The sequence below is a fragment of the Onychostoma macrolepis genome, chromosome 17, assembly GCF_012432095.1.
Source record: "Onychostoma macrolepis isolate SWU-2019 chromosome 17, ASM1243209v1, whole genome shotgun sequence".
Lineage (NCBI taxonomy): Eukaryota > Metazoa > Chordata > Actinopteri > Cypriniformes > Cyprinidae > Onychostoma > Onychostoma macrolepis.
In genome coordinates, this window is record NC_081171.1 from 29,117,473 (window position 1) to 29,177,248 (window position 59,776).

General features: G+C 37.9%; 4 protein-coding genes across 9 annotated transcripts; 1 reads left to right on the forward strand and 3 right to left on the reverse strand.

Annotated features, from left to right (window-relative positions):
* Window positions 1-200: 200 nt before the first annotated feature.
* Window positions 201-3,448, reverse strand: LOC131522825 (cytochrome c oxidase subunit 7A2, mitochondrial). Its single transcript, XM_058748604.1, has 4 exons — window positions 3,290-3,448; window positions 2,675-2,764; window positions 1,930-2,014; window positions 201-408 (listed from the first exon to the last, which is right to left on the reverse strand). The coding sequence occupies exons 1-4, from the start codon at window positions 3,305-3,307 to the stop codon at window positions 350-352; spliced, it is 252 nt and encodes an 83-aa protein (XP_058604587.1). The 5' UTR covers window positions 3,308-3,448; the 3' UTR covers window positions 201-349.
* Window positions 3,449-4,145: 697 nt separating this feature from the next.
* Window positions 4,146-10,530, reverse strand: tmem30aa (transmembrane protein 30Aa). The gene is made up of 7 exons (XM_058748603.1): window positions 10,082-10,530; window positions 9,860-9,979; window positions 8,195-8,302; window positions 7,570-7,657; window positions 6,827-6,973; window positions 6,219-6,431; window positions 4,146-5,091 (listed from the first exon to the last, which is right to left on the reverse strand). The coding sequence occupies exons 1-7, from the start codon at window positions 10,325-10,327 to the stop codon at window positions 4,898-4,900; spliced, it is 1,116 nt and encodes a 371-aa protein (XP_058604586.1). The 5' UTR covers window positions 10,328-10,530; the 3' UTR covers window positions 4,146-4,897.
* Window positions 10,531-10,909: 379 nt separating this feature from the next.
* On the reverse strand, window positions 10,910-39,022 carry LOC131522821 (filamin-A-interacting protein 1). Of its 4 annotated transcripts, none has more exons than XM_058748597.1 (6): window positions 38,877-39,022; window positions 18,741-19,014; window positions 17,458-17,634; window positions 17,147-17,325; window positions 12,446-15,149; window positions 10,910-12,351 (listed from the first exon to the last, which is right to left on the reverse strand). In XM_058748597.1, exons 2-6 carry the CDS (start codon window positions 19,005-19,007, stop codon window positions 12,220-12,222), a joined length of 3,459 nt encoding a protein of 1,152 aa, XP_058604580.1. In that variant the 5' UTR covers window positions 19,008-19,014; window positions 38,877-39,022; the 3' UTR covers window positions 10,910-12,219. The 4 variants fall into 4 exon arrangements, with proteins under 4 accessions (XP_058604580.1, XP_058604581.1, XP_058604582.1 ...); XM_058748598.1 differs by lacking the exon at window positions 38,877-39,022 and adding an exon at window positions 20,325-20,394; XM_058748599.1 differs by lacking the exon at window positions 38,877-39,022 and adding an exon at window positions 19,938-20,067.
* On the forward strand, window positions 20,075-51,903 carry LOC131522822 (uncharacterized). 3 transcript variants are annotated; one of them, XM_058748600.1, is made up of 4 exons: window positions 20,075-20,359; window positions 41,500-41,645; window positions 45,458-45,561; window positions 50,638-51,903. In XM_058748600.1, exons 1-4 carry the CDS (start codon window positions 20,075-20,077, stop codon window positions 51,711-51,713), a joined length of 1,611 nt encoding a protein of 536 aa, XP_058604583.1. In that variant the 3' UTR covers window positions 51,714-51,903. The 3 variants fall into 3 exon arrangements, with proteins under 3 accessions (XP_058604583.1, XP_058604585.1, XP_058604584.1); XM_058748602.1 differs by lacking the exon at window positions 20,075-20,359 and adding an exon at window positions 37,523-37,846 and having other exon boundaries at window positions 50,638-51,902; XM_058748601.1 differs by lacking the exon at window positions 20,075-20,359 and adding an exon at window positions 38,263-38,600.
* Window positions 51,904-59,776: the final 7,873 nt, after the last annotated feature.

A 59,776-nucleotide genomic window follows, 5' to 3' on the forward strand; every position in this document is an offset into this window, starting at 1 on the left:
CCACATATCAACATCCAATCAACAACCAGTGCATAAAACCAAAGTGCCGCCCGATATCTTTTCTTTTCTGATAATCTGTTTGACTCGGATGCACGTCGCAGGATGGAAGAAAAGATCTGTGGCTACTTCCGCTGCATAGTAACTTTCAATCTAATGAAACGGAGTGAAAATACGGTTGAGAGGAAATCTTCAAACACAGATTGCCAGTGGAACGTTTTATTACATAATGATTGCACTTTACAGTACAATCAATAAATATTAATCCAATGTAATGAAAATAACTGACAGGACATATAATTCTGAGGATTAGAGATCTTCACAACTCAGACACATGAATAGAGGGGCATGTTCAATCCGCCTTCTTGGGCAGCGCTGCATCGATCAGTGAATACAGCACATAACCGCTCCCTGTGGAGAGAAGAGGGGTGGGACAATAAAAGTGTTGTTTACAGAGCCAAAGAATTACATATTCACTACATTTTTACACTTAAGGACACAAAGTACTAAGCAATATGACAGTGCCTTTGAACACCCTTAAAATTACTGGGATCCACGGGAAGAATTCCCTGATAAGAGAAACTATAACTAACTGTAATGCTATTACTAGAAATATTTACATAGTTTGATCACACTTAATGCAAATACAGTTGCAAACTATATGAACAAACAGTACAGCTGAATACAGGAATAAATACTTATTTTTCAAAAATGTTGTGTTTTGTGCTCCATTCGTCATTACTTTAAAAAAGTAACCCACAATAAATTACTAATTACTTCTTTAAAATTGTAATTTGATTACATTACTAATTACTGCATTTAAAAAGTAATCAGATTACTAATTACTTTCAGGTTTACTTTAAGTTATCAAACCTAAAAAAAAAAAAAAGCACTACAAAGAGAAACTCGTAGTTCTTTAATTTAATATTGACTGAAAAAATATAGCCTACACTCCCAATATCAACAAAAGTTTTCTTTTTTTTTTTTTTTTGTAAAATAAAGAAAACAAATTGGGTGGGCTTTCTGCATTCTCAGTCTCCGCGAATATCTTCCTGAAACCAGTCACTAAAATGAACGAAAATGACATGAGAAATACAGTAGGCTATATCTAAAGGAAGCTTGAAGTGTCTATTATTAAATGAAGTCAGTCAAGTTGAAAACAAATATTCTCTGATAAAATAATCCGTATGAAACCAACGCAAAACATGATTTTTTTAGTTCATAATTTTTAACACTACATTTGTAACTTAAGTAACGTAATTTTATTGACATAAGTAACTGTAATCAAATTACATAAATTTAATATGCAACGCATTACTTTACTGCGTTACCAGGAAAAGTAATTTGATTCCAGTAACACGTTATACCCAACTCTGGTCATTCGTTAGCACACAACATGCATGAACTACTTTTAATGGGTTTCTTTTTTGTTGTATAGCAGGACCCATAAAACATTCTTCAACAATAATAATAGTAACTTTAAGGAATATACATTTTTCTTCCATGTTTTAATTTTAACAGTAGCATTTACTGTGTCAAAAATAAAAGGAATTGATCAATGTTTATTTAATTATAGAATAAAAATAAAAGATAAAATAAATTGATAATATTTTATGCCTTTTCTTTAAAAAAATAAATAGATAAAAATTAATAATAGTAATAATAAATTCAGTTCATTAGGCATGGTTTTTGATTATTAAATTTAATTAAACCATTAAAACTGAATCCAGGAAAAGGAAAACATAGAATTTGGGGAAAAAATACAATTGTTTTCATTGGGCCCTTAATGTAATATTATTTACTGAAGTTAATAATAATTATGCTATTATGAACCACACTGATTGTAATCTCTTTTTAAAAAAAAAAAAAGCAGATTAAGCATAAATAATATAACTGAATGCCAAAATGGCCAGCCACATATCTATAGCTTACCAAAAACCGTAAGAGCCATCGTTGCCCTGTACAACAGAGCATCCATAGTGCCTCCCTTCAAATGAACTGGCATGCCATTGTCTTCCTGAAAGAAACAGAAACCGCATTTTAGCATTTGATTCACAAGCACGCACTTTTCGGGGGGCCACAAGCGTAAAGCATAAAAACAGATTGAATAGGAAAAGACAAATTCTGCATTAGCAGATTTAGAAAGTAAGGTTAATGATACAGCTCTCATTTAATAAAAGTTCTCACAGTATGCAAACTCTATGTTTTAAGAAAACGCTTGTTTTGGTCAACTTTACTCCTATGGATGGGACCACCAAATCTAACTGAGCACTTAAAACGGATCAGACACAGAGCACAACGTAACAGCCGCCCTCGATATATCGCCACACTGCCTAAGCTGAATGTGCCAGCGTCAAAGCCAGTAATATTGCAGTTATAGAATAAGTGAAGCTTTATGCTACTGGTTTAAGTTGACTCTTTGTACTATCTTAGCATTACAACACATGCAATGATTAGTAATTACAGCCTACTATACAAGTGAACCCTATTAGCGAATCATTTCGTACTTATCTGTTCATCCACACTGGACCATCAGTCCAGAACCTGGGAACAAATTGCAGTCTTAACTTTAACATTACCATTAGCCAGTGCCAAAGACGACAAAAAAAAAAAAGGTGTAGCGACTAAATGAGTGACTAAATGTCTGGTTGAATTTGACCAGAACTAGAGGACTAACCTGAAACACCTTCTGCTTGTGAGGGACTTTATTCTCCAGCTGTCTGGGTGCAGTACTGGACAGGGTCCTTCTGGAGATCTGCTGCAGGGTCTACAAAACAAAACAACACTTATGAGCCTGAGACATTGCATGAAACACTCTGAAGTTCATAAATAAACGTGTAGTATCAAACCTGTTCACAGTGGACCTCTAGATATAAAATATATCTAATAGCTAATATATAATGCCATACATAAGGCCTCAAATGCCAAAAACAACGTTCACGTATATAATAATTCCATTATTAACAACAAACACATTGTAAAGCTTTCCAGGAAACTCCCAATTTATCGACCTTGAGAGTGATTGGTCAAACTAATCAGATTAATTCACATATCAATGTACTAATAGAGTGTTTGTATATTTCTTACAGAGCTCAGTTATATCAGTTGAACTAAAATACACAAAAATAGTCGATATTGCTGTGTAACGAGCAGGAGGTCACGAGCGCTGCTGCTAGGCTAACGGTGTTTTTAATTCTGCTCAAAACTAATCCAAACTCTGTTACGAAAAGACTATCGATCGCTTTCTGTACATAAATGGAATGAGGACACGCATAAAGATCTTAAATCTCACCCTTAAGTGCCTAAACATGGTGATAATTTCTCCTTCAGACCGCAATATTCAGGAAGCCGCAGCAGCACAAGGACACTTGAAAATGTCACTTCCTTCTTCTGCTCGAGTCTGACGCAGGATTAGCAGCGAGAGGCGCGTTACTGCCGCCTACTGGACACAACAGTTGGGAGGTCCGATTCTTTTAGAGAGTCGGTTCGTTCGGACAAGTCCGGTTTCAAAAGAATCGCATAGCCGCGCGTTCATTTCCAGGTTTACGCTTCGTGCGTCTTTTTTAGACAAATTTCTGTTATTTATTTCTTTGTATGTGTATGTGTGTGGATGTTGATGCAAACAGCATACATTTGGTCAAAATTTTAAATTTCCTTTCATAAATTTATTTTATACTAGGTAGGCCTACAATAAATAGTTACATTAGCCTATGTAAAACTGGCAAAGGGTTTTATCCTGAAAAATTAATTTTTGGTAGTTATGATCAGGACTGATGTTGGTAATAAAAGATCAATGTCAGTGAAAGAGTAAATAAATATTAATATAGGCTTACAACATATTACTTTTTTTTTTTTATCATGGATATTTTTGACCTATGTGTAATCTTTGTTGTGTTTAGTTAAGCTAAGCATGTTTTATTTTACTACTTTATATAATTCATTTCCAACACCCAACATCTCATCCTCTGCCTTGTCATTCCATCCAGTCTTTGGGTGATACATTAGGAGCAGATAGATACTCTAAAAATGAAAAATAGTAGTAGTTACAGACGTTTAAACTACATTTAAGTGGCAAATCAAGACTTTTCCAAGAGAAAAGGGGAACTTTTCCAGCAAACTCCCACAAAAGCACCACAGCACATCTCAGCACTCATGCATTTGATGTTTATTATCACACAACTCTTGAGCAAATGAAACGACTTTGGCCCAACAACAGACATGAGCTTGATAAAGGATCCTTAGTAGTTGCAACACACACGCATATCCTTTTTAAATACACATTGCACAGAACAAGTTTTTCACAAAAAAAAAAAAAATGAACACACTTGCTTTAAGCATATCTAGACACGCACAGTTCAGCATTTCAAATAATAAAGTAACTCAATCCTTACTGACCAGTCAAACTATCAGAAATAACGCATTCTTATAAATAAAATAAAAAATTCATTAGCAATAATTCCCAAATGGATGAATTTCAACAAGCCCGTCAAAAACATTTCACCTCAAAATCAAATAAGAATTTCTAATTTTGCACAATATGTGCATCTATAAAGTCAATACAAAGTGCTTCATTGTCTGTATGCACTAATTATTATTATTATTTGGGGGTAAAATATATCTGGACATGTTTTTGTGGTTGGATTCATTTAAATACAGTCCTACTGTATGACTACACATCATCCAGTTACTCTAAAATACTTCATGTAGAAAGAGCATAAAATATAAAGCTTTGGTATGGATGAAATAAATGCTTAAAACAGATAATTGAAAACAACCAGTGCATACATAATAAGTTTGCAAGTAGTTCCTCTGGTCACCTGTGTGTGTACAGGAGCATGAGATACGCCAGACCGTAATCTCATGTCAGTGTACAGACTGCGGTGTGCTGATAATTACGCACTTAATTAGGAATGTCAGCATTGTTGTTGCGGTTGCCGTATTTATGGTGGATGATCAGTAGCACCACTCCCAGGAAGAAACACACGGATCCCACTGTGATGTAGGCAATGCCCAGGAAAGGGTTCTTCCCTCCCATCCAGGAAATCGTGCTGAGGATCATGCGCTTGCGGCCATCAAAGCTGCGCACTGGGTAATCTGGGTTCACATCATTAAAGAATAATGCATACATTTTATCTCAAACGTACTTGAACAGTTGTTACATGTTTACACTTAAAGGGATAGTTCACCCCAAAATGAAAATTCTGTCATCATTTATTCACCCTTATGTTGTTCTAAACCTGTATGAGTTTCTTTCTTCTGTCAAACGCAAAAGAAGATATAAGAGTGTTGGTAACCAAACAGTTTTTGGTTTCATAGTATTTTTTCCCCCTCCATACTATGGAAGTCAGTCAGCTACTGTTTGGTTAACCACATTCTTCAAAATAGCTTTTTTTGTATTTAACAGAAGAAAGAAATTCATACCGGTTTGGAACAACGTGTAGGTTCAGTAAACGATGAACTGTCCCTTTAAGGCAAGAGACTCCAGGTAAATAGGGTAAAAAAAAAAAAAATTTGTAACTAATATATATATCATCATACATATCAGCCCAGTTAACTGTTTATATTAACAGTTTCAAATTTTGAAATTGTCTAAATATGAAAATTAGGCATTATCTAATTAAATATTCACTTATTTGCACGCATTTCCACAAAGCCAGGTGTTAACAGAAGGGATTTTGGATTTCTCTTTATATCACTCAGATATAATCAGAAATTACCATCAACCACCAAAAAAAAAGGGATAAAATGCTGTATAAAATTAGGTGAGTCATGTATTGTAACCGACAGACACAAATGGATAATGTGCAATAAAACAAACACTAAAATGTGTATTTTTGGATGTTTTCTTTCCACATAGGCCAAAAAAGCCAAAGCTTTTGTCTGTAGAGTCTTGGTTTCAGTTCTAAAGGTGAAAGCTGGTTAAGATGCATAGATCCTGTTTCCACCTGCTACAATGAAAAAAAATCATGCACCTTTAACTTTGAAACAAGTTTCAATTAGAAATTGCTAGTAAATTTGACAATAATTAAAAAGAAACAGCAAGTAACACTTTGAATTAAACATTAGATTTTTTTTTGGTACAGTGTACTCACAGCTGATGATTTATTAATTTGACAAAAATCACTTTTTACAGAGTGCAACAACACAGTAAACCTGAGCATTTTATTTGGGTATTTATTTGGTCTTTTTGGTGATGCATCATGCAGATTTGTGAAGGATACTGTAGGTCACTTCCAGGCTGTAGTTTCCTGGCGGTAGTGTTGGGGTCATGTTGTCCTTCTTCTTCTGAATGATGCGGTAGAGTTTTCTGAAGGTGGGCAGAGCCGCAGTTCTCATCCACACGATGAAATCCTCATTGATGAAACCGTTGTTGTCAGGATCAGACGGGTCCAGCTCGTAAACGGGTCTGCGCCAGTTTACAGGTTTACTTGTATCTGTGATGACAAATAACGCTGCTTAGCAAGAGTGACAGAGTATCATATTTTATACACCTGGCTTTTATGGCTCATAATATTGTATGTTACGGTTAGATTATAGAGGAATAAACACCTCAGTTTGGCTCAAACTGAGCAAAAATATGCAATTTGGTGCAGATGCTGATATTTATAATGACCAAACAGTAAGATGAAATTCTGATGCTTGTAATGTAAATCAATGAGATCTTTATAAAAGTATAGCAGATACTAAGAATATAAATATTAGTCGTCGCTCTATATCACTCACAAAAATGTGTCTTAGTAAGATTATATTTAAATGCTAAGTGTAATATTGCAATGGAATACAGGTTTATTAGCAAAGCAAAGGATATATAGGGTTTAGCTTTATGCACCGTGGAACACAATGGAAAGGTTGTTGTTGTTTCCTCCTGGGTTTCTGAACTTCACATGTTTGTCAGTCCACCAAGCAATGCCCGTCTTCACCAGATGAATAGCTATTCTGCTTCCATTTGGATGGTTATAAAACAGCTCTAAAGTATCTACAATTATGAAACAAATTACAGAGAACAGTCAGAAAGACCTTAGGTCTGTTTCACACAGCTTGTGTAAGCAGTGATATTTATATTGTGGTTCATTAACTGGCTACAGCTTTCACATGCACATGTTTTACACAGCAAGGCTTAACGCACAGATCCAAACTACTGATACAACTCATATATAATGCGTTTGTATTGAACTCATTGGGTTTTACTATGAGCACCACAAATGACCGAAAAGGTCCGAATGAACGTTTGTTTGTCTTTGGAACACTTTCATTTTTTTGAAGTTTTGTCCATCCTTTGGAAGTTATAGCTGCACAATTTGTTTTTAGACAAAAACTCCAGTTGAAAAATCCAGCTTTGGTGTACTTCTAGCACTGCACAATTTGGCTGGTTATATATCAATATGGCTATATAATAAGTTGCAAGATCATCCATTCACTGAACGGCTATGCATTGAGATTCTCTCCTAAACGTGTACCGCAAGTGAAGATATCTGTACACTAGATGGCTGAGTGCATAGTGCATCATTTGGGACACAGCCTGTGAAAAGTTGTACTCGTGAAGCGGGCAACAAGCGTTAGTATTTGTCTTACCATTGAAGAGACTGTTAGCAATAGCACCACAGGGAGCAATGGGCTTCTTATCACTCGTTCGATAGGGTTCACACTCTTTACTCGGGTTCTGCGGAACAAAGACTTGAACACTTGAAAACAATATGACATTCTGTGCTTTCATTCCACGACAGAGTTTCTCACAAATTGTTAGCTATACGCTTGTCATGACTGAAAGATTACAACTTTTTACTGAAAATTAAACAGTAAATAAAGACACAGATACTGGACCTTTCATAAAAAGCATATTTGTGACCCTGGAGCACAAAACCAGTCTTAAGTTGCTGGGGTATATTTGTAGCAACAGCCAAAAATATATTGTATGGGTCAAAATTATCAATTTTTCTTTTATGCCAAAAATCATTAGGATATTAAGTAAAGATCATGTTCCATGAAAGATTATTTATTCAGCTTTCAGATGATGTATAAATCTCAATTTTGAAAAATTTACACTTAAGACTGGTTTTGTTGTTCAGGGTCACATTTATAAAGTTCAGTAAAACCATCTATTTAGACAAAACAAAATTAAAACTAAATGCCAGGAAATTGTACATGTTTTAATCAGTCATCATAAAGATACTCAAAGGCATCGCCTCAAACCACTCACCAGTAAAGAGCTTTTATCTCCATTCAGCTGACTGTCATCTCTTGATTTAACGTAACGTCTATGGTTTTGATAGAAGTTGGAGAGTCCATAGTACATAAAAACATTACTCTACAAAAGAAAAGATGTAAACGCATAAAAAAACCATCTGGTAACAAGGCACAAAATCTTTTGTCTTGGGGCTATTTCTGTTATTTACAGATGCACATTCACCGGCAGTGTATACAGAATTGATCTGAAACCTGTTAATGTATGAGCGGGAAACAATTCTATTTTAACCTATTCAAAAGCATGATCAATAAAATCTCCTCTAAAATGCTAATGCATAATAAATGAGACCTAATGCAACATTACACAATTTATTTGACCAATAAACAGTCCACAGACCAAGTAAATATTGCAACTTAATGGACCTACAGATAAATATATCCAACTATAAAGAGCCGCCTCTGTTTGAACGGTATAGACATGAAAAGCCTCCAAAGTTGGCCTGTGATTACCTCAGGCCATACCACAAGAGAAAGGGGAAAAATAAGAATTAAACATAACATTGACACACATATTAATTTCTAATTAATTAAAAAAATTATAATAAAATAAAATATATATATATATATATATATATATATATATATATATATATATATATACGTGAATTTGACTTTAAAATTAATAAAATAAACAATATAAAATATATATTTAAAATTGTAATTAATACTTTTGTCTCATGGCCATCAATCAAGTTTGATTTTTGGCCTTTCATATTCGAAAGTTTAGGCACCTCTGTTATAGACAATCAACATACATGCCATTTAATTTCATTTTAGATATCAAATGAAATGCTGTGCAATTTTCACAATCCATTGTGCAGCAATTCAAAAGTATCATGTTTTTGATGACTGGAATTTTTTGGAAAGATGTATTTTTAATGTTATTTAGGCTGAACAATCAATAGCAAAGCAAGTTACAGTACAAACCAACGGACAGACTATCTTCATTCATTTCAAATGAAATATTTTTCTGCATTAAAATGTATTTGAGCTCAAAAGTTTGGGGTTAGTATGATTTTTTTTTTTTTTTTAAGAAATCAGTACTTGTATTCAGCAAAGATGCATTAAATTGATCAAAAGTGACAGTAAAAACGTTTATAATATTCAAAAAAATAAAAAAATAAAATTATTTTCAACTTTCTATTCATCAAAGAATCCTGAAAAAGTATCAAAGTTTTCACACAAAAAAAGCAGCAAGAACTGTTTTCAACATTCATAATAATACTAAATGTTTCTTGAGCAGCAAATCAGCATATTAGAATGATTTCTGAAGATCATGTGACACTGAAGACTGGAGTAATGATGCTGAAAATACAGCTTTGATCACAGCAATAAAATACAGCATATTATGCACATAGAAAATATTTATTTTCTATTATAATTATATTCACAATATAATTACTGTTTCTACTGTATTTTTGATCAAATAAATGCAGCCTTTGTGAGTATAAGAGACTGTCCAAAACAAACCAACAATCAAACAAAACTTACCAACTCTGAACTTGAACAGAAAGGGAAGTTTAACTGAATAGTGACAAAAATCAATGCATACACAAACAGGAACCTCATCTGAACGGTAAAGAACAGTGGAGGAAGTGTAGAGAAGAGGGTAATTCACCTCAAAAGGCTGGTCCAGGATGAAGGGCACAGAGCAGGTGCACACACTAGTGCTGTTCCAGCTGTAGTTCTGCGAGCAGCTGAAACACGGACTGGACATGTCAACACCAGTGTAGTCGATCTACAACAGAACCGACACGGGTTACAGTACAAAAACATCAGCTATACGTGACCTCAGAGCCCTAACAACGTAATCTGATGTTGCTATGGCGACGGTACGCACCTCAAACTCTTTGATGTTGTTAGAGGTAACGAGGAGTCCGATGCCGATGGGGATGAAGATGACCCCGATCATGAAGAAGGCGGGCAGGACGGTGCCCGCGGTCAGAATGGGCTGCCAGGCGGGCAAACGCTGCTGTTTAAAGGCCGTGTTATCGGGCTTCTTGCTCTTGACGGCGCCGGGGCCGCCGGAGCCCACCGATCCCGGATGATGATCCTCATCCTTCGCGTTATAGCTGGACGCCATCATCGCTCTTTAATCCTCTAAAGCCGCGCGGATAGCGAGCACACTACACGACAACAACTTCAGATATGCCGCCTTGATCGACAGTTGTGTGTATTATATCGCTGCTATCGCTTGTGCTTATCGCGCCATGAAAGCGCCATTAACGGCAGTAATGATTATTTCCGCAGCTCTGCTGGCCGTGGACGAGACGGTAAACACGGAAGTACAGCAGCCAGTGGACCGGACGCGACGTCATGACGTCAGCAATTATACCCCTCCCCCGACGCGACATTTCTTCTGCAGTGTTAAAAAAAAAAGAAGAAAAAAACATCTCGTAGGCCTACTCGTTACTGAAATACAGTAATAACAACCGTCTTGTCCAGATACAATGTTTAAAAATCAGCATTAACAGTGCTGGGTAGTAAATGATTATATGGTATTCACACTTTGACTTTTCTAAACTACAAAGTTTCTGCTTGTATTTTCTGTTTTAAATGTCTGCAAGTGCACATTAAAAGCTGGTTATCTGTTTTCAAGTTATTAAATATATATAATGTTTATAAATGTAAATAAAATATATATTTTTTTCTTATTGTAATTTGTGTGTGTGTGTGTGTGCGCGCGCGTTTTTGTGACAAATGAGGACATAGATGTGTATAATGACAAGGGTATGACAGGTATTACTAGGAGAAGGTGACTGTTCAGGACATTACTCCATGTCCCCACTTTTCAAAACGCTTATAAATCACACAGAATGGAGTGTATTGAAAATCTGAAATGAAAGTCTCCTGTAAGGGGTAGGGTTAGATGTAGGATTGGTGTAGGACAATAGCACATACAGTTTGTACAGTATAAAACCATTACGCCTATGGGATGTCACCACTTTTCACAAAAAACAAACATGCGCGTGTGTGTGTGTGTGTGTGTGTGTGTAAGAAGCGAAAAGAAAGACATTTTGGTAATACAAATCAACAGGTAATAAAAATCTATTACAGATCATACTCATTGGTGAGGCTCTTATCAATGCATTTCAGTTCACAACAATAGTCAATAATTAGTTACACAGAAAATGCTTGGTCTGATATGTACATTCTAGAAAATGCTAAAATTATACACCATTAAACATCATAAACAACACTAATAAAATACATAATTTAGCAGACATTCTTTGTAGATAAAAATTTTCATTTGCTATAAACCATTTTATTTAATTTGATATGCAGTTTTTTACTGGATAAATATTCTTCAAATGCATCTGTTGCAACCAAATAAGTCTATAAAACCTGAAGGGATCTGTTACATCTCTGCTCGTGGGCACTCAGTTTTGAACACTGAATGGCTGATTGTGTTTTAATTCTGTGGTTAATTCAACATATTGTCACATTTTTACCTCACATTGCTTGTCCTGAAAAAGACAGTTGCTAACAAGTGTCTAAATGGGACTTAAGAGGGTTTTTGGGTTGTCGTATATTAAACGTCACCACACCGAACAGGTAAACTCTATACTCTAATCTACTCACTAGTCGCTTTTACAGCCTCTTTGTGTTTATGTTTGTGCTCTTGCAAACTATTCTAACTCAAACTTTCAGGGAAAAAAGTTTTTATTTTTAAAGAAAGAGTTGTTAAATCAGAGTGATGCTGACTTACGGGATGCCCAACAAAAATGCATTATTACTGCAGCATTTGTGCGACAGTAAAGGCAATGTTGCCAAATCCCAACTCTCTTTCCCTAGTTCTTCCCCCCCAAAAAAAATCAGTTTTCCCTTACATCTCTGCAACACAACAATTGCAGAAAGTGACAATCATATACAGTGTACAAGACATAAATGTAAACCTGTATATTATTTGTTCAGTGCTCTCAGCCCTTCCCTCCACCATGCAGGGCTCCATTAATGACAGCTGGTTTTTTTGTTTGTTTAATTTGTTTCCATTTTAACTCCTGTGCTGATTCCCAAAGCTCCAAGCATGGCTTTTCCAGTTTTCATCCCCCGGGACATTGGAATACGACTGAACCCTGATCGTGCTGATGGGACATCAGTGATGGGCTGCTGTTGAGTAACAGAGCAGGGATGTAAATCTTGGCCTTTCTTAATGTATAGATTAATCATATTCCTGCATGCATGATTTAAATGAGACACTTACCACTGAGAGTGTGGGTCTGGCAGGTGCTTTAGTCACCTGCGTGATGGCGATGCTGCTCATTACTTTGCTAGATGTTGATTTGCTGGCAGTCACACTGTGCGGTGAGCGCAGCACAGTTCCAGTAGAAACTTCATTACACTCAGATGATACGGGAATAGATTTGGTCATGATGACTGAGCCATGATCAGTGGTCTTCTTGAACTGTGATCCTAAGTGAATGTGAATCTTACTGTCTTCTGTGGTAACGACATTAGCATTTGACTTCTTGATAGGTGTGGGCACCATTCGTTTTTCAGGAGTCTCCTTAAATACAGCTCTACCTGTTATCATGTCCACAGACTCTTGGGAGCTGCTGATGGATGCAGTGGATACAGGAGATAAAGATTTGTCCATCGAGGGAGACCTCATGATCTCTGCACACTTTACTCTCGAGATTGAGGCAAAGGTCATTGGTAATCTAACTCTTTCTGGATTCTTTGGCTCTTTGGTTCGTTCATTTATAGGAAGGATGGTTGTCTGGGAGTTCTGAGTTTCTCGTGATAGTTTGGCAGAAGCTTGTTTGGTCAAGTCCTCAGAAAGGCCAATGCAATTCTGTAAGGTTGCCTCGCTGTTCTGAATATCTGGGATGACCTGAGCGTTCAATGGATGGTCATACTTTTGGGACTTGCTGACTTCAGAAGTTGCAGCCTCCCCACTGGTTTCCAAAGATACTTCAGAAGCACTGCTGTCTTTCTTCCTCATCCAAGGAATCCAGGACTTCTTCACAGTATAGTCACTGACTGTTGGAGGGTAAAGTTCACGTACTGTCGGTCTCTGCGCTGGCTTCTTTAAGCTCCTCTGTTGAAGACTACTCATGATCCGATTCTCCTCTTGGACGGACTTCTTAATGAATGCAGCAGGCGTGTCACTGTCAGCTGTCCTATTTTCGACTGAATCGGTTTGTACTCCAGTTGACGTCACTGGAACATCCACCATTCTGCTTCCTTTGGTGCTGGGCCGTAAAGTGCGGCTGTAGCGCTTGGTGACCTCAAGTTCTTTGGTAAGGTTTAGAACTTCAGTGCTTATGCTCTTTTTCTTGTCTTCCTCCTCTAGAAACCTCTGTTGCAGAACAGAATAATCCACCTGTAGCTGGGATAGCTCGTCTTCTTTGTTCATGAGCTCGTGAATCTTCTCCTTAAGGGCTTGCACATCTGCTTGAAGGTCTCTGGTTTTGGCCTCCTCCATAATGAACCGATGTCTCAGTTCAGCCTCTTGACAGCCTACCTCACCTTGCTCTATTACCTTAATCAACTCAGTTTGACTTATTTCTTGTACCTGCTGTGAGAGAGAACGTGCCCTTTCTTTCTCAGTTGCTAACAAATCATACTCTGGTTTGCTCAGGTCTCGCTCAATGGCTTCGAGCTGTTGAAGACGGTTCTTAAGCCTTTCAGTCTCCAAAGTCAGTTCCTTAACTTTATTCTCATCTTTTCCATGTGCATTTGAGACACTCTGCAGGTCCATCACCTTTTGAAAAGACTCCCTTTCTTCTTTGTTCATGGTACTGTGCTTCATTATACCATGCTTGGAGCTCAGATCTTTACATTGTTCTGCTTTGGTAAGCTTTCGCTTTATTTCATCTTTCTCTTTTACAAGAGCAGCTATCTTCAACTCCATCTCTGACTTTAGTTTCAGACGCTTCTTGCTTTCCTCTATTAACCTCTCAGTAACCTCCATGACTTTCTCCTGCTCTGCCTTATAGACTTTGTTCAGTTCATCTCTCTTCTTTTCCTCAGACCTAATTCTGTCTGCCATGTTCTTGTGCTCATTAACCATTATTACAGTAACTGATTTGAGTTTCAAAAGATCCTCTTTTAAATCTAATTCATCCTTTTCCAGTTTCAGCTCAGACGATTCAAGCTCCTTCATACGGATTTTAACGCTCACGAGTTCGTCTGTTAGGTCTTTAGTCAAGCTTTTCTCCTTTTCCAAAGCTGCCTGCAACTGGGCACATTCTGTCCTGCCCATGTTGAAGGTCATCTCTAGTGTCTCTAACTGTGTCATTCTCTGTTGCAGTTTTTCCACCTCTAGCCTCAGGTCTTTATTCTGAGCCTCCTCAGCCAGAAGCATCTTCTTCAACTCATTGCATTTGTTCTCAGTTTTGGTGATCTCTTCATCTTTACCCTCCATTTCCAGAATTCTTTCGCGCAAAGTCTCAAGTTCTGCCATCAAATTTGAGTTGCCACATTCGCCCTTTCTGATCTTGTCCTTTAACGCCTGGAGCTCATCTGCTGATTTCTGAAGAGCTTCGTTGGTCTCTTCAAGCTCCTTGAGTTTGTGTAACATTTCCATCTGTCTCTGGGACAGCTGCAGATGTTGAGATTCTTGGCTGGACAGTTTTGCAGACATCTCCTCTTGCTCTTTCGCAAACTTAGAAGTTCTTAGCTCCAGCTCAACCTCAAGATCCAGGATTTTCTGGTTGTCTTCCTTTGCTTTTCTCTCTGCCTCATGTAGTTTCTGCTCCTTTTCCTCGAGTTTTTGGAGAAGATCTTGTATTTTGTGGCTCTGTTTGTCGATTTTCTCCAAGTGAAGTTCTCGCTCATCAACCATCATGAGTGCAAAGGACTTCAGCTTAACCAGCTCTCCAGATGTTCTTTGCATACGTTTAGAAAATTCTTTTTCCTTCCTTATTTGGTATGCTTTTTCTTGTTTCAGCAACCGCTTTAACCTAGTGAAAAATAAATAGTAAGTATAACTGACTTAAAGGGATGGTTCACCCAAAAATGAAAATTCTGTCATTAATTACTCACCCTCATGTCGTTCCAAACCTGTAAGACCTTCGTTCATCTTCGAAACACAAATTAAGATATTTTTGATGAATTCCGAGAGCTCTCTGACAAAAAGTGTTCTTGTAGCTTTGTAAAATTACGGTTAAACCGCTGATGTCACATGGATTATTTTAACGATGTCCTTGCTACGTTTCTGAACCTTGATCGTGTTAGGATCCTTGCTGTCTATGAAGAGTCAGAGAGCTCTCGGAATTAATCAAAAACATCTTAATTTGTGTCCTGAAGATGAACGAAGGTCTTACAGGTTTGGAACGACATGAGGGTGAGTAATTAATGACATACTTTTCATTTTTGGGTGAACCATCCCTTTAATGTATTGACTTAGTTGTGCTTATCTTATTATGAAAGCGCATATTTTTTATCATTTAGAAGAAAGAATTAAACAAACAATTACAAAATAACAACAAATAATTATTCGTCAAAATCATTAAATTGAACTTTCATCAATACACATAATCATCTAGGTTAAAAATTAAATGCCTATTAATATTGTATATAATTTAATATAAAAAGTCAGAATTTTACTGTACATGTAATAGAAAAAATAAGCCAATAAGTCATGAAATTGTAAATAAGTCATGAAATTACCAAACTGGGCCAAATGTTTGTACTAACGATGTTGTGAGTTGGTAATTTGATAGTAATGAAATAACGAGCATGCAACGTCCTAGTTATGTTGTCATTTAGTAAGTCATGAAATTACCAAAAAGTACCAATAAATAACATAACTGGTATGTTGTGTGTTAGCTGGGTTACTTTTCGTGCCATCGGTCACACACACACTAAAGCCCTGAGGATCTTCTGTTCTTGCTCAGACTTGTGAATTCACTGAACTGTTATCAGGAGAATCGCTCTGACTGAATCATTTGAATCAGTGAGTTGTTGACTCGAGAACAGCTGCAATCTGATCAGATCAATTCACGAATGAATCGTTCGGTGAAATTTGTGAACTAATTGAACAGGTTCATTGAAAAGAATCAGCTTGTTCACGAATCAGACACTGCTATCGCTTCTTGGAGTGGGTGATGATTTCTCCAGTTCAAAATATGTTTTTAATAAATGTAGTGGAGTAAAAAAAAAAAAAGTACAGATCCTTGTGAATTAGTTTTACAGAAAATGCACTAAATGAAATGCCATATTTGTAATACTACATTACCAGGTACCTGTCTTCATATATTTCTGGGAATGTCAAATTGTTTCTAATCTATGGACTCTATGGACTGAAAATTGACTACATCCAGGTTTATGTCTGCTTAATGTTGATAAGGCCAAATGAATAAGGCCAAACCTGGGACCATTGATGCCTGGCAACATTTTTCTTCCACTTTATCGATTTATATAAAGGAATGATTATATAATGTAAACCTTGTATTTATTTGTTTATTTATTTAGATTTATTTCATCCTTTTTTATTATTAATTCATTTATTTGTTTGTTTGTTTATTTTCTCTCTTTCTTGTCTGACTGTCAAATTATTGGAAATATGTCTGTTATTCCTTCTTCCTTGACAGTTTGTTCCAATTATGTTTTTTGTTTATATTTGAAAGAGACAAAAAAGAGAATGTACTAAATGAAGTTCCCAACACAGGTTCGGGAGGAGCCTAATTCAATTCAGTCCCAATTCAATTCAATCATCACAACGACCGTATACAAGCAGCAGACAACGACAATTCTTCTGGCATCCCTCCACCTCTGTTTCCTTCTCCTTTCCTCCACACTGTTCAATCATGGGCGGTTCTTACTCAGAGCTCGAGCCGAGCCTCGGGTTCGAGCCTCCTTCACAGACAGCAAGCCAAGCCAAGTTCGTTTACCATTATCTAGCAGGACTGAATGGGCAGGCGAACTCTTGAAATGTACCATTTCTCTCCTCTCTCACCTCTCTCGTTCCTGCTCCAGGAGGTTGGTGAAGTCATCGCTCTTGTTCATGTAGTCCACGTGTTTGCGTTTCTCAGTATCCAGCTCATAAACAGTGCGCCGGTGGCTTTTCTCAGCCAGCAAGAGCTGTTCCAGCATACGGCGATATGAGTCCTTGTGCTTATCCCGCAATCTGTCCAGCTGAGACACACAGACAGTAAAAAATACAATTCTAAGACTAACTAACAGAGGAAAGGGCTTGCACTTTTTTAAGATAAGTGTTGACTTTAAAGAAATAGTTCATCCAAAAATGAATATTCTCCGTGCGTGTACCTCTGCCATTGGCTTATCATACACATTTTCGTGTTGTGCATGGTTGTTGCTGAGCGTTCGGTCTCTCTGCAGGGCTTGCAGGGGTCGGGTCGGCCCCGATAAGCCATAACGGGACTCCAGCTCCTCTGGTCGACTCAGCAGCGCAGACCTCAGTAGATGGATCACATCTTCTCGTGCCTGGGTGACAAGTAAAAATCATAAATGGTTTGGGATATATTCACAGTGGGAATTATTGGGGGATTTGACCTAAACTATCGTTTGATGTAAAGCAGTCGTAGAAAGTAGCACACACGTAATATGAAGATTTCCTTGAATAAATGTGAAGATACATTTCAGTATAGTTTTGACTGATGTTGAATAGTAATTTGGCCAAACCTGAAAGACGTAAAAATACGCCAGAAAATTTACTTAAACTTCTTCGTAATATGAAGATTTACTTGTAAACAACATAAATTTCTCAATAGCTGAGACTTATATTAAATAGTAATTTTTTTCCACCCCTGAAAGTGTATTGGCATAACTTAAAAGACATTGAGAAGTCGACGGATGGAAGTGTGAACATAATGTAGCCTAAGCGTCTAAAACACAAGTGTACATTTCAGCTGAATGATCAGATTCACCCTTTAACTTAATTTTGTTAAAGTATGTGAAGAACTGTTTGCTGAAATATCAACAGCAACATTTAAAAAAGAGCGCCTAGTACACATTACTATAGCAACAGTTGATTCCCGGCGCGGTTTTCAGTTTTCTTTGGTATGTTCTAATATGAAAACATGGGCTACAGGTTATTTCACTCTGAATCCTCCACGTACCAGACATTAAAAATGTTCATGTTTATTACAACCCCTTTGTTGGACACTAGACCACCTCAAACTGAATGAAACCATTTATATATTAGCATGGTAAAAACACCTCTTGTAATTAATGTATTCTGTATTGTATTTTAATCATACAAGTCAGGATAAAAATCTCCTAAAATGCGCTCTCTCCCTCTTCTCTGTTTGGAGTGGCAACAACGGTAAAAATTGTGCAATTATGAAAATTAATTATATTAGACATATGGCTTGAGTGAATTGTGGGATGAGGATCAATGGCTGACTGGCAGAGGAAGTAACCAAATCGTAGTATTAAAAATTATGTGACAATGCTACATTAAAACATTTTGGTGATAAATATCTGCAGCTGAGGTACCTCAAGTACCAAAGTTGCAAAGATGAACACAAGCAGGTTGTGGGGACAGATGATAATCTTTCATTTTCACAGTTCATGAATAAATATTTTACCTGGATCTCTCCTTCCATGATCCCAAGCAGTTCCAGTAGTTTGTCTTTGGACAGATCTCTGAGCCCAAACATTTGCTCGTCATTCTGTGCAGATGTATCTTCCTTATTAGGCCCGGTTTTCTCCGATTCATCCACGTGTTTAACCTTGATAGTCTTTTCTGTCTCCAGCATTTTTCCCTCCTCTTCTTCTTTGGCATCATGTGAAGTTTGCGTGACAACCAGAACTTCATTAACCGTGCCGTCCACTGTATTATCTTTGGACCTCATTTTCCTCCTGAGGAAAGAAACCGATTTTAAAGGGGACATCGGATGCAAAATTCACTTTTACAATTATCTAGTTATAGATTAAGAGTTGTTTTAGATGTACAGATAACTTTCTGCTGTGTTTAATAATTTATGTTGTTAAAATAACATTCGGTTACATTTCAGTACACCACATTAAGTAGGCCACTTAGTACTGTAAGACTTTGGCCCGGTTTCACAGACAGGGTTTAGACTAAGCCAGGATTAGGCCATAGTTCAATTAGGACATTTGAAGTCATTTTTATTAACACGCCTTATAAAAAACATTTCTGGTGTGCATCTCGAGACAAAACAAAGGCACTGACATGTTTTAAGATCAGTCAGAGCAAGTTTATTTCAGTTGAAACAGCTCAGAATTACATTTTAGTCTGGGACTAGTCTTAAACCTTGTCTGTGAAACCGAGGGTTTGAATGTTAAAGTGCAAATTAACAGGGCCCCCCAAATAAAATTCTGCTTAGGCCCTGCTGAGAGTGTACGATTTATATTAACATTACAAAATAGAACATGATAAATATGAACTTTTAATGTTCAATTTAAATAAATGCAATTGCACAAACTATGTAGGCTACAATTTCAATTTGTTTATTCATTGTGAAATAACTCAAACATATATACATATATATATATATATATATATACACACACTTTTCTGTCCTCTGATAAGCATTGTTCTGGGCTGCCGTTCCCAAAAGCATGAACGCTTCCTACTTTTGGGAAACGCAGCTCTGTTTAAATGCACTGTCAGAAGTGAATGAACGCTCTCTGTGATTGATTGGTTCTGTCTTGCAGCATTGGCGTGTATTCAGATGAACAGGAAATTCATAAAAAGTTTGTGCATATTTTATACATTATTTTTTGTTAAATAAACAAAATCACTGGTATATAAAACACACCTTAGTATCGATTTTTTTTTTTATTTGAATACTTTTGATACTCGCATCAGTATCGATACTTCGGGATCGATTAATACGCCTATCCCTACTGTAAACAGTCCGCCATTGTTTGGACGCCGGAGCATGTGCACACAAGAATGGCTCCAAAGCGATTGAGGTGTTTTGTTATTGGATGTAAGAATGAACATAGCAGTCGTCATTTACTCCCAACATCTGAGCCGCTGAAGGCGCAGTGGCTTACTTTTGCTTTTAAAGGGAATGCGCCCCCTGATCTACCTAAATGCGTCTATGTCTGCTCGAATCATTTTACACCTGACTGCTTTGCAAACGAGGGTCAGTACAAAGCAGGTTTTGCTAAAAAGTTGGTCCTGAAGGATGGATCAGTACCAACTGTTCGTGGCCCAGCTTCACCTCCAGAAAAAGTGAGTAGAAGGGTTTTTTTAATGAAACTTTGCCTTTCCTCTTCCTCGAAGAGAGGGCGGGGTGAGCAGAGCTCATTATCATTTAAAGAAACATGCACTGAAATTAGAAATGCACCGATTGCAATTTTCTTGGCCGATTCCTATTTGTGAAGTGTGACCTGCCGATACCGATTTTTGCTGATTCCGATTTTTTTTCTAAAAACTACAATTGACAGCAAATACAAACAAAAATCTATACTTTTTTAAATGCAAAAAACATTACTTACATAATAAAAAATGACAGTTAAAGTTACAGATGTTCTCTTACTTAAACAACTCTCAAAATAAAGTGCTCTGTGACTAGAAAAGAGGTAGAAAAAAACAACTGAAAAGGAGTGGCTTTATATAACAAAACAGATGTAATTTCCCACTGTTTCTTAAATTGTCATTTTTTCACTGACCTTATTAAATGTCGTCTTTCACATCAAATTCTTACATTGTTTCAATTAATTCAGTTAGCATAAAAAGAAACTGTAGAGCTGCTACCATTCAAATGAAATCAGTATCAGCAAACTCCATCTTTCCACTGCTGCAAACACAGAAGCTGCATCTGAAGTGGCATTAGATGCATTTACACAGACAGTTTGATGAAGCTGCGGTGCAAAATTTCAAATGCATGAAGAATTTTATAAGATTAATGTTTTAAATATTTTTTAAACATTCAAAAAAGAAATGTTGGGGAAAATGCAATGATAGTTTTAAATATGAAACCAAACAATTAGGTGGCGGCAGATAACTGTTTGAATGAGTGAGTCGTTTAGGCCCTGACTTCATGTGCACTTTCAGTCTTGAGGACTTACAATGGCCGCTGCATGTGCATGTCCGTTAAGTCCGTAGGGTGTCCCATTCGTCATTTTAGCTTTCAGAAGGGTGCTTTGCGGCTGCTATGCACCCTCGATGCGCACTTCTGCTAATCTACGCAGTCGACTTCTACCCAGCAGTCAAAGCGGCATTACGTCACAGAAGTGCGGACTCTGAGGAAGACTGTGAGGGTTTAGGGTGCCATTTGGGACAGGGCCTTAGTCCTTCATTCAACAGATTCGTTCAAACGGCTGATTCGTTCCGAAACGAGGCAAGTGACTACTGTCTTTATAAATGGGCCACTGAATCATTGACTCACTTGATTCGTTCAAAAACTTGGATTCAAAACAGTTCTGCTGCGGCTTTGATTGAACAGTTTTCATCAGCGAAATTGAGCAAAAATAGTGCGTCTAAAACGCAAGTTAACTTATTGTTTATTGAACTACTATTGTATAAAATCACATTGCAATCGTGTTGAAACATTTTGGTCGTGCAATGTTGCGTACTTAAATCATATAATTTTCTTTCTTTCTTTTTTTTTTTTCACTACCTCAGTATGCATCTATAACTTTCTGTGTGTTCTGCACGAGTCTCTCTCACACACTCACTCACTCAGGCTGCGCAAGCCTCATCTGGCACGACATAAATACATTACCAGTCGCCGTAAGTGTGACGTCAAAACAGACCGGCTCGGAATCAGCAGACTGACATTATCCGGCATGCGGAAAATCTGCTAATTCCAGTCCCATGCCCCCGATAATAGGTCTTAATGATATTTGAATACTTACTAGTTTTATAATGAAAACTCTGTAGTTTTCATTGTTTTGCATATCAAATATGATACAGTAGTGAAAACTGTTTAATACAGCTAGTGAAAATAACAATATAGGTGCATTTGAACTTTTGACTCAAATCCTGATAGTAACTGAGATATAACCCTTGTGACAACTATCTCTCCATTGCTGTTAATTCTGAAGTAAACTGTAAGTGAAAATACTAAAACACTATCCGAGAGCAACATATTTGCAGTAGAGCATAATGGTGTTGGAATAAACACTGCTTTGGTGCTATTTTTTTCATTGATCTGTTTAGACCCAACTGGCAAGATAAGGCTAGGAATAACTTGTGTTTATACAGTGCTGCTGTATTAAATATCTGTCCAAGCTCCAAAGTCACAACACCATGAGTGGACTAGCAAAATGGTTTCACAAAACAAAAGTTTATGGTTATCATTTCTAGTGTGGAAACATATTTATAGAATGGTTAAATAGTTACTATTCAAGCTGTTACACTGGGGCGTAGTCATGAAGCACAAGCAGAACAAATTTCTCTCTAAATGATTTATAAAACTTCTCTTACATAAGTTGTTGCAATCTTTCCAGTGAACAGATTATGTAATAATGGATTTATGAACTCTTTGTTCAGAAATTCATTCTGCTTGTCTTTCATGAATAAGAATAACTGGAAAAAAGCAATCGCTCATCAGCATTTTAATGAAGTTGTGTCAGTTCTTCAGTTAAAGGGGTAATGCATTGCAATTTTTTTTAATTTTATGTTTCCTGTGGTGCATTTATAATATTAGTAGGGTTTTTACATCAAAATCTGACAGAATTTGGAAATAAAAGGTCATTTTTCAACCCTGATTTGAACACTCTGTTTAAAGAATGTAAATGCTCACTCCTGTGATTGGCTAACAGCTTTCCATATAAAGTAGTGTGCCCTTCAGTCAGAAATATTATAATTACATATTCTGAGCACATGGCAAAGTCATATTTACAAATGGGAAACTCATAATTCTAGATGATACACAAATTAATTTTACATTCTGTATTTTAATCATTTTAAAGGGATAGTTCACCCAAAATGAAAATTTGCTGTTAATTTACTCACCCTCAGGCTATTCAATATGTAGGTGACTTTTTTCTTCAGTAGAACAGTGAAGATTGTTAGCTGAAACCATGGTCCTTGGTTATTCATAAAATGCAAATCGTATCAGTGAACTGATTCAAATAACCAATTCACCAGTTTGTTCATAGGCTAATTACACAATGACTTAACGTAAACACAAAAATATTTTTAAATCGCCCAATAATAATGTGAAACGTGGATGTCTAAACCATATAAAGTGAATAAACAAGTCCTCATCAATTCACCTTTTTACATAAACCGTGAAAAACCATAAAAACTTCAATTTAGTTCAGTTCTTTGGTTCAAGTCTTGAACTGTTTCCTCAATTCAGTGACTGTTGGAGGAACTGGAGCGCTGAATGTGTGGCAAAAACCACCATAAGTATATTGGCTCATTTTGAGTCAGAGTGACTGTCAGGCGTCTGAAAGTGAGTTTTGATTGAGTTACTTGTAGATCTGTGCTGCTTGAGCCGCGAACTGTTTTAGACAATTCAGTCAGATTTGGTGAACCTTTCCATCTAGTTCACTAAAAATAACCGGCTCAAAAGAATGATTAATTAACGAATCAGACTGAGGCTGTAAATAATGTTCAGTTTCTTGCACAGACTGATTGTTGTGCTTCATAAGACCTCAATATATAATGAGGCCAGGAGCTATGGCTACAGATATATATATGTGTATATATATATATATATATATATATATATATATATATATATATATATATATATATATATATATGTGTGTATATATACAGTGGGGCAAAAAGTATTTAGTCAGGCACCAATTGTGCAAGTTCTCCCCTTAAAAAGATGAGAGAGGCCTATATACATCCCGGATAAAACTCTCCCATACAATACAGATTGTTTCAAAGCAGCTTCATCAGGATTAATCAGATTATCAGTTATAATAAATTAATCAATTATGCAGCAAATTCATGAAATGATGGTTTCAGATCAGAATAGTGACATTATTCAGCTCAATTTAGTTCATTTTCATTCAGTTCACTAAGAGTGTCGATATTCATTAATTACAAAATTAATTTAGTTGTAAAGCAGCTCTACAGAAGACAACTGGCCATTTTGTATGTCTCCCTAATCAAACACACCTGATTCAGGTCATCGGCTCATTAGTAGAGACTCCAAGACCTGAAATGTATGAGTGAGAGAAAGGAGATGTTCATAATCTGCTGTGTTGGGCGACTCCAGGAACAGGTTTGGGAACCACTGTATACAGATAGACATGAGAAATGTAACCATGTTCTTTAGCAGGGGTCTCCAGCCCTGCTCCTGGAGAGCTACTGTCCTGCAGATTTCAGCTTCAACCCCAGCAGCTAATCAAGGGGTTACTCTAATTACAGACGGGTGTGTTGGAACTGAACTCTGCAGTAGCTCTTCGGGAGCAGGGTTGGAGATCCCTGTTCTATCCACCTTTTTCCTGACGAGCCTACTGTGTACTGTTCTTCCGGTTTGGGGAAGTTCCACTCAAAAAGACTGCAACAAATCGTTTCAGATCATAAGATTGCGCTACAAATAATCCTTATCCGTCATTTTGACTGAATATCCTGTAAATTTTCATTCATTATCTGTTTTCAGAAGTCAGGAGAATAACGTTATGTTTGGTATATTAATGTGACTTGATATTAACAATGATATCTATAGAATAGCTCTTATCAGCCCGCTGCATTATTTTCCTCCTGATTATTTTCATGGTTCCTTTGCATTCCGCTGTAAGTAAATGAAAAAAGACAACTTATAGGCTACTGTGCATCTGTGGTCTGCTCTCTAATTTAATTTACAATATAAACCATGAATAATTCCCTGGAATGCACTAAGAATCTTTCTTTTTTTTTCTCCCCAAATTCTCATGTCTCTTTCCAGGTTTTCACATGGATGCTGTAAAATGTAATTGTTACACTGCAAAAAAAAATGCTTTTCTTACTTAGATTTTTTGTTTTGTTTCCAGCCAAAATATCTAAAAATTCTTAAATCAAGAAGGATTTTCTAGACAAGTAAAAATTGTCTTGTTTTCAGCTAAAACAAGTCAAAATTGAGTGTTTTTGCTTGAAACAAGCAAAATAATCTGCCAATGGGGTAACAAAAATAATCTTGTTTTCTGTTTGAAAAAGATTATTTTGCTTACCCCATTGGCAGATTATTTTGCTTGAACTCAAAGCAACTCAAAAGTTCAAATCACCCTGGGTCCCTTAACAAAAACCCAACAGGATTTTTCCATTGGTTTTGGATTATTTTGAAAATGAGCTCTGTGACCAACAAAAGTTGTTGATCCTTAGGCTACATGTTTTGTTCAAGATAATCAGCATTTATGAATTTACAACAACTAGCAACGAAAAGTTAGGCGAGGTTATAAATGAACTACGCCACAGTCACATAACTTAAAAATCACCACCATTAAGCTTTCGGCAACTCTTTTAGTCTTGATTTGAAAAAAAAACATACCTGGACAATTTTCAATCTGGTTTCCGAGCGCATCACAGCACAGAGACAGCGCTTATTAAGATAATAAATGATATTCGCTTCAATTCTGATTCTGGCAAAATATCAGTGCTGGTACTATTAGATCTTAGTGCTGCGTTTGACACTGTTGATCATAACATACTTTTAGAGAGACTGGAAAACTGGGTCAGGCTTTCTGGGATGGTACTCCAATGGTTCAGATCATACTTAGAAGGGAGACGTTCTTATGTGAGTATAGGAGAGCATAAGTCTAAGTGGACGTCCATGACATGCGGAGTCCCACAAGGCTCAATTCTTGCACCGCTCTTGTTTTGCCTGTATATGCTCCCACTAACCAAATTGCCTATCACAGCTATGCTGATGATGCCCAGATTTACCTAGCCTTATCTCCAAATGACTGTAGCCCCATTGACTCCCTCTGCCAATGCATTGATGAAATTAACAGCTGGATGTGCCAGAACTTTCTTCAGTTAAACAAGGAGAAAACTGAAGTCATTGCATTTGGAAACAAAGATGAAGTTCTCAAGGTGAATGCATACCTTGACTCTAGGGGTCAATCAACTAAAAACCAAGTCAAAAATCTTAGGGTGTTTCTGGAGACAGACCTTAGTTTTAGTAGTCATGTCAAAGCAGTAACTAAATCGCCATACTATCATCTCAAAAACTGTTTTGTTTCCAGTCAAGACTTGGAGAAACTTGTTCATGCCTTTATTACCAGCAGGGTGGATTATTGTAATGGTCTCCTCACCGGCCTTCCCAAGAAGACCATTAGACAGCTGCAGCTCATCCAGAACACTGCTGCCAGGATTCTGACTAGAACCAGAAAATCTGAGCATATCACACCAGTCCTCATGTCCTTACACTGGCTTCCAGTTACATTTAGGATTGATTTTAAAGTACTTTTACTCATTTATAAATCACTCAATGGCCTAGGACCTAAATACATTGCAGATATGCTCACTGAATATACAGTGGGGCAAAAAAGTATTTAGTCAGCCACCAGTTGTGCAAGTTCTCCCACTTAAAAAGATGAGAGAGGCCTGTAATTTTTATCATAGGTATACCTCAACTATGAGAGACAAAATGAGAAAAAAAAAATCCAGAAAATCACATTGTAGGATTTTTAAAGAATGAATTGGTAAATTCCTCGGTAAAATAAGTATTTGGTCACCTACAAACAAGCAAGATTTCTGGCTCTCACAGACCTGTAACAACTTCTTTAAGAGGCTCCTCTTGTCCTCCACTCGTTACCTGTATTAATGGCATCTGTTTGAACTCGTTATCAGTATAAAAGACACCTGTCCACAACCTCAGTCCAACAGTCCAACTCCAAACTCCACCATGGCTAAGACCAAAGAGCTGTCAAAGGACACCAGAAACAAAATTGTAGACCTGCACCAGGCTGGGAAGACTGAATCTGCAATAGGTAAGCAGCTTGGTGTGAAGAAATCAACTGCGGGAGCAATTATTAGAAAATGGAAGACATACAAGACCACTGATAATCTCCCTCGATCTGGGGCTCCACGCAAGATCTCACCCCGTGGGGTCAAAATGATCACAAGAACTGTGAGCAAAATCCCAGAACCACACGGGGGACCTAGTGAATGACCTGCAGAGAGCTGGGACCAAAGTAACAAATCCTGCAGTGCCAGATGTGTCCCCTGCTTAAGCCAGTACATGTCCGCCTGTCTGAAGTTTGCTAGAGAGCATTTGGATGATCCAGAAGAGGATTGGGAGAATGTCATATGGTCAGATGAAACCAAAATAGAACTTTTGGTAAAAACTCAACTTGTCGTGTTTGGAGGAGAAAGAATGCTGAGTTGCATCCAAAGAACACCATACCTACTGTGAAGCATGGGGGAGGAAACATCATGCTTTGGGGCTGTTTTTCTGCAAAGGGACCAGGACGACTGATCCGTGTAAACGAAAGAATGAATGGGGCCATGTATCGTGAGATTTTGAGTGAAAACCTCCTTCCATCAGCAAGGGCATTGAAGATGAAACGTGGCTGGGTCTTTCAGCATGACAATGATCCCAAACACACCGCCTGGCAACGAAGGAGTGGCTTCGTAAGAAGCATTTCAAGGTCCTGGAGTGGCCTAGCTAGTCTCCAGATCTCAACCCCATCGAAAATCTTTGGAGTTGAAAGTCCGTGTTGCCCAGCGACAGCCCCAAAACATTACTGCTCTAGAGGAGATCTGCATGGAGGAATGGGCCAAAATACCAGCAACAGTGTGTGAAGACTTACAGAAAACGTTTGACCTCTGTCATTGCCAACAAAGGGTATATAACAAAGTATTGAGATGAAATTTTGTTATTGACCAAATACTTATTTTCCACCATAATTTGCAAATAAATTCTTTAAAAATCCTACAATGTGATTTTCTGGATTTTTTTTTTCTCATTTTGTCTCTCATAGTTGAGGTATACCTATGATGAAAATTACAGGCCTCTCTCATCTTTTTAAGTGGGAGAACTTGCACAATTGGTGGCTGACTAAATACATTTTTGCCCCACTGTATATGTGTGTGTGTGTGTGTGTGTGTGTATACAGGTATATACTCTCAGGTGGACTCTTCATAGCTGCTGACTTGCTTTTTGAATCACCAAGGACCATGGTTTCAGCTAAAAATCTTCTTTACTGTTCTACTAAAGAAGAAAAGTCACTTATATCTTGGATAGCTTGAGATGGATGGGTGAGTAAATTAAATTATAATATAAATTTTGATACATTATGAATAAAATTAAATTTTTAGGTGAACTGTCCCTTTAAAGGTGTGGTATATGGAAGAGTAAATTCAGTTAACGAACTTTCACAGTTTGCTGACAAGTTACAGATTTCCAAGGTGCACCTAAAGGCATTCACTGAGCATGTGGACAGCATCGTTGATTATAAAGGTTTTGCTGAGAGTGCAGAACTTGCGCTGAACTGAAGTGATTATAAAAGAAGCGCTTTCTGTAGATGTGTTTTGATCATCACAACAACTGTAAAACTTAATGCGGCTCAGATAACAGGCAACCAAAGTCTCATCTGATGTGCGTCTGACACTGAAAGGTAAGGCAGGTTAAAGCCAGCATATTGTATGTTTGCGCGCCCTTTATATTTATCCACCATGTGGAGGCTGCACAGTCTGGTTAAATAGGCTGGAAAATATCTGATTGAGCTGTCAGTCATATCACTACAGTCTGAGCTCCCCACAGAGAAAGCCCTCAGCAACTTGTGAATAGATGAACCAATGCTTTGATTTCATGTCTTTGAGAGGTGTCAGCACTCATAGTAAAGCACTATTTATAAAGCTCGTCTGACAGTTGCTTTAGCCATTTGTAGTATCTATGTTGGGTGTTTTCTAGTACACAGGACTGGGCAGGGTTTCTTGGCAAAAAAATAAGTTTCATCCAGTGTGATGTATATTTTTTTGCCGCTTGCAGATTTACAGATTGTACATTGTAATGATTTACATATCTTAATAACACAGATAATATAATCCCTAAACAGAAATTGACGCCCTATTAAGTCACCCCAAAACCTCCTCGCTGTCTCCTAACTCCAGATCTTTAAGACTAAACTTAAATCTCATTTGTTTCCTCTCATTGTCAGATCTTTACTTATTTTGGTTATTGTGTTGCATGTTATATGATCATACTTTATTTGTGTTATTTGCCAATTTTATGTAAAAACGTGTGTTGCTATTATTATTATTAATATTCATACATGACTTAGTAAAATATTTTAAACTCTTGTATAAGTGCAATCCGCTATGTAAAACAAAATGGTTTAAATCTTCCATAAATGTGAGACCAGCATTTCTACACTGTAAAAAAGAAATATATTTCTAAACAAATAAAATGTTAATCGACAAGAACACATTCAATTGATCAAAAGCGGCAGTAAGCACTATTATATTGTTACAGAAAAGTCTTTTTTGGGGTCACTTTCTAATGATTTCTGATGGCTCTTATGACATGTGACTTGAGTAATGACTGCTAGAAATTCAGCTTTGTATCACAGAAATAAATGACATTTTAAAATATATTCAAATAGAAAAAGTTTTTTTAAATGGTAAAAATATTTTTTTACTGTATTTTTTTGTGTACATTCAAAAATGTTTTCAAAAACTAGGGAGGAAAGCGGATTACTATTTTATTTAAACTATTTTAAAAGTACATAAGGACAAATGTGCTCAATGGCACATCCCTGATTCTTTGCTGAGCTGGTGCTGTTATTGTCTCCTAATTTGGTCTGCTCTTGAAGATAACCAAGAGACACAGCCGGTACCAGCAGCTGTCCAAAGTGCGCATTCCTGTGCTGCCAATGAAGAAATGAAAGGTTTTAGAAGACCTATCACGTGATGATGGGTCCGATGTGTCTAAATAAGGGCTAGGAGAGTCGTGGCATTTGCGATTGTGGCTTTGGCAAGACATGGAGTCTGCACACATGCACGGTGAACTAAAAGGTGAAGTCTCAGATTTGCGTGCCTGCTTCGCTTTAGAAGGTGTCCATGTAAGGAGTGTAAACGGAATCAAAACCAATCTAGAATATAAAATAGAAACTGCAACTTTTGATGGAGACTGCAGTCAGAGCTCTGCAGGTAACACAATACACATGACCTGACTGATGGACACAGAGGAGGGAAGAAGGTCAAAGTCTATCAGCTGTAATGGTAGTTACCTTTCACTCTGATACCAGTAAAACAGAGACAAACATTACAGTAGTAAGCACACAATCTGTGTTTTATTATTCTCTTCTATATAATTTTATAATCTGCAATCAGTTTCTATTACTGTATGAATAAATATTGCCCAGTTCATCTTACTGTATACAGTCATCGGCTTCTATTTATATCAGCCATCCATAACTTATGTTCAGTTGGAGCAGTTGTCTTATTGGATTTCAACTTGTAGTATGTATGCTACTCGCAAATACTGGGTCTACAGGCAAAGTGTTTAAAAGTGCACAGCAACAGCAGTTTTGGGGAGGAAATGCAGCTCAATTGATCTTATGCAAAAAAAAAAAAAAAAATCACATAACAAAAATGTTACATTTAGCTAAATTTTCTACCATCCTGTAACTCAAACTGTAGCGCTTGCAACGTCAGAGTCATGGGTTCGATTCCCAGGGAATGTATGAACTGATAAAACACACGACCAGTCAAAAGTTTTTGAACAGTAAGATTTTAAATGTTTTTTTAAACAATTCTCTTCTGCTCACCAAGTCCAATTTGATCCAAAATACAGCAAAAGCAGTAATATTGTGAAATATTTTTACTATTTAAAAGAACTGTTTTCTATTTGAATATATTTTCAAATGTAATTTATTGTGATTTCAAAGCTGAGATTTTAGCATCATTACTCCAGTCACATGATCCTTCAGAAATCATTCTAATATTCTGATTTACTGCTCAAAAAACATTTATTATTATTATTATGTTGAAAACAGCTGAGTGGAATTTTTTTAATGTTTCTTTGATGAATAGAAAGTTCAGAAGAACAGCATTTATCTGAAATAGAAATCTTTTGTAACATTATACAGGTGCATCTCAATAAATTAGAATGTCGTGGAAAAGTTCATATATTTCAGTAATTCAACTCAAATTGTGAAACTCGTGTATTAAATAAATTCAATGCACACAGACTGAAGTAGTTTAAGTCTTTGGTTCAACAATCTCAACAAATTAGAATATGGTGACATGCCAATCAGCTAATCAACTCAAAACACCTGCAAAGGTTTCCTGAGCCTTCAAAATGGTCTCTCAGTTTGGTTCACTAGGCTACACAATCATGGGGAAGACTGCTGATCTGACAGTTGTCCAGAAGACAATCACTGACACCCTTCACAAGGAGGGTAAGCCACAAACATTCATTGCCAAAGAAGCTGGCTGTTCACAGAGTGCTGTATCCAAGCATGTTAACAGAAAGTTGAGTGGAAGGAAAAAGTGTGGAAGAAAAAGATGCACAACCAACCGAGAGAACCGCAGCCTTATGAGGATTGTCAAGCAAAATCGATTCAAGAATTTGGGTGAACTTCACAAGGAATGGACTGAGGCTGGGGTCAAGGCATCAAGAGCCACCACACACAGACGTGTCGAGGAATTTGGCTACAGTTGCCGTATTCCTCTTGTTAAGCCACTCCTGAACCACAGACAACGTCAGAGGCGTCTTACCTGGGCTAAGGAGAAGAAGAACTGGACTGTTGCCCAGTGGTCCAAAGTCCTCTTTTCAGATGAGAGCAAGTTTTATATTTCATTTGGAAACCAAGGTCCTAGAGTCTGGAGGAAGGGTGGAGAAGCTCATAGCCCAAGTTGCTTGAAGTCCAGTGTTAAGTTTCCACAGTCTGTGATGATTTGGGGTGCAATGTCATCTGCTGGTGTTGGTCCATTGTGTTTTTTGAAAACCAAAGTCACTGCACCCGTTTACCAAGAAATTTTGGAGCACTTCATGCTTCCTTCTGCTGACCAGCTTTTTAAAGATGCTGATTTCATTTTCCAGCAGGATTTGGCACCTGCCCACACTGCCAAAAGCACCAAAAGTTGGTTAAATGAGCATGGTGTTGGTGTGCTTGACTGGCCAGCAAACTCACCAGACCTGAACCCCATAGAGAATCTATGTCAAGAGCTGAAGGCCACTATCAAAGAAACCTGGGCTTCCAGACCACCTCAGCAGTGCCACAAACTGATCACCTCCATGCCACGCCGAATTGAGGCAGTAATTAAAGCAAAAGGAGCCCCTACCAGGTATTGAGCACATATACAGTAAATGAACATACTTTCCAGAAGGCCAACAATTCACTAAAAATGTTTTTTTTATTGGTCTTATGAAGTATTCTAATTTGTTGAGAGTGAATTGGTGGGTTTTTGTTAAATGTGAGCCGAAATCATCACAATTAAAAGAACCAAAGACTTAAACTACTTCAGTCTGTGTGCATTGAATTTATTTAATACAGGAGTTTCACAATTTGAGTTGAATTACTGAAATAAATTAACTTTTCCACGACATTCTAATTTATTGAGATGCACCTGTAAATGTCTTTATCATCACTTTTGATCAATTTAAAGCATCCTTGCTAAATAAAAGCATTCATTTCTATAATTTCTTTCCCAAAAAAAGAAAACATTTATACTGACTCCCAGCTTTTGAGGGCTATAGTGTATAATGTTACAAAAGCTTTTTATTTCAGATAAATGCTGATCTTTGGATCTTTCTATTCATCAAAGAATCCTGAAAAAAAAATTTACTCAACTGTTTTAAATATTGATAATAATAAGAAGAACAACAAGAATAAATGATTCTTGAGCAGCAAATCAGCATATTAGAATGATTTCTGAAGATCATGTGACACTGAAGACTGCTTAATGATGCTGAAAATACAGCTTTGATCACAGAAATAAATTACATTTTAAAACATATTACAGCAGAAAACAGTTAAACAGTTTCGCAATTCTGAGAAAAAAGTCAGAATTGTGAGGGGGGGAAAAAAGTCTGAATTACATTTTAAAAAATCATAATTATTGCAAACTTATGAGTTGATGTGTATAAACCAGTAAGTATCTCCAGTACTCCGTGTGCTATGACCTGCACCTCAAAATCGAAATAAAATTCTGAAATAAAATAAATAAAAATGACGGTCTCAGGAATATCTGCTAATAACATACCACAGCCACACATGTAAGTGATAGCCATGAATGCCTTTCTAACAGGTTACATTCTACTGTAACTCAACGTGCTTGAACTCCTCAAGAAGCAGAATAGAGTATATCATCAGTAAACCAAAACCAAGACCTCTCTGGTTACGTGACATCATTGGATCGCTCTTTAAAAAGCCATTCCAAGATATTGAAGTTCATGTTCGAGCCGTAGTATTAATAGGAGCCGTAAATGACACCTGGATGAGGCGGTGATAAAATACAGTATACATCACAAAATATCAAGGCCAAAAGTTCCAATATTTTCCAGTCACACCTATTATCGCAGGAATAAATGACTATCCAGCTGACCAAAAGCAGTGGCCCAATGCTGTTGAGAATGACTGTGACCTTAGCCCTCCAGACAAAACAGGACAATCTCATTCTGTTTCTTTTCTTCTTTTATCATGCCATTGTCAAGAAAGTCCATTTACACGGAAATATCTGCTTTGTTATTACCTTAATACCTGGCAGTGGCAGTCCAATGAAATATTACTGTCTAAAATAACTGTTTTCTGATTTAATGTATTAGCCTTCAGTGTCACGTGATCCCGCAGAAATAATTCTGATATGCTGATTTCTGCTTAAGAAGCATTTGTAATTATTATCAATGTTGAACACAGTTCTGCTGCCTCATAATTTTGTGGAAACTCACCGTGATACGTTACCATTCAAAAGTTTGGATTAAGAAAAAAAAGAATGAAAAAAGAAAGAAATTGATAGTTTTAGTCAGCAAGGTTGCATTGAATTGTTAAAAATAAAGACATTTATAATGTAAAAAAATAAACAATTCTAATAGATTCTGATCTTTTGAACTTTCTTTTCTTCAAAGAATGATCCACAAGAATGTTAAGCAGCAATGTTTCCTACATTGATAATAAAAACCAAAATTAATAGTTAGCACCAACAATAATTAATAATAACTGAGCAGCAAATCAGCATATTAGAATGATTTCTGAAGGATCATGTGACAGAAGACTGGAGTAACAATGCTGATCACACCAATAAATGACAGTTTACAATATATTCACATAGAAAACACTTATTTTAATTTCAAATAATATTTTATAATACCGTTTTACTACATTTTGATCAAATAAATGCAAATTTGGTGAACACAAGAGACTTCTTTCCAAAAACAAAAAAAGTAATTGTTACAAGTTTTTGAATTGTGTACTTCTCAAATGGTGTTGAGATGTTCATTTAAACTATTTCCACTGGAAATGCACTTGATAGCAAGTTAATGCAATGAAGTCACATGACATATATAACTTTTATGCTGCAATTTAAATATTTCACCTGGAAATGCACTTCTTCTAAAGTGAATGGTACGCACTAGTCACGTGATACAGTATATAGTTTTACTTTGCAATTTACTACTCTCCAAATTCAAGACACGCATGCATATATAAGTGTTAAAATTGTCTAGGAGAAAGTACAGGCTGCACAATATATTATGTATGCCACTCGTGTGTCAATCTTTAGTAAATGATTAATAAAGTGGAGTGAAGTGGAGTCCCGTAGAACAAGAACACGCTGCTCTTTGAATGAAACATGAATGAAACACTCACCCACAGTCCCAAAGCCTGTATGGTTAGACAGACTCCAGAACGATTCTTCTGATAGTGGTACCCATTATCCAAAGATCTTTCCTCTGTAGGATCTTCAAACCAAGAGTCAACAAGTAAAAGAAAGCATGACTGAGTGGTTAGGCGGGCTGTAAAATCAATGAGTCACATGCAGGGACAGTGAAGCTGTTATTCTATTCCAGGGACAAGAGGTGCAGCGCCGCACATGCTTGCTCTATCAGTGATTGTGTGCAGCTCCACTGCGCTATATTTAACCTCTTCGCTTACTCAGTTGTAGCCAGTGGGGTGTGAGAGTGACATTAGGCTCTCAGAAGTGACAGCTGAGCCTTCTGATCCTCACATCAGAGCACCTCCAGGCCTGTTGCTCCACCCACATGCAGTCCAGGAACTGCTGTGACAAGACACGGTGTTGGATTTGACCTTATGAAATCTCATCATTCAGATCTCAGGCAGCAGAGGAATTAGCTGGGCCAGCTTAGATCGGAAACTATCCTGTTGATTTTCCATTATCAGAAAATAATATATACTTAATAACAACTGTAAAAAGTCGAGACAAAGTTTATGGAAGCTTGTGAAAATAATGAAGTTAATTGCAACTTTTTATCTTACAATTCAGACTTTTTTCAATTGCAAGTGTATAAATGCAGATTTGTGAACTCAGTTCTGATGAGAATAAAAGTTCAAATTGAGAGATATAAATCTTTTTTTTGTCTTTCTAATTGTGAGCTAAAAATTTGCAGTTACCTATTTTCTTTTCAATTCCATGGTGGGGAAAAAATATAAACTGAGAATTCTGAGAATTTTTTTTTTTTTTTTCCAGAATTTCAAGAAAGTCAGAATTCTGAGTTTATATCTTTATATTCCCTTTATACCTTCAAAAACAGTAGTAGTAAAATATAGTCGCAATTACCTATTTTTTTTTATTTATTATTCTGTAGTGGAAACAGGCTTCCATTCTATTTCTATATATATATATATATATATATATATATATAAGCAACATAGAATGGAAGCCTGTTTCCGCTGTTACAGAATAATAAATTAATTAATAAAAAGTAATTGCAACCTAATTTTAATTAGTTTCTTGACTTGTTTTAGTGATTTTAAGATATGTACATTTTTTATATAGACACTTTAATGAGAATACATTTTGAAGAAAGTAGAAATTGTTAAATCCTAATACTCCTCTTAACCACCAGATGGCCGCATTGCGCAAGGTGTTGGAAAGCTTTGAGTAATGAACAGTTATAAAGTTGAGAGGAAATCCTCTGTGCTTTGCAAAGTGTTGTTTCACCATCAGTACTTTAAATTTGATAAGTTAGAAAAGATATAACACACAACAGTGGCAGATTAGGCATATGAATATTTGAGTATGTACCTACGGAGACCTTAAATGTGATGGGAGGAAAAAGTATATTTCAATGCTTTTGTGTTCACTCGCAAAAGTATATAATATTTTTGTGTGTAATTTTCAAAAGTGTATGTACATATGTAGTCACAAGTGTATGCACATTTGTATGTGTATGTGTAAATTAATCAATTTATATTTATTAAGTGTAAGGCTTGTGTAGGTCACACTTTAGTTTTTGGACCAATTCTCACTATTAACTAACTATTAACTATGAGTTTTGCCTGTGTAAATGTATGTTTATGTATATAAGTGTATCTGTGCATATAAGTGTAAGTGTGTATTTGTAGATTTATATTTGTAAGATATGTATAGATATTTATAGTCATGTGAAAAAGAAAGGACATCCAATTGAAATCTATGTTTCCCATATCAGTACATAAAAAAATAAATAAATGATCTGGTCCTTGGCAAGTCTTAAAATTTGTCTTTTTAAAGTCTTTTAAAACCTCAGATGAACAACAACACATGACATATCACACCATCTCATTATTTATTCAGCAGCTAACTATTAAGTGTGAGAAGCACTATAATTTGGTATCAGAGTAAAATGGTTGAATAGCTTCACAATCAAGCAAGCAAGCTTTTGAATTCATATGTAGATCCATGGTACACTCTCAGAGTTTGACACAATTGGTTTGCCATGAAATCTGCCATCTCCAAAAGGCTTATTGATAATTTATTATTATCGTAATTTTTATGTGTCCTAATGATATTGAATACATATTTGTCACTTGCCAGACATGACTGAACATATCGCTGTCCACTGAAATGCCATATTTAATTTCTGGATGTACTGCTTGTATGGATGGATTTATTTATTTATATGCGTGTTGTTGACCGGGTACTGCTATTAACAGTAAAAATTAATTTCAAACAAAATTGAGTTTTGGAGCTTTTTGTGGTCTCAGTGATGAGAGCAGTAACTGATGCTCTGCTGCCCTCGTGCGTTTGGATCCAAACTTTCAAGTGAAAAGCTCACGTGGAAAATAAAAGCAGGAAACCTTTCGTTTTCATCTTTTTCTCTCTGTGTAACTAGAGTTAAAGTGATCAGATATTATGTATTTATGATAAAAGCTCGACGATAAAGTTAACATGCTGGAAAAACGTTTACTTAAATTTACTTTAGTATTAGTATTGCAGAATTATATTTACTGTATATATTATTTATTGCTGTGTGTATGAACTCAAGGTAAATGTAGCTTTAAATGTAGCGCGGTCACGGATAGGCTGCTGCTGGCAGTTTGATTGACAGGCGATCTGACCAATCGTCACGCGGTTATTATGCGCCGCTGTTGCTGTCCGCCATTTAATCCGACAAACAAAACAGTCCGACAACAAGCACGTTAGGCTAGTAAACTAACGTCGGTTGTTAAAATGGTGAAAAGGTGCACGTATGTGGCTTGCAACGCAGACAGCAGGTACCCAGAAAGGCTGGGCAACATACAGTTTCACCCGTTCCCTAAACCTGCCAGGAATCTGGAGAAGTGTATGAAGTGGATAAGTTTGTGTGGACGGCCTCAGCAGCAGCTCTCTGACAAGCTGAGAAACCATTCCACAGCCAAACACATCTATGTGTGCTCAAAGGTAACACCGTTATACATACTGTACCTTTCTAACTCTGTAGCACAATCCTTGATTTATCTACGTTTTACAAGTTGTCATAACCGGAGAAATGTATCGTTAAAAGCTTAAAGGGTTAGTTCGCCCATTTAAGACATGAAGTTGTATGCAATCCTTACCAGCACTATAGTGCATACACACTGACCCACCCTTTAGTCACCTCCCTGGTCAGAGTTCTGGCCGCTGGAAGTTTTTCAAGATGGTACTCCCGGTTAGTTTCCGGGGCCTCAAAACTGTGCGTTTTTACGTGAAAAAAATATTTGCGTTTCAAAGCTTGAATAATTTACATCACAAAAAACACGCCTGACAAAATTCATACCTCAGTTTTAATCGGCACTATTTTCTTTCCATTTCTATCAATCCGCGCTGCTGTCAACATCAACAGTGCGCACGTTCAGATCAGCTAGTGTTTACACAATCGAATGACAACGACATAAAAAGTAGAAAATGAACAATGGTGCGAACTTGTAAATTCCCAGGCTGTGACCACAAGAATGTGCCGGGATCACCGTTCAGATTCCATCGTTTTCCAGTTTCGGATATAGCTACGAGACAGCTTTGGCTGGTTGCCATCGGCTACTCTGCGGGAGCTAAAATATCGAGAATCAAGGATTTCCGTGTGTGCAGTGCTCACTTCAGCGAAGACGATTACATCCCCAACCAAGGAGGAAAAAGAAAAAAAATGATTTTAAAGAGTTTTGCTGTACCAGTACCACGGGTAAGCTCTATTTACTAACTTTATGATCCAATGTCTAAACTGTAACGTACGGTAAACAAGCTGATGTTTAGACTCCAGTGGAAATCACGTATACTCCGGTTCATAAAGGTATCCCTTTGGCGTTGTGCTAAAATTACTTTCATCATCATCTGTTCCGTCTGATATTGTGCTAAAATTACTTTCATCATCAGAAGTTTCGTAGTCAGACATGTTGTGTGCGAGTCGCGCTATCAACAGCTGATCTGGGGTGTATTCCAGAAAGCATGGTTAACTTACCGTCAGATAAACCCTGAACTTTCGGTTGATTAACCCCAAACCTTGCTTACTCGAGGTATGTGGTTCCAAAAACACGTCCGGGAGTAAGTTCATTCAACTCGGAGTATGTTCCTGATTAAGACTCAAGACATTCTCAACAGAGCGACGAATCGACGAGTCACTATGGAAACGGACTCTAAGAATAAGCGCGCCATACTGCTTCTTTCTTCTTTTGTTCAAAGGTCATGTAGGCCTAATGCTTAGTGCATATCGCCACCTAATTGATGGTTTTGCAATCATTTTTATTTTTTTTCCGTTTAATCTTTAATCCTTGAGAATAAGAATTATATTGTTTGTTTGATGCTAATTATATATTAAGTCATATCAGATATGTATTTTTATTATAGAAATGCATTATAGAAAATGCCGATCCATGTGTGAGATGATAATATAAAATGTAATAAATATATGTATAGGCTAATATAATAAATTAAACATTACATTTTCATAATAGTGTTTTATAATTTATACAGATAACTGTTATATATGCCAATAAAATATAATAACCATATTAGAGCAATATATAGGCTAACCTTATTTATTACTTATTTTAGCGCTTTATCATTAAAATAGCATACAACTATATATATATAGTACTCTGTATTGTGATAATATATAATATTGTGCGCTATCTGTCATGCCCACTGAAGGCTCGTCAGTAGATCATACATGCTCTGATAGCGCTGAAGTGAACTAACCCTGGAACATAACCTGCTCCTGAGCAGGTTATCTTCAGAGAGCAAGTTGCTATGGTTACTTGCATACCCTGAAAGTAACCTCTGATTTTGGAACCGAAAGCTGAGGTTATCCGCTCGCTTAGCCTCAAACATACCCAGGTATGTCACATAACCTGCTTTCTGGAATACACCCCTGAACATGCGCACTGTTGACGTTGACAGCAGCGCGGATTGATAGAAATGGAAGGAAAATAGTGCCGATTAAAACTGAGGTATGAATTTTGTCAGGCGTGTTTTTTGTGATGTAAATTATTCAAGCTTTGAAACGCAAATACTTTTTTCACGTAAAAACGCACAGTTTTGAGGCCCCGGAAACTAACCGGGAGTACCATCTTGAAAAACTTCCAGCGGCCAGAACTCTGACCAGGGAGGTGACTAAAGGGTGGGTCAGTGTGTATGCACTATAGTGCTGGTAAGGATTGCATACAACTTCATGTCTTAAATGGGCGAACTAACCCTTTAAGGTTAACGTACTAGGATAGCTAACAGTTAGCCAAACATTAGCGAGCCTAAAGAGCAGTTTTGCCTGACATTTCTGCCTTCTGTGCTGCTGTATGAGTTTCCTTTTAAGATACTTGAGATGTAATCAAAGAAGTTATGTTGACAAGAAGTGAACTTTCCATAGCAACCATAGCCTCTGAGTGAAAGCGACCAGGCAGTCCACTAGCTTCTTGCTGTCGCTATGGCAACATCAGCTGTTTTGTTTAAAAATCAAAACAAAAACAAACAAAAAAGAAAACATTTTAAGCTGAAATACAACCTGAATGATGACAAAACAGAATAACGTACAGTCACCAGAGTGACAGTTTATTTTACAGACTTTGTGCTTTTTTCCCCACAAAACCTTTGCTCTAGAAACCATGTCAGTTTCGGTTGAAATTATTTTAGCATAAACACTGAATTAATTCCAACATATGAAATTAAATTAAGGACATGCATCAGAAAAGCTGGACAATAAATGAAGAGTTTACTTGTAAAAACCGATAACTCCCATGTTTTTTATTGTGTTTTACATTGTCATTTAGCAGATGCTTTTATCCAAAGCGACTTGCAAATGAGGACAATGGAAGCAATCAAAATCAACAAAAGAGCAATGATACACAAGTGCTATATAACAAGTCTCATTTAATTAGTTAACGCTATTTACATTTAGTTTTATTTTGTTAGCTGTATTTTTTTAGTTATTATTATTTAATCTAAACAACAATATTAATTGGAATACAGGATGAAAAAACAAACAAACATGATTTTTAAAACCTTTTTAAAAATTAGTTATCTGTTTTTGCAAATGAACTCCTCAAATATAACAGGAGTATAACAGCTTGACAGTGTGTTTTTGCAGTATTGTCTTATATTAATGTCCGTTGAAGCAAGACTGTAAACAAAAAAAACAACACAGCCACTGTCTCCCAAATGATTTATGTCGGACACCGCAGTGCATCATGTTCTATAAGATCATCATGTTTGTAGTGTGTTCCAGGGGGTTAAAACGTACAATATATATTCCAGACCTAGTGGAGTAATAGTAACTAATAATAGTAATAGTTCATGTGTAAATTTGCATGAAATTGAAATACTCAAAGTAGACTAAAACTACCTCAAATGTGTACTTATAATTTTCTGATAGTTTTTGCAGTGGATTGCCGAATGTTGTGTTCTTTCATTCGACTTTGACTTGTCTTTGGTTGTCATTCTGTCTGTTTCTGTGTATCTGTGCTATTTTCACTCCATATGGCGGCCGCACTACCGAAGCACCACCAAGTGGCTGTTACCCAAAAAGCCTCAGAGTTTCGCCTCTTGACTTCTATTCCTGACTTCAAGTCCTTTCCTCTGTCATTAATCTACAGCACTTCGTTGACGGCCGGCCGACTCCCGCTCACCCAGATCCTCTGCCAGCATTGATAGATGACTGTAGTAAGCTGCGAACAGTGTCTGTGCTGCCAAGGGAAGGACTACGAGATGACCGCAAACCAGACAATGCTGAAAACATCAGGTGTTTGTGTTATATAAAGAAAAAGCAAATAATAACAATGCAATATTTTTATTCTATACGTAGGACATTACAAATTACAATGGCATTACTTGTCATATCCTCCTGGGACCCAGAAAAAAAAGTTTTGTGAATTTTGTATTTTAGCATAAGAAACAATTGAAAAATAACAATTTTGAAAAATTATATTTTATTTATGTTATGCTATGTCCTTTGTTAAGAAAAGGCATGAATAGGCTTTTTTTTTTTTTAAATCAATAAATTTTTAGGTTTCAGGATTTATTTATTTTTTTTACCAAAGTTTGTGTAAAGATGATTCCCTTTCGAGGGAACTTCGAGCTGCGTCCTCTAGGGGTCGCTATAGGGAACGCTGTCAGCGTGACCCGTATCTGAAGCATATATGCAAAAACACCACATGTTGGCCGGCGACAGCCTATGACATCACTACCGGCACGACCACAGTATAAAGGGGCGCCGGGAAAAAACGTCATTCTCTTCTTCGTCTTCAGTGACTGTTTTGTTTGAAGCATGTATTCTACAGGTAAGAAACGATTTTTCTACTATGGCAAGCACTAGCAAGGCGTTTAAGAGATGTGTGCATCCGTGTCCTCGTTATTTGACACCTGATGACACGCACGATCTTTGCGTCTTTTGTTTGGGCGAGGAGCACGCACGCGATGTTCTCGAGGGGGCAATCTGCGTGCACTGTGAGCTTTTTTCTGTGAGAAAGCTCTGCTCTCGTCTGTCTCTCTTTTCGAGGAAGGAGGGACAGCCGTCTGCTTCCGCGGCTCGAGACCCACTGCTGCTGAGGCACGGAGGAGGATGGGCTCGCAGGCGGAGCTGGCTCATGAGTTAGAGAGGGGGCTTTCCCTCTCGTGCTCGTCGGCCGCGAACGAGAGTGAGTCGCGGGATGACGATGATGCGATCTCTCTGACATCATCTGATCCAGCAGCTAGTGCTCTGCTGGGTTATGCCCAGGAAGAGCAGGAGATGTCTGAGGGCGAAGAAGTTGAGACTGAGTCCTCTCAATCCTCCTGCCCTGCGTATGACGAACTGTTGGAGGTTATGGAACGCGCCACGGCGAGGCTTGACTTGCCGTGGAAGCGTGCCAGGATGGTGGCGCCGCGGGGTCGTCTCGATGAGCGTTATCTTTCTGGCCGTAGCCCCCCAGCTCGAGTGAGCCTTCCATTTCTTCCTGATCTCCATGCAGAGGTTGAGAGGGAATGGAAAAAGCCGTTTTCCTCTCGCATTCATAGGTTTCAGCATACCAGTTATGCTGACATTGAGGGGATGCGTGAAAACGGCTACGAGGGGATGCCCCCTGTGGAAGAGACGCTGGCCAGCTATCTCTCTGTGGGGACATCCTCTCTCTCAAGGCTCCCTCCTTGCCATCTAAGCCCCTTCAGGAAACATCTCGCTTAAATGGCAGGGCATACACAGCAGCAGGTCAGGCTGTCGCTTCGTCGAGACGGTGGTCGAGAAATTCAGGGAGGCGAAGGCGCGCTCGGCGGCCTTCAAAACCTTCATTCCAAGAAGGTCCAGGTCTGAGCCCGAACAACGCAGGGATCCTGGCCCATCTCCATCTGGGGATCAGAGATGGGCACAGAAGGCTAGTGTCGCGACTCGTGCCCCTCCCCCGCCTGCGGGTAGGGCTAGAGGGAGGTGCAAACGGAGGTAGGCAAGACCTGAGGGAGGTGATCCAGACGAAGTGTTCTCAACGCTCTCGTCCGGACCAGAGTAAGAATTGAACATCTACTCCCTTTCCTCGGGGGGCTCGTAAAAACATCTGCCCTTATCTTCTCCTCTCTAATTCCCCTGCAACCACTGTTTTATTCCACCTGACCGAGGTTGGGTGGGGACCAAGATAGAAACCTGTGCTTTAAAATCATTGCAGTCTTTATGCTGGACTTATGATGTTTTGGTTAAGTTCTATGCTTCATAGAAACTACCTTACTGATGGTCCGGACCCGACTCTTCGGATTTCGCCTCCGGGACTGATCTCATGCGCAGGAACCATGGATGGGTGAGTACGATCCAGTTCTACTATTTACTGGTATTTATGTGTTCCACACTGGCAACACTGCAGTTCCAGGACCTGCGGGTCTTTTTACTTCAGTTTCTTTGGTTTGAGAAGGTGCATGGCTATCTGAGGATATCTATGTGCTAGCTTAGGGACTGCTCCCCTTCCGAGGGTTTTTAAGTAGCAATCTCCCTGAGCCCTTGCCTAGAGTGTGCGTCTCCCCTGCTAGGGTTTAAGTAGAGCACACCAAGTGTTTTGCGATCTTTCTAAAATCCTGTATGGTATGGGTTACGCGCTGCGGCTTCGTGCCCTTTCTTTGAGTCGGTCAGGTCCCGGTTTTCACCTTGGGCCCCACTCTACCTTTGTATCCCCAGTGATACTGACTTGAACAGGGTGTTTCTACCAAGGATCTGTTGAGGCAATTCCTTCAGCGAACTCATGCAGAGCAAGCAGTAGCCCCTGGGTGACAGGCCAAGACCTAGTTACTATCCTAGGCGCTTGGTCATATCCCCTTAAAGGAATCTCTGCTTCTGATTCCAAGCCTTTGAGCTCTACCCTGGGGCCAGGAGGCCCGGCCCCTAACAGGTAAGTTCTGGCGTATGCAGCTCAGGTTTTTGGCCGAAGGGGATAATGTCACTGACAGCCGTCGAACCGTCCCAGGGGCAACTCCCTTAGCCGGGTAGAGTTGATACTTAGTGCTCGCCTTTTTGTGCTTGGCTTGCACTCCCCTCAGCATGGTGGCGTGGGTATTCCGTTCCCCATAGCGGCCCCTAGAGGACGCAGTTCAAAGTTCCCTCGAAAGGGAACGTCTCAGGTTACATATGTAACCATGGTTCCCTGAGTAGGGAACGAGACACTGCGTCCTCTAGGCTCTGTGCCATGCTTCGGACGCAAGCTTCAGACGAAGAAGTGAATGACGTTTTTCCCGGCGCCCCTTTATACTGTGGTCGTGCCGGTAGTGACGTCATAGGCTGTCGCCGGCCAACATGTGGTGTTTTTGTATATATGCTTCAGATACGGGTCACGCTGACGTTGTTCCCCATAGCGACCCCTAGAGGACGCAGTGTCTCGTTCCCTACTCAGGGAACCATGGTTACATATGTAACCTGAGACGTTCTCAACTATGTTATGAAAAATGTAACAGAATATATAATTTTGCTTTGTGTAATATGTGTGTGTAAAATGTAATTCTCATTATATACAATCTATCTATACATTGCATCTAATTTGCATATTAATGTAATAATTGACCAGATTTTCATGATAATATCTAATATTTCATAGGAATATTGAAATATAAATTTCTATCCCTATTCATTTGTTGTCTCCCAAAATGTGTAATAAACATGCTTTAAGTCCTGGTGTCCTTTACAGTGGACATGTATGAAATTGATGTATTGTTATATAACAGAAGGTCATATTTTGATTTGAAACCCCTTAACATTTTCCTGAGATGCTGATTTATCACAAACAATTAAAAAAATAAGTCAAATTTAAATGATAATTTCAAAATAATATATTTCCATAAGAGTTTGATCAATCCTTTAATTAATTTCAGCCATTTCTAAAGACTAAGAAGAGGGTGTGGTCGTAGTCAAACCTCCAAACATTTGGTACAGTATTTGTGAAAAGCCCTGAATGTGCTCTTTTCAGGATATCAACACTTAAAACTGTAACATGTAAGATCTCAGAGAAATTCACTAAAATGTAATGTCCTCTACAAAGAAAAGTCTATTTCTGGGTCCCAGGAGGATATAACCGGAAAATATTAAATGTGTATATATCATTTTTACAGGTGTGATCTACAAGGCGTTTCCATTGTTATTAAAGAAGAGATGGTAGCAGAATCAATAATGGAGGATACCACTACAGAGGAGAGCACTATGGTCATTAAAATGGGTATGTGTTTTGTTTTTTGTTTCAGTGACCTCTCTAATAGGGATGGGCAAATCGATCCTGAAGTATCAATATATTGATACTGATGCAAGTATCAAAAGCATTGATACTCAAATAAAAAGTATCCATACTAAGGTGTTTTTATTTACCAGTGATTTTATTTAACAAAAAAATAAATAAATTGGACAAATAACCTACGTTAGCAAATAATTGTGTAGGAAGGAACTATTTTCCTGCTCATCTGGACACACGCAGATGTTGCAAGGCAGAATTAATCAATCACAGAGAGTGTTTACTCACTTCTGACAGTGCATTTAAACAGAGCTGCATTTCCCAAAAGTAGCCTATCTTAAGAAAGCATTGATTTATTTGGGAACGGCAGCCCAGAACAACGCATAAAAAAACAAACAAAAAAAAACCCACATGTTTGAGTTATTTCACGATAAACAAATTGAAATTGTAGCCTTGCTTGTGCAGAACATTTATTTAAATTTGAACGTTAAAAGTTCATATTGATCATGTTCTATTCTGTAATGTTAAGCTAAATCTTACACTCTCAGAATAAAAAGGTTGTATTTTATGCATGCAACAGCCTGTCACTGGCAGTCATAAGCTCACAGTAAACATATTTTAACCATGTGTAAACAAAAACCTAACCCAATAAGTTGCAATTAAGGCATATTGAATGTTTAAATGCATTTCAAATATAAAGTTAAGTGGGTATTATTACCCATTTTACTCTTAGTAATTTAATAATTTTCGTATCCACAGGTGCTGGTCATATAATTAGAATATCATCAAAAAGTTGATTTATTTCACTAATTCCATTCAAAAAGTGAAACTTGTATATTATATTCATTCATTACACACAGACTGATATATTTCAAATGTTTATTTCTTTTAATTTTGATGATTAGAGCTTACAGCTCATGAAAGTCAAAAATCAGTATCTCAAAATATTAGAATATTTACATTTGAGTTTCAATAAATGACCATCCCTTCAGTACAAATTCCAGGTATCTCTTGTTCTTTGAAACCACAATAATGGAGAAGACTGCTGACTTGAAGATGAACATTGACGCCCTCCACAAACAGGGTAAGTCACAGAGGGTCATTACTGAAAGGTGTGGCTGTTTACAGAGTGCTGTATCAAAGCATATTAAATGCAAAGTTGACTGAAAGAATAATTTGGGTAGGAAAAGGTGCACAAGCAACAGGGATGACTGCAAGCTCGAGAATACAGTCAAGCAAAGCCGATTCAAACACTTGGGAGAGCTTCACAAGGAGTGAACTGAAGCTGGAGTCAGTGCATCAAGAGTCACCACGCTCAGACGTCTTCAGGAAAAGGGCTACCAAGCCACTTCTGAAGCAGAGACAACGTCAGAGGTGTCTTACCTGGACTGTTGCTCAGTGGTCCAAAGTCCTCTTTCCAGATGAAAGTAAATTTTGCATTTCATTTGGAAATCAAGGTCCTAGAGTCTGGAGGAAGAGTGGAGAGGCACAGAATCCATGTTGCTTGAAGTCCAGTGTGAAGTTTCCACAGTCTGTGATGATTTGGGCTGCCATGTCATCTGCTGGTGTTGGTCCACTGTGTTTTCTGAAGTCCACAGTCAACGCAGCCATCTACCAGGAAATTTTAGAGCACTTCATGCTTCCTTCTGCTGACAAGCTTTATGGAGATGCTGATTTCATTTTCCAACAGGACTTGGCACCTGCACACAGTGCCAAAGCAACCAGTATCTGGTTTAAGGACCATGGTATCCCTGTTCTTAATTGGCCAGCAAACTCGCCTGACCTTAACCCCATAGAAAATCTATGGGGTATTGTGAAGAGGAAGATGCGATATGCCAGACCCAACAATGCAGATGAGATGAAGGCCACTATCAGAGCAACCTGGGCTCTCGTAACACCTGAGCAGTGCCACAGACTGATCGACTCCATGCCACGCCGCATTGCTGCAGTAATTCAGGCAAAAGGAGCCCTAACTAAGTATTGAGTGCTGTACATGCTCATACTTTTCATTTTCATACTTTTCAGTTGGCCAAGATTTCTAAAAATCCTTTCTTTGTATTGGTCTTAAGTAATATTCTAATTTTCTGAGATAATGAATTTGGGATTTTCCTTAGTTGTCAGTTATAATCATCACAATTAAAAGAAATAAACTTTTGAAATATATCAGTCTGTGTGTAATGAATGAATATAATATACAAGTTTCACTTTTTGAATGGAATTAGTGAAATAAATCAACTTTTTGATGATATTCTAATTATATGACCAGCACCTGTATATATCAACCATACTGGCCATTAAAAGTATCGGCATTGTAGCAAAAACAAAATAAGTGGTATCACCCATCCCTACTCTCTAACTGCACAGGGCTGGTAGGGAAAAAAAAAAAAAACATATGGCAAAAAATGTAAGCATTTTTTTTTTGTTGTTCTTTCTCTGAACGTTTAACCGATTCTCGATTATTTTTTATTTATTTTTTTAACTAGTCAACTTGAAAATGTAACTACAGCATGATTCATGTAACTTTTTCTTTATTAACCCTCTAGTTCAGGGGTCACCAAACTTGGTTCTGGAAGGCCGGTGTCCTGCAGAGTTTAGCTCCAACCCTAATCAAACACACCTGGGGCCCGTTTCAATAAGGAGGTTCAGCCAACTCTGGGTTTAAACTTGAACTCAGAGTTGACTTACTCTGAGATGGGAAACTCTGAGTTTTCGGTTGCAGAACAGCTGAACTGAGTTAGTTTACTCAACTCAAAGTAGGTTGACTCTGAGTTAAGCGCGTGCACCACAACTATGAAAAGCCATGATCAGCGGAGCGCCGAAATTACAATTCACCGTGGCAACAGCTCCCGCCAAAAAGACGTCAGGGCGCGTCCTTCTGTCAATGCGTAACTTTAATTCTTAATAACTGTCAATAACTTAAAAACTTTTATGATATCAGAGGTAAAAACTCTAAATTATTGAACTAATATTCATTTTAATGGTATCCCATGACCCGAAAGAAAAAAGACAGAAAAAAGAAACAAGAACGTGGCAGCAGCTAAAAATGAAGTATAAAAACACAATTCAATCAAGGTAAATCTTTAAGCATGTAAGGTGCATGGGTGTGGGCTAAATGACTTTAAATGACATTTGACATTAAATATCATCCAGTGTCTATTTCAATGCGCTGCAGCTTTTTCCACATAGTCTAAAACACTCTTTTCACATAGGATAATTAAATATTCTCTAATCCAACCAGTTACATTTCTTAATTAGAGTTATGAAATTAACTACTGACTTGTACTCAGTAGACAGCAAGAAGGCAGAGGCTCCCAAAATGGGAGAAGAACCTGCACCAGCACCACTGACAGATGAAGAGGAGATGGTCAAGTATTGGAAGAATTTTCAAATCCAAAAGGAAAAATAATAGCTGTTGCTTTTGTATTTGTAGGGAATAAAGATGTTTTATTTAACAGTTGTGGTGGTGGTTACGGCATATATCTCGTATTACCCTTGCATCTGGCATCCTTCCATTCCATGCAGTAGGCTAATCTGATTCATTTTCAGAAGGTGCGATGATGGGAATGAGTGTGTCATCAATGCATCCAACCACACCGGAAATCCTGAAGGAAATTCTAATTATTGGGTTACTTTCAGAGGTTGCAGCAAGATGTTATCAAATGAACGTCATTTATCAAATCAGCCTCATTTAAACCAATTTTTACACCACTGACTTACAGTCCTGTGAAACTCCTCTTTGACGGATTTGTGCCCAGAAAAAAATTCTCAGAATGAGAGTGAGAGGGATGCACACTTTCCTTAAAATCTGCATACAGTGGACTTATAATGTGCTCTGCATCTCCGATGTTTTAAAGTGCATTTTTCTTATTTTGCAAATTATCTGCCAATGGGGTAAGAAATTAAAAAATATTATTATTTCCGTTTGCATTAAGATTATTTTTCTTACCCTATGGCGGACAATTTTACTTGTTTTACGTAAAATGCACTTAAAAGGAAAATCCCCCAGGAAACAAGAATAAATATAGACCATTTTTCATCTATAAAATGCATATTAAGAATTTTTAGATATTTGTACTTGAAATAAGACAAAAATACTCAGTAAGTAAAGCAATTTTGCAGCGTGAATGAATGAATAAGGTATTTCAACTTTGCTAACACTATAAAAAGGGGGAGGAGACCGAAAGAAACTCCGGGTTTACCGAAGAAAACATGCTCCCGACCAGGTTAGGTTCACAGAGTAAGTTACCACGGTAACTGACTCTTGATTATAAGTTACCTCTCTTTTAGAAACGGGCTTGACTTACCCTGCTTTCTCGGGTTTGACAAACCTCACAAAAAAGTCACACCATGGCATCCCAGTCATCCCCATCTGTCCTATAACTTGGTAATAGTGCATATGGTTATGTTTGAGACTGTAGGTGTCACCACAGTGCTTCTGGAGGTATTGACAACCTGTGGAGCTATATTGGTCTGGGCACTTTATTTCTAAAAGTCCATAGCTTTTGTTGTAGCCATACTGAAGGACTTTCCTGTCAGGAGATGTACCTTAATGAAGGGCATGTAGAATTGGTTTCCTGTGATTTCTGTATATTGGGCTGCAGCAACTGGCTCAAGCTCCAGGCCTTTCTTCATTGCTTTGGTTTGTAGTGTTGTCTTCTTCCTCAGCATGCTGATGGCAAGCTGCTCGTAGTCTGCTTTCCTGGAGTATGCTCTCTTGAAAGAGGATGAAGTAAGACGAGGAGAGCGGACACAGTGCCAGATGTTGTTGATGCTCTGTTGTCTGGGTTCTTTCTCCAGTGCCTCTGATTCAGACTTTGAGACCGTCATTGCATTGTAGGATTCCATTTGGTCTTTTGTTAGGACTGTAAAGAAGGTGACAAAGGGAAAAGTGGAAAATCATCAGTAGGGTTTGACAGGGAGGATCTTGGCCAAGTGTTGTTCAATAACGGGAGCTACACAAACGCTCAAGAAAAGGAAAGAAATATTGCAATGTTTGTAAGTTCTTTACATTGTGTTTATGTCCTTAATAAAACACTACTTTTAATCTTTTCCTCCTTATGTTTACAGAGTGCACAGATGACCAACCCGAGATAGAAGAAACACGGGTGGAACTGCAAAGACTGAAGACTCTTCTTGCTCAAAAAGAAAAAGAAAATGACTTGCTAAGGGAGAAAATACGAACTCATCAGGCTCTTTACCCACTAACACCAGAGACCGTAAATGACAGCAGTGTCCCTAACTACTTCAAATACTGCACTGGGTTCACTTACGATGAATTTAACGAACTGTGCAGATTTTTCACACTTCCAGAGAATGAAACAGTCCCACAAACACACATCCCCTTGACATGTGATAAACTGAACAGCCACATCCGCCATATGCCTTTACGTCAACAATTTCTACTTGTACTTATGAAACTAAGACAAAACTTCGACCTGGAAGAGCTAGCTTTCAAATTTCAGATTGATATGCAAAGTGTTAGGACTTTATTCGGTTCATGGATTGGCTTCATGTATGACAGGCTTGGTAATCTCTCTGTTTGGCCACACAGGGACATCATTGCAGAAAACATGCCCAACGACTACAAAGCAGAGTTTCCAACAACTTTTGCAATTCTTAATTGCACAGAGATAAAGATAGAGAAACCTAGCTCACTGTTAGTACAGAGTCAGACTTGTTCTAACCGTAAGCCTACTAACACACTCAAGTCTCTGATAGCCTGTGATCCTCATGGCTCCATTATGTTTGCATCTACACTATACACAGGATCAATTTCTGACCAAGAGCTATTTAGACGGTGCGAAATCAAAGATCTACTGAAAGGTCTGCTTCAGTGTGGCCACCTTAAGAGAGGTGATGGGCTGATGGTGGATAAGGGGTTTCTCGTTGAGAAAGATGTGAAAGAGCTTGGCCTTCAACTAAACATTCCTCCGCTTGCAAATCTTCACATGTCAGTCCCAGATGTTCAGATAGCAAAAAAAATAGCCAAACACAAAGTGCATGTAGAAAGAGCAATAGCCAATGTCAAAAAATTTAAGATAGTGTCTGGTAGAATCCCTAATTACATGTTAGAAAATATAAATCAGATATGGTTTGTGGTGTGTATGTTGTCTAATTTCCAGCGACACAGCATTCAGGCATAGGTTGCTGAAGAAACCGCCTAGGGACAGCAAAATGCTGCAGTTAATTCATGGCCATGATTTCTCTCTGCCTGTCACGCAAGTTATTATATTAAATGTACATCCCATTTTTAACCTTTCAAATTCTTGTTATATTGTGAATGTTTTTCTTTTGTAATAAACTGTGGCTGGCTGCAAATGATAATAATTCAGTCTTAATCTGTATCAAGTTTTAATGTGTATCACTGTTTTACCTGGTGGCTCAAACCACTTCTAAGAGGATACTTTTCCTGACATATTACATCTATTGGTGGCCTACGTAGCTCATAGGTGTCCCTGTCAATTCTATCAATAACTAACAAATCCTCATTTGCCACTTCAGACAAAGCTGTGCAATATACAAAATTCACATCTACTTGTCATAGAAGTCCAGATTACTGGTACTCCCAACACCACAGTAAGTTACATGGTTTATCATATTTGGTATTTCTATCATTATAAATCACCTACCATTGCTGTAGTGACAGAAGTTGGGTTTCCGTTTTCGGTTTGTAAATTCATGCCCACCACAATAGATGTTACGGGCAGCAGTTTAATTTTTATGCCTCTTGGCTTAGGCTTGTGGAGGACTGAGCTGAGAAACTTCAAATTTTTGGGGCTTTACAGAGGTCAAGGGTATAGATTAGACCAAAGACATGGGCGCAGAAACCTGTGGAGCTAACCAGATGTTGTTACAGCACACTATAGGCTAATAATGTTATGGTAATTAGCTAACGCTATCTAGGATGACTTGCTGAATGTGACGTTATAAATGCATACTGCTTTTGCCTTTTAATTATTGTAATTAGGGTTGGGTATCATACCTGTGCCAAATCAATACTTTTAAAACGATACTGGTGCCTGAACCAATACAAAAACAAAAAAGCCACAAAATGACAATGGATGACATTAAAAATTGCTTTTTTATTGAAGAAACAAAACAAACAAAAAACTTTAAATTGAACAGTATATTGTTAAAGTATACAGAAATATATAAATAAATACAAAAGAAATTGACAATAAATTCACACAATTTTGTGATTTACAATTCAAAATGTAATTTCAAAACAAAAATAGATTATCATGTCTACTTCAAATTTCTTTTGAGAGAAGTACTATTATTCATCACAGAAGTAATAGAACTGATGATGTTCCAGGAAATCCTTAATATGGACAAAGGCATTGGACGTAACCTTGGTTCCCATTGCGAAACATTCACTGTGGGAACTCCTCTCCTTCTCGGAAATCCTGAAACCTTATAGAATAATGCCAGCTTAATAAACTAGCAAAATGTGGCTAATCATGCAAATCGCAAACAAACACTGACAAGCCTGTAAGCAGTATATAATGCGGCGAGAGCGACAATTGCCTCAGAATCTAAGACTGAACGGTGAACTTCAGAGTGTCTTGTTCCCGCTCTCCGGGAGACGGAACCACATAAACCTTTTAGCATTGATGGTAGACTCCCGTTATCTGTGCTTCAGAAAATTCAAAACTTCTGACATGGGACAGCTCATCGGGTCGATATCTCTGTCACAGCACCATTTCACAAACACTCCCCATTAAGACCCTCACAGACACCTTGTAGAAAGTGCAGGAGACTCAGTGAGCGTGTCAAGCACATGGGAAGGTATGGTGCTGCTTAGCTCCTCTAGGACCCCTAAAGCAACCACACACGAAGGCTCCACATCGTGCCACTTGCTTGAGACAGCAGGTCCCTCCTGAGAGGAATTTGCCAAGGAGGAGCCACCAGCATCTCCCTTAGGTCTGGAAACCAAGGTTGATCCAGCCAGTTTGGGGCATTGAGGATCACCGACACTGTCCCTTGATTTTGCATAACACCAGAGGCCAAATCTTTACCAGAGGCATAAAGTCTGGCTCTCGGCCAGCACGACATCAGAGTATCCCCCATCAGCAGGGAGTTAAACAGCGAAAAGAACAAGAGGCAGTGTATTTTCTCACTCGTTGCGAACAGATCCACCTCCTCCCTCATGAAAGAGGTACCAAATCATCCGAACCGAACAAAGATGCAGCCTCTACTCCCCATGAGAAATTCATTTCCTCAACAGCATGTTTGCTCCGCGGTTTAGGAGACCGGGGATAAGTGCTGCTCTGATGGAGAGTAGATGAAGAGCCACCCATAATAGAAAACTCACAGCCTGCTTTAAAAGGGCTCTGGCCCTTGGCGGTTTACGTATGAAACCACAGATAAATTGTCACAGCTGCGGCAGAAAAGCCACTAGGGCTAAGGACACCGCTTTCAGTTCTGTCAGGACCACTATTGTCAAAATGATGGACACTTAGCATACAGTTTGGTTTGGTGGTATGGTTCTGTTCTGAGCAAAAACTCCCTGCCCATCCATGCAGCCTGTCATGAATGAGCAGGGAGAGCAGCAATAATAACCCCCCTAGGGTAAACAGAACAGAACAAGCAGATATCATTAATGTACTTAATTATATTTAAGTGTAACACATTATTCAAGAGAAAGGAGTCTGATTCAACAAGGAATATCAGAAAGCCAAGTCCTGACTGTGGCGAAAGGAGTTGGGGATGGAGGAGGGTAATTTGCTCCTGAGCAAGCAAAAAAGCTGCAGAATAATACTGAATGGAGCATATATAGGAATGCCGTGATAGGTGTCGTATTCCTATAGGTAGATGTGATCAGCTGAGAGTCAGCTGATGCAAGCATGACTCACGGGACCTGCCAGAACTAACGCTCTATGCTTAATTTCTGAGAGGTTTATGTGCCACCTGCTCTGCCACGCTGACCACAGACCTGAAGTCGGTACTGCCAAAGTTCCTTTAAGGCAAGTCATGTCACTCGGCGGCCATCTTTGAAATGCCTCTCGGGCATGCGAGTGCAGCTCCTATCTCTTTGAATGGGGAAACATCAAATTCTCCAAAACTGTTGACCAAGCTTACGATTAAATTTCATCACGACTTTACAGATTTGCGATTGGCTCATTTATTCCAAAGTCTGGGCTTTGCAGCCATTATTAGCATTGCATTTTTCCTCATGCAAAGTATATTTAACCATGGGCACTTTTTATCCTTGTTTGTACTAAACCCATCTGATGGGTTTGCTGCCAAAAAGCTCTTTTTTCAATTTGCATCTGGCCATAGAAGCCAGGGCCATTTGAAGTTCCAGTCGTGTCTGATAACTTAATATGCTGGAGTTTGTTTTTGGATGAGCGAGGAGAATTTTTCTTGAAACCCTCCCGAACAACATGTGCTGATGTAGGTGCTGTTTGATATATATTTTTAGGCTTTCTGACCCTGAGACTCAACAAATCTCTGCAGTTCTCCAGCTGTGGTCCTTGAAGAGTCTTTAGCCGCTCAAACTCTCCTCCTCACCGTGCATTAGGACGATATAGACACACGTCCTCTTCCAGGCAGATTTGTAACATCTTTAGTTGATTGGAAGCTCTTAATTATTCCCCTGATGGTGGAAATGGGGATTTTCGATGCTTTCGCTCTTTTCTTACAGCCACTTTCTATTTTGTGAAGCTCAACAATCTTGTTCTGCACATCAGAACTATATTCTTAGGTTTTACTCCTTGTGATAGATGATTAAGGGAATTTGGCCTTTGTGTTCCTCATATTTATAATCCTGTGGAACAGGAAGTCATGGCTGGACAATGTCATGCTCCTAGTCACCCTGACGTGCTAAAAAATGGGAATATAGCTCAGAGATATTTTACTCACAAGAATTTCTAGGGGTGCCAATAATTGTGGCCAACATACATTGGAGAAAAACATTTATTTCATCATGAGATTTTCTCCCCACTTTCAATTGTTTTACTTCAATGAAAGGTTAGAATTTTTGTGAATTATTTGAATGAAAGTTTAAAAAGATGCAGATTTATTTTTACAGCTGCCTTTGCTCATATTTACCAAGGGTGCCAATATTAGTGGAGGGCACTTTAAATACACATTTATTGAAAAACTAAGTCAGTGATTCTGATAGTGTTTAGGCCAGCAGAGAAGGCTTTGCTGGCCCTGATGGCCCACCACTGGCGTATACATGGTTTTGCATGGTAGTCTAAAGGTGTGAGTGCCTTCATGGTGCATTCAGGGCATCTCGTAAATTCAGTAATCTTTTCTCCAGTGTCCACAAGGCTTTAACTAGACTGATGCAGCCCTGCATCAAAATCACTATTTCTAATAATATCTTAGTGATTATACAATGTAGAAACATGGTACAAACACTTACTGATTCACTGGCTCTACTTTGTTTCATCTTCTCGTGAGATCATACGTGACCCTGAGATGACTTGAAAGAGAGGTTGACATGCTTGATTGTTGGATTCAAGTGTTTATCTACATTTCTAACCAACTGACACTCAAAAATTGTGGCACATGTCTGACTGGTAGAATTTCTACACAATTCAACAAATAAACAAACAAATTTGATTCCATCAAAAATGTTCTACGGCATCATTCTAATTTCAGATGGATTTTCTTTCTGTTTTTCAATGCGAAAGTATTGAATATTCACCCAATGTGACTTTTTTTTTTAAGTACAAAAAATACATTTTGGAATAAACACTTTCTCAGCATTAAGATCACAGGACTCAGTTGGGGTGGTACCAGATATTGCAGTTGCTGCATCGCACCATCACCTCTTGGTTGTGTGAGGTCCTGCAGATACAGTGAAGTGTGGCCCGTTCAGGTTTTGCCCATATTTGTTGGTATGTAAATACTGGAGCCTTTTTGTTCTTTGAAGCTCTGTACAGTGTTCATCTCATTTTTCTTTCTTGAGACTGGCACTCCTCTGGTTTGACTTCATCACATAACACCGCTGCAAAGGCCAATGGAATAAATCCACAACTGCTGGATGACTGATGCTTTTGTATGGCTGGCTTTCAGATCTCAAACTGGGGTGCTTGTGGACAGATCAGCCAGGATAATCTTTGCTCTGTTTGCTTGGTATGTGTTCAGGCTGTCACATATGCAAACCTCATTAGGTCCACAGAAAAGGTTGCTTGCTGTGATCCAGTGGTTGTCATTTATGTTCATTACTTACACAAATGGTGTCTGGGTGTCTCAACCCCTTGGTGAAGACTAGGTAGGATTGAAATGCATCTATATGAGGGAACTTCTGAGAAATGTAAAAAGAAGCTGCATCCACTTCATCGCTGCTGAGCCAAGTTTGTGGGCGCAGGGTGCTTAACATTTGTTCTTGTTTGATCAGTTCTTCTTTCACCTAGTGGCTTGGATAACTTCCTTTGCTGAGTGATGTCTCCAAAGTGGTCCATAGGACTTTCGCCTTTGTGCTCTTTGCAGTTTCCTCCATTTCTATGAGATAAACACCATGAAGAAACATTTATTTTATTTTTGGTCATTTTCCGTTCTTATTCATAAATCGGTAGAAAATTACATGGACAGACGAGTTTATTTGTGGAGCGATCTGGATCTGCGGTTTGTCTCATTTTATAAATCAAATTACATACATCGCTGAGAAAATGGATGCTAAATGACTACAAAAGCACTGCACAAAACCGTGCAGCGCCAAAAACCGCAATAATGGTAATCGGTATTCAATTCACTTATATTTATGTATGATACACCGTTACTACTTGAAACTATCATAGTTAATGAAGCCTAAGTGCCACCTACAGGCCGAAATGGTGACGTGAAAGGACTTTATTATATTACCATTTTTGATAATTATGCAGCATTGTGTCTTATGTTCATCAAACCTGCATTTATCTGATCATAAATACAGAAAAAAAAATGTAATATTGTAAAATATTGTTACGATTTAAAAGAATGGTTTTTTTCCATTTTAATATACTTTAAAATAACATTTATTCCTGTGATCAAAGCTGAATTTTCAACATCATTACTCCAGTCTTCAGTGCATGATCCTTCAGAAATCATTATAATGATTTATTATCAAAGATGGAAACAGTTGTGCTGCTTATTTTTATTTATTTGGAACCTTTTTGGAAGTTCATTGATAAATAAAAAGTTAAAAAGAACAGAATTTATTCAACAATTTTAGGGCTCTCAAGTCTCACGCATTCACACGTGTGGCTCCGCCCACCTTCAATTTCATTGGTTTATAATACAGCAGAGCTTATTGGTGTAGACCTTTGCGCACGAGCATTCTTTTATATAAGTTTTTATGAATGATCTACGCTGTTTGGCTGTACTACAGACATATTAAGTGCTAACAACAGCGATTTTAGTTCGAATCAATTAGCAAATGTGTTTTTTTAGAAACTTATGAGGAATTAGTTCAATTAAGTTCCTATCAAACGCTTGGTGGCGGGTCTCCGAGTACTTCGGGCAGAACAGAGCTGTGTAATATCAGTGGCTGGGGAACAAATTATTAATTCGTGGCCATGATATAGTCCTACCTATGCTACAAATAGCCTCACCTATGAGAAATATTAATTATGTTTCTGTGTGATGAACGTAAATAGTGGTCCTCAATCTCAGCAGGTGAGTTGCACATTAAATGAAGTCAGATATTATTGCACTTTTCACTGTACACGAAGCAGACATACTTTAACATTGAGCAGTAGTTCAGTAAGACACAGGACAAACAGGACAAATGGTTTTATTTTAAAGAACAACTGCAGTGACAAATAAGACAATAATACCAAATAGTCCATCAGCGTGACAGTTCACGCTGATGGACTATTTGGTATTATTGTCTTATTTGGGTTTTATGTGTGGATAATGGGAATAAAAACCTTGCTGAATCAATATATATGAGCATATCTCACGAGTAGAAGTGAGATATGGCTGTATATCGCCACGGCTGTGGTTCGGTAATCGTAGGTAACACAGTGGCGATATACAGCCATATCTCAATTCTATGAGTGTCATACTGCGTTTATACAACAGTTCAACGGCAAGAGTGTGTAAATAATTTAGAAACAACAACGGAGTATCTTTAAATGCCCCCTTTTGTGCAGAACTACTTTCTTCCGCCACGGATTTAAATCTAAAGTTTAACAGCTGATGGTCTCCGTTACTAACTCCAAAACATCACTTTAGAGCTGGTCACGAAGGAACTTTGAGTTGCTTCATTGAAAGCTTTGCATTACTGTAGTAAAAGCTTGCTGTATTATGTAAAAATTGCATTATGAGAGAGAGATGGACTGAGCGACTGTGATTACAGGCATCTCATTCCCCCTACGTTACTTACAATTAAGTTTGAATGTCCACTGATGAAAGCCTCATCTTTGTCGTAACGTCAATATCCTTTAATTGATTTCTGATGACAGCCTCCTCAGTGCATTTGTTAGCTGTGTCAAGCTGTTGTTGTAAGTAAAAATATCTTCCGTTTAGAAAAGCGTTTATTTTTCAAAGTAAAAGTCTTTACTGCAGCGCTGACTCATAAAAACAGTCTGTTGTGACCATAATGGCGGAACAATGTAACTAAAATCACCATCACGAACACACCACCATGTCTCAGTAAACACTAAATACTATTATTATTTGTATAAAATACTAATAATTGAATAATCATATTTAATAAACAACAACAACAGCCATCATAAAAGTTGCTAGGCAATTCAGTCAACCGTGAGCAAAGACACCGCGATACAGCATTGAATTTACAAAAACATGATAAACTTTTGCCAAAACTATTTGCTCTGGAACAAATAATAGTTTAATGAGACCAAAGACTGCCGTCAGATTTACCCAAAATGAATTTATATCTCGTGTTTAACCACTATAGAGGCATCAGAGCCAGCGGTAAATCTCAGAAGATCTGGCCGCGGTGAGGCGCTCTCTGCGGGTGTAATGAGCGCTGAACCGCTGGAGATCCTGTCTCCGAAACGTTGAAGCTAATTTTCAAATAGACCTTATCTTTATTAACAAACCGCATATTTTAAGTCCAAGCAAGCACATTCTCGCCTAAAAATCCTTAAAACTGCATTCCGTGACACAAAACAGTATTATTTTTAAATTATAGTGGATTTGGGCGTCCGCCATGACACTAAATAGACCCGGCTACAACAAGCGGAGTGATACAAAATTGTGAAAGGGCGTTCCTGTAGCTATAATACCAGTACAAGATCTCACG

What these genes read in the sequence shown, in the direction of transcription:
- tmem30aa (XM_058748603.1), bottom strand. Translation starts at nt 10,327, where the DNA reads ATGATGGCGTCCAGCTATAACGCGAAGGATGAGGATCATCATCCGGGA. An exon ending in TCCTGGACCAGCCTTTTGAG is followed by an intron (nt 8,303 to 9,859) that starts GTGAATTACCCT and finishes TTTCTTTTGTAG; the next exon opens with AGTAATGTTTTTATGTACTA. An exon ending in TGCTAACAGTCTCTTCAATG is followed by an intron (nt 6,974 to 7,569) that starts GTAAGACAAATA and finishes TCATAATTGTAG; the next exon opens with ATACTTTAGAGCTGTTTTAT.
- LOC131522821 (XM_058748597.1), bottom strand. Translation starts at nt 19,007, where the DNA reads ATGAGGTCCAAAGATAATACAGTGGACGGCACGGTTAATGAAGTTCTG. An exon ending in TCATGGAAGGAGAGATCCAG is followed by an intron (nt 17,635 to 18,740) that starts GTAAAATATTTA and finishes CTTGTCACCCAG; the next exon opens with GCACGAGAAGATGTGATCCA. An exon ending in CTGGAGCAGGAACGAGAGAG is followed by an intron (nt 15,150 to 17,146) that starts GTGAGAGAGGAG and finishes ATTTTTCACTAG; the next exon opens with GTTAAAGCGGTTGCTGAAAC.
- LOC131522825 (XM_058748604.1), bottom strand. An exon ending in ACAAGCAGAAGGTGTTTCAG is followed by an intron (nt 2,015 to 2,674) that starts GTTAGTCCTCTA and finishes TGTTTCTTTCAG; the next exon opens with GAAGACAATGGCATGCCAGT. An exon ending in GATGGCTCTTACGGTTTTTG is followed by an intron (nt 409 to 1,929) that starts GTAAGCTATAGA and finishes TTCTCTCCACAG; the next exon opens with GGAGCGGTTATGTGCTGTAT.
- LOC131522822 (XM_058748600.1), top strand. Translation starts at nt 20,075, where the DNA reads ATGGCTCCAAAGCGATTGAGGTGTTTTGTTATTGGATGTAAGAATGAA. An exon ending in CAGCTTCACCTCCAGAAAAA is followed by an intron (nt 20,360 to 41,499) that starts GTGAGTAGAAGG and finishes ATTAATCTACAG; the next exon opens with CACTTCGTTGACGGCCGGCC. An exon ending in GACAATGCTGAAAACATCAG is followed by an intron (nt 41,646 to 45,457) that starts GTGTTTGTGTTA and finishes TCATTTTTACAG; the next exon opens with GTGTGATCTACAAGGCGTTT.